This window comes from Osmerus mordax, chromosome 14 (genome assembly GCF_038355195.1).
Source record: "Osmerus mordax isolate fOsmMor3 chromosome 14, fOsmMor3.pri, whole genome shotgun sequence".
NCBI lineage: Eukaryota > Metazoa > Chordata > Actinopteri > Osmeriformes > Osmeridae > Osmerus > Osmerus mordax.
This window is the reverse complement of record NC_090063.1, coordinates 15276617-15347412: the sequence shown is the minus strand read 5'-3', so window position 1 is coordinate 15347412 and position 70796 is coordinate 15276617. Positions and strand designations below refer to the sequence as shown.

The window sequence follows — 70796 nt, the reverse complement described above, 5'->3', positions numbered from 1 at the left end:
CACCGTGGCAAAGCGTCTTGGCCGGTGAACGTGCATCGCACCACAGGCATATTTGATCCCGGCTGTAATTGATATTCATCTAATCCCCCCCTTCAACTCTAGACGGTTAGACATGCTAAAATCAGTGCAATCCCTTCTACTCATGCTCTAAAGCCTTCTCTTGCTCGGGCACATTGATGTGTGTCCCGAGGGGCCTCCAAACACGTTAATCTGTTAAATCCAAACGTAATTACTGCTCGCTTCTTTTCCTGGAATAGGTCTGACGGCTCCTCCTGTGTTAGTCGTGTCGCCAGGCAGCAGTTCCTTGTCCTTTGTGGTAGAGGGGGACGCTCAATGTTGTGTTGTCTTTCCATTCCTACAGGTACACTCTTGTACTTTTGAGGTTCATGTTGTTGAATTTGTAACTTGTTTAACTACATGCTCTTATGTTTCTTCCCATTGGAACTTATTTGCTTTTCACAATGTATGCTTCATGTTTTGGCTACCCGCTATGTTTTTGGTTGTTTATGATCATTGACCTATGCACTTTTGTAAAGCTCTCTCTTGGAGGTCATTTTGGATAAAAGTGTCTGCTAAATTAATAAATGTAAATGTATTCTCATATGAAAATGTGTGTATGTGTTTGGAGACATCGTATATTGGTTGGTCCTGCTTACACAGTGAATAAGCAATGTTGACTAGCCTGTTGCCATCATTCAGAGGTCTTTTTGCACGACCGAGACAAGACCGTGCAAAAACTTCTCTGTCGTTTCTGAATTTGTTTTTTTTCCCCTCAAAGGGTTGAGAGATGCTCAAAATGCAGCATCGCTCTTCCTGTGTCTTGGAATCTCAGAATTATTAATGGCAAAGAGTCAAACTTGAGAAATAGAGAGAGAGAGAGAGAGAGAGAGAGGGAGAGAGGGAGAGGGAGAGAGAGAGAGAGAGAGAGAGAGAGAGAGAGAGGGAGAGGGAACACACTGTGCCATCTTCTGCTGACTCCAGTAGAACTTGGGGGGGGGGGGGGTGTGACTCCAAAAGTGCAAAGTTTACTTTTGATGAAGTGGTGTTGAAGAGAGACGTTTAGTTTTTTTGCGTATTATCCAGAGGGGAGGTGTTTTCGCTATTGATCGCTAGCCACAGTATGGATGGCAAAATGCCTGGAATGAAACTTTTAACAGTGTTTTCTTCTACTGACCTCTGCAAACATTGTGTGTTTTGAGATGCTGTTTTAGCAACGGGTGCTCTGGTTCCTGTCACCTTTTCTTTAGCTACCTGCTCCATGTATCCTATCACACCTTCCCTGGGGAAATCACTATGTAGTTGGGGACCAAAAAGAACCAGTCCAGTCCCCAAGGCTGTGCCTGGACACTTAATGCCAGTGTTAAGAGATGGGAGGCACCGATTACGGGGGTACTCGTAGGGGGTCTGCCGCTGGTGGAGTTGACCAGTGGGGTGGAGGTGACATGTAGGTGACCTTCACCAGTGGGCGGGGGAGGGAGGGGTTGTAGGGCGGCATATTATAGCTCGACACTGAGGGAGTCAGGTGGCTGAGCGGTTAGGGAATCGGGCTAGTAATCAGTAGGTTGCTGGTTCGATTCCTGGCAGTGCAAAAAATGACGTTGTGTCCTTAGGCAAGGCACTTCATACTACTTGCCTCGGGGGAATGTCCCTGTACTTACTGTAAGTCGCTCTGGATAAGAGCGTCTGCTAAATGACTAAATGTAAATGTGTTGGGTGTCCGACTGGAGAGCAGAGACCACAGGGTGTATCACCAACCCTTGACTTCTTCACCCACCAAAGATCTCTACAGAAGTTAATTAATCACTGCTATTGATCAGTTTGTCACTTTCCCCATGCTGGGGCTGAGAGTGTCACATGGTTCACACTCACAGCGGCAAGGAGACTTCCTCCTCCGACGACTCACACACAGTGTCATCACGGCAACGCCCTTTCACCCTCAGCCCCCCCCCCCCCCCCCCAACACACACCCAGACATAACTCTCTCCAGCGGAACAGTTCTTGAATTGTCTGTGAGGTCCATCCGTGTTAGCCTCATAATGTTTCTGTTTGCGTTGTTACTCATCATTAACTAATCGTTTTGATTGGTAGTTGTTTAACACTGCATGCTATGCTAGGGGGCATACTGTGTTGCAGAGATTTGGCCGCAGATATTTGATATTGTTGTTGTTTGAGTATGATTCATGCCCTTTTGAAGTTGGCCAGCTTTTGAAGTCAGTCTGTATTTTAGATGTCAGTTCTTTTGTTACAGGGATTATTATGTGTTGTGTTTAAGTCTCTCGTGTTTGGCTGCCTTTCCATATCAATCTAAACACTTTCATTTAATCAAAAGGGAACCGTCAAGAACATCAAGTAATTATCCTTCATGTTCATCTCTTCATTTTTCCTAATTAGTCTAACATCTCTGGTGGGAGATCTTTGATATGTTACGTTCATGGACAAATCAAAAGTTAGTCCCTAATGTGATTATTGTTGTAATGAATAAAAACTCACTGTCAATGTATATGTGATGAAAGGTAAGGTTTCCCTGCAGGGAGGAGATAACGACATTCACAGGAGGAGATAACGACATTCACAGGAGGAGATAACGACATTCACAGGAGGAGATAACGACATTCACAGGAGGAGAAAACGACATTCACAGGAGGAGAAAACGACATTCACAGGAGATAACGACATTCACAGGAGGAGATAACGACATTCACAGGAGGAGATAACGACATTCACAGGAGGAGATAACGACATTCACAGGAGAAAACGACATTCACAGGAGATAACAACATTCACAGGAGGAGATAACGACATTCACAGGAGGAGATAACGACATTCACAGGATGAGATAACGACATTCACAGGAGATAACGACATTCACAGGAGATAACGACATTCACAGGAGGAGATAACGACATTCACAGGAGGAGATAACGACATTCACAGGAGGAGATAACGACATTCACAGGCAACTCGCCCTCTGAGGGTTTCAATCCAGTGGAGGAAAAAGCATTGAGGTCAATCTTCTCACCCAGCAAGGCCTCTGAGACCAACTCCGGGACTTCCCAGTCTATTTGTTCTTGGGTTTAGCGGAGAGGCAGGTGCCCTACGGTCGTGCTGACAGTTGGGAACAGTGTGCGAGGAACCGTAGTGCCGTGGTTCATCTCCCTTGTGACTCTCACCGACACGCATACACACGCAGAGACACGCACACTTGGACACACACACACACACACACACACAAAGACAAATCCCACGTAGACACAAACAGGTGGAGACACACAAACACTTGGAGAGACACACACACTTGGAGAGACACACACAGAGACACACGTACACTCACAAACCTACACAAATAAGCCCATTACCACAAACAGGAAAGGATGAAGAGGGTTTCGCTTGTGTTCGTGCTGTCATGTACATGTCACAGAGGGGCCAGGGTTAAAAACATCTGAAAACAACATGTTCTGTGCGACTGTGAATGCGGCTTTATATTCACTTGTTTTCTTTCCGTTGAAAAGTTCAGAACATGGGGTCGCTCTTCTGAAAACAGACATAATTTATCCTCACAGGGATAACAGCACAGTCAGTACAGCACAGTCAGATGAACCCTGTCACAGTTACACAGTCAGAACAACACAGTCAGAATAGAAACCTCAGTCCCAGCAGTGTGCTGTCTAGGCAACCACAGGCCCAGCAGGACTGCACAGAGAAGGTTCTGGATGAGAGCTTACGGACCCATGCCTCTGTCACGCTGCCCTACATACACACTAGTGAAGAAATAGGACGAGTATATTCTGCAGAAAGGACACCAAAGTCATGAATATGTGACCACCAGGCTCCATTTTCCACACACACAAAAGTTTTGAATTACTGTAATACTTTATCCACTCACTTTATCCACTTAGGGATTGAGTATTTTTGCATCCCGGTAGCTGTGTAAAAAAAGACTGCTCTGGTTGGAATTATATGTAAATGGCCAGGGTAGAGGGGACTTAATAGCTGGCTGTGGTTTTTACAGTGGTGGTTTACAATGCAATCCATGGTGTCGTTTCAGTATTGTCGTGGATGAGTACAGTGATAAGGACAGACAGCAAAGTCAAGGCTAATATTTTGAATCCTGTTAGTCGTCTTTTCAGCGCTTAGATCACCAGTCTTCAGACACAAGCAAACAGTTGCGCGATCGATCGATTCATTCTGACACCTAGACAAAGGCCATGGTAGGTCTACCAACGCAAAGAGGATTAACCTGCCTGTCGAACACGCTCACGGACAGAAGATAACCTTTTATTTTCCCTTAGTTTAGTGTAATAATGCGTTTCCCCCCTCCCGCGGTTAGAATTGTAAACAACATTCAATTTAATACTCATTATCGGGGAACAGTCATTCGGACTCTGCGGGGAGCTTTCCTGTCGGGCCCGGTGGGTTGAGAGTGACTCAGAAGAATGTAATGATTTTTATATGGAGTTAGATGGCTGAGCGGTTGCGTCCTTGGGCAGGGCACTACACCCACCTCGGGGAAAGTAGGGTGTTTAGCAAATGACTAAATGTAAAATAGTCATCCAAAGCGGACGTACAGAAGGCGATTTGTATCTGCGATCTGTAGAAATGTATTCAAATTCTCTAACCACTGAGCTATACTCTTACCCTCAGCTCAGGGTAGACAGAGAGCAGACATAGCTTTAGTGAAGACAGCCGAGGAACAGAATTATTTTTAAATTGTATTTATTTAACCTTTATTCAACCAGGCAGAATCATTAATAACAAATTCTTATTTTCAGTGATGTGACCTGAAGAGGGGAAGGGGGCTACGAAATAAAAATCAGGTTAAAAAGCACAACGGCACACAACCACAGCAGTACAGACATACAGAAAAAAAGCATCAAATAAGCAATAACAAAAACAAGCAGGTTAAACAAAGCAGGGCATTAGTGGTGATGGGCTAGAGCCTTAGCCTCTGCAGCATTGGCGGTGGCAAGTGGTGGCAAGGGGTGACGCTGCCACCCCAACAAAAAAGACTTGCCACCCCTTGCCACCACTTGCCACCCCAATCTCGCTATGCTAAAATATATTCTAAGTACATTATAGTACATTTTATTAAATCATAGGCTCTATTAAAATAATATTGTTATCATTAGAACGACAATGTTATATTTATTAATGGTGGTAATTGTTTCCCGTGCCTGCTCCATGCCACACCACAAATACTTCCTGCCCCCTCTTTGCCACCCCAGGTGAAAATGTCTAGATCCGTCCCTGCTCTGCAGGACTGTATCCATTTCACCCTGCTCTATGCTGATATTTTACAGAATTGCAAACTACGCTTTGAGGCGACCGACATTACGACAAAGTGGTAACAACCAATATAGTCTGACTCGGGGTGATTTAGTTTTCGACAAAAATAAACAAAACACTTACCCTACCTCTGTGTAAAGGGCTTGAAGATATGTGGCAAAAATAACAAATGAGAATGAAGTTTAGCGGACATAATGGGTTGCTAACTAGGTAATTTACGGTGTGACAATGGATGTACTATAAAACGTTCGACGAACGACGGTTAGACAAAAGTATCGAAGCATCAATCGCCTTTCAGATTAGCTGCTTGCATTTCTACAACTTAAATCTATTTCAGTGCAAAGAATGATCACTTTCACATGGGTTTGTTTGCTGCTAAACAAGGCAATACTAAAGCAATTGTGCACTCCATCGCATAGCAATTAGGCAGAGCACAAGCCCCAAATGAGTCATAATGTACAGCAGGAGTTGCTCTCTCTCTCTCTAATGGTCTTCTGAGCTTTTAAAGCTCAAGAAATGTGGCCAGGCCCTATCAATGGTTCACAGCACCCAGACAACTTTAACGGGTAATTATCCAGGAATACTTTTTTTTTTTTGCAACAGAGAGGTTTTTTGAAAAATGTATCCTTTACACAATACACAGGGGTGGATAACTGTTTGGAAAAAAAAACTCCCTTCGTCTTGCCCCCCCCCCCCCACACACACACACACACACTCACACTCTCTGGCCCCCATACATCTCTTAGGATGAATAGTGTCTGCTAAATGAGCACATTATAATATTAGTAGTAGGATCATCTCCCATTGTTTGGATTAGTATCACATTCTCCCATAGTAGGCATGCATGGAGCAGTGCTCTTTGTCCCTGGGATCATGCTGAGATTGAAACCAGATACATGCTCACTCGGGGCTGCCTGCCTGCTTTATATAGTACCAGTCCTCTCCCTCTATCTATCTCTTTCTCTCTCTTTTTCTCTCTCGCTCTCTCTCTCTCTCTCTCTCTCTCTCTCTCTCTCTCTCTCTCTCTCTCTCTCTCTCTCTCTCACACACACACACACACACAAATTAAGGTCACATTATCTCCAGTAATGACTCAGTCCAGATGTTACTATTCCCCAGTCCAACATACAAACATTTTGTCAGCCATTTCCTCACAAAGTGAACTGAGTTTGGGTCACGTGACACTCCCCTCTCTAGGCTCTCTGGCATGGTCTAAAGTGATTACGTTGATTACCAGACCAGACAACAGCAGTCGCAATAACCAGGGCAAGAAAAATAAACTTGGGCATCATTTGTGAATCCTTTTTCTTCAAGTTGACATTGTAGTCGCTCTGTGTGTGTGTGTGTGTCTGTGTGGGTGTGTTTGTGTGCATTTGTGTGCCTGCTTGTGTGTGTTTGTGTGTTGTTCTCATGTCGAAAGCATCAGACTCTCTGGGGTTTAATCCTTGTGTTATCATCGGGTCATTCTGACCCATCAGTCATTGTGACCCACCGTCGTATTGCGGCAACTTTAACGCATACAAAAACAAAGTGAAGCATTTTCTTTTAACCGTTGGGCTGTCTCAGACCCCCCACATTGCGAAGGTTAAAAGAAAAATATTTTTATTAGTTTTTGTATTGGGTAAAATTGGGTAAACACAACGATGGTTCGTTGAACCATCGTTCAACGAACCAATCGTTCGTTCACATGAACCTTTGGGTCATGTGACCCGAAGGCAGCACAAGGGTTAAGTCAGGTGATATACAGTTCTGACCAGGATGAGACAGGACTGCCATCTAGTGGTCATAGTGTGTACTGCACTGTGGACAACATGGACAAATACTGCAAGATCTCTTGACAGTAGGCTACATTCAAAAAAGTAGCATCAATATTTATAGAATATCACTTTGTCACTTGTGCCACAACTCATTATGAAGCATTGCATTTATATTAGGTGTTTGTGCTAGGAGAAAAAATACAGTAATAAAAACAAACAGTACTGTGCACAATATCTAAGCTGAATATGTAATTCTGGCAATTCCTCCATTCTGACAGAAATAACCATGTTACAGTATTGCAGCCAAGAGATGTTTGCCAGCAAGGCTAGTGAATGGAAATAATTCCAACCACACTCCTCAGTCTGTTTACACTGTTGTTGTGTTGTTGTTATTCTTATCTATTACTGTGTATGTGCATGTGCAAGAGTCTTATCGTGTGTGTGTGTGTGTATTTGTGTGTGTACACCGTGTATTTGCTATGTGTGTGTGCAGATATTGTGTGTAGGTGTTTGTACGTAGGTGTTTGTGTGTGTGTGTGCATTGTGTGTAGGTGTTTGTGTGTAGGTGTTTGTGCGTAGGTGTTTGTGTGTGTGTGCGCATTGTGTGTATGTGCGTGTGTAGGTGTTTGTGTGTGTGTGTGCATTGTGTGTAGGTGTTTGTGTGTAGGTGTTTGTGCGTAGGTGTTTGTGTGTGTGTGTGTGCGCATTATGTGTATGTGCGTGTGTAGGTGTTTGTGTGTAGGTGTTTGTGTGTGTGTGTGTGCGCATTATGTTTATGTGCGTGTGTAGGTGTTTGTGTGTAGGTGTTTGTGTGTGTGTGTGTGCGCATTATGTGTATGTGCGTGTGTAGGTGTTTGTGTGTAGGTGTTTGTGTGTAGGTGTTTGTGTGTGTGTGTGTGCGCATTATGTGTATGTGCGTGTGTAGGTGTTTGTGTGTAGGTGTTTGTGTGTGTGTGTGTGTGCGCATTATGTGTATGTGCGTGTGTAGGTGTTTGTGTGTAGGTGTTTGTGTGTGTGTGTGTGTGCGCATTATGTGTATGTGCGTGTGTAGGTGTTTGTGTGTAGGTGTTTGTGTGTGTGTGTGTGCGCATTATGTGTATGTGCGTGTGTAGGTGTTTGTGTGTAGGTGTTTGTGTGTGTGTGTGTGTGCGCATTATGTGTATGTGCGTGTGTAGGTGTTTGTGTGTAGGTGTTTGTGTGTGTGTGTGTGCGCATTATGTGTATGTGCGTGTGTAGGTGTTTGTGTGTAGGTGTTTGTGTGTAGGTGTGTGTGCGCATTATGTGTATGTGCGTGTGTAGGTGTTTGTGTGTAGGTGTTTGTGTGTGTGTGTGTGCGCATTATGTGTATGTGCGTGTGTAGGTGTTTGTGTGTAGGTGTTTGTGTGTAGGTGTTTGTGTGTAGGTGTTTGTGTGTAGGTGTTTGTGTGTGTGTGTGTGCGCATTATGTGTATGTGCGTGTGTAGGTGTTTGTGTGTAGGTGTTTGTGTGTGTGTGTGTGCGCATTATGTGTATGTGCGTGTGTAGGTGTTTGTGTGTAGGTGTTTGTGTGTAGGTGTTTGTGTGTAGGTGTTTGTGTGTAGGTGTTTGTGTGTAGGTGTTTGTGTGTATGTGCATGTGTAGGTGTTTGTGTGTAGGTGTTTGTGTGTAGGTGTTTGTGTGTAGGTGTTTGTGTGTAGGTGTTTGTGTGTATGTGCGTGTGTAGGTGTTTGTGTGTAGGTGTTTGTGTGTAGGTGTTTGTGTGTAGGTGTTTGTGTGTATGTGCGTGTGTAGGTGTTTGTGTGTAGGTGTTTGTGTGTAGGTGTTTGTGTGTAGGTGTTTGTGTGTGTGTGTGTGTGTGTGTAGGTGTAGACTGCATCAAGCCTAATCAGAAAAAGTCTTCCCTCCTGGGCCAGCGTGAAACAGCCTCACTGCTCTACACAACTTATTATTACACAACTCCCATATCATCGGCCAGTAATGAACTACGTTGTACTGCATCATGCTATGTGCTGAACCCAGACGTGCTGTTTGTAGTGTTGGCTTTGGATAAAAGAAGATCATGGGAATTTGGAAGCTCTGAAGCTGACACAACTGTCACGGCAATGTCTTAGGGCTTGTGTTCACTGTTATAAGTCTGGATAAGAGCGTCTGCTAAATGACTAAATAATAATATAAATATTCCTGTTCAATACTGTTTCAACAGTGTAGGTTCCCCTTGAGGATCAATCAAGTGTTGTTTGTATCTCTAGTGTGGCGCTAATGTGTTATACCACGTTGACCTCAAGGTGGCGTAACATGCTAGAGGGCAGTGGCACAGTGGAAAGAATGTGGGAAATATGGTTTCCGAAAGCAGCAGACAGGTAGGAGTTCATTCAAAATCTTCAAAATCAAAAGTTATTACTTGGGGGACTGGCTTTGAAAGGAGGGGGGGGGTGGGGGGGTGGGGGGCGTCCCTCGCCCTCAAAACATACCGATCCTGCTTTTCAGCTTTCTTAATGTGGTCTAACTCCTGCTGAGATCATATTGCGAATGCCTTTAATTAGAAATCAGAGTGAAATGTACTGTAACAGAAAGATAAACCACTGTACCAACCAGAGCAATAAAGGCAATAAAGTGAAAAGGGACCCTACTGTGCAGGACTGCAGCACACAAGTTATGTAATCATCCCCTTTCAACAGCATTGTTAGAGAACAATCCCTGATCTGTACTGAGCACAATAACTGTGGTGTAGCTGTTTTATCAACAGTTCCTGTAGACTAAAGTCATAATAAGGTCAGGACAAGACTGGGTAAATGTGTGTCTGTGTGTGTGTGTGTCTGTGTGTGTGTGTATGTGTGTGATAACCATGATTACATTTATGATCCAAGGAAAAATGACAAGATAGGTTTATGAGTCAGAGCACAACACGCGACTCATCTGTGACCTCAAACACGATCCTTTGCAGTGTGTAGAGGGATACCTGAAATAGTCAGAGTTCACAAGAAAACACAATATTGCGTTTTTATTGTGCACAGAGCAGGAAGCAGATTGTACTGTCATTCAGTAGCTCTGTGTCATACCTTTAATCATTGGTTTCATCTGTTGCTTGTTTGCCCCGTTTCTTTTGCCGTTTACACCCTGTCTTCCTTAGTCTTGTTGCAAAGTCGCAGTTTCAGTATGAGCCTTGATCCTCTCGTCTAATCCGTTCTGTATTTCTGACCATTTGTTTGCTTTCCGACTACGATTATTGGATACTCTACTTTGCCCAGTTAGCGGCTATTATGACCCTTTGTCTGTACTCATATTACGGTTTACATTACATTTAGTCATTTTGCATTAGTCATTTAGCATTTAGTCATTTAGATTTGGAGTGTCTATTGCCCTCTCTGCCTGGACCTCTCTGCCTGGACCTGTCTGCCTGGACCTGTCTACCTGGACCTGTCTGCCTGGACCTGTCTGCCTGGACCTGTCTGCCTGGACCTGTCTGCCTGGACCTCTCTGCCTGGACCTGTCTGCCTGGACCTGTCTGCCTGGACCTGTCTGCCTGGACACCAAGCTCTGCCTGTTCCCTGAATACCTTGTGTATTAATAAAACCCTCTGCGCTTGAATCCCTCCTGGGTCTGGTCTGGTTACACTCCGTCACAACTGTTATGTGTTTTAATGAAAACATTGCTAGGATACGTGATGTGTACAACACAGGGCATCTCCAATTGAATCTTTTTTTTAAATGTATTTTATTTCATAATCATCTAAACAAAACTTGCGTACACACATGCATATATCATTCACTAAAAAACCTCTCACCCAACAATTAAAACTGTACATTCAATATATATCTACATTTTTAAAAGACAAAGGTTAATCATAGGTTAAACAAAACTTTAACACGGTTAACAAATGTAGGTCCCAAAGCAGACTTCCTCTAACCCACAAAAGAGTAGAAGCTCACAAAAACATCTCCATGGCAGGGGTGTGAATGTTGTCACCCCTGCCTGCATAGAATAGGATGTAAAGGATATGGTATGTGTCTTTACAAGTCGACGTTTCGACTCGTTCTCAGTCAGACTTTACAGTAAACCCTACTGCACAGGACTACAGTGCATTTATAAGCAACAGCCAGGCGACACAGTATGGACATACAGAACTATAGGACCCTGACAAAACCCAACATGTTATTTTGACATTTTTATTTATATTGGGAAACCACAAAGGCTGTGGCTGGACATATCGCAAAGACTGCGGCTTGTGTTCATAGGGTTTTATTACTTTTATTACTTGTATTATTGTTTCTATTGATTTTATGTAAAGCACTTTGAGCTGCAATTCTTGTATGAAATGTGCTATATAAATAAAGTTTTATTATTATTATTAAATAAATTGGCAGCGAGTCTGTTAGGAGTGTCTACCAAAACAAAACTACAGAGATCATTCTGAGAGCACAAAGATGAGGCCAAACCGCTGAGGCATTTTCAATGCACCGATAGGTCACGGCTAAAGTTTGACAGAAAACAAAGTTGAACTCAGCAATGCAATAAATAGTTAGACCTTTCTGCTTCAGGTACGTAGGTACAGTAAAGGTGAAGGACTGGAATGTTTGGAAGGATTGGCTGAATTAGTCTGGGTGGGGGGGAGGGGGGGATAGAGAGAGAGAGACAGAGAGAGAGACTGACAGTATGGTCAGGATAGGGCAGAGTGTGGATGGAGTCAGCCTGGTTAAAGGAGGGAGACAGGCAGCGTGGGGTCTCCATGGAGGTAGCCTGGGTGGAGGGGGGAGAGATCGTCAGCTTGGTGGAGGTAGGGAGGTCATCCTGGCTATGGGGGGAGAGATTGGTCAGCCTGTCCGCTCAGTAGACGGGTCGGTAGAAGACCTGCCCGCCGGCCAGCCTGCGTTTGAGCTCCCTCCACAGGAGGCTCCGCTCCCTCTGGGAGCCCTTCATGAAACCACGGTTCTCCTGGGCACGCCGTGACAGGTAGGGGATCACCTCGTTCACCGGTCCGTACGGAACGTACTTATACACCGGGAAGCCTGCCTGACCTGGGAGAGAAACGGACAAACACAGGTTAAGGGGAACCTGCCTGACTTGAGCGAATGAGAACTGGACAAACACAGGTATTGTAATTATTTAGCAGATCCTTTAGCCATACAAGGCGGATTTGAAAGTGGGACCTCTTGACAGAGATGGCAAAAGTACACACATCCTTCACTCAAGTAATTGAAAAACGACAAAAGACAAAAGAATTCAACCTCTCGAGACTTTTTTTGTAAAACTTTTTTTCAACAATTATTTAACCGTAAATTATTATTATAATTTTTTCCTTTTCTTCCCCCCTCAAAAAAATCAACCTTTTGAAACTTTTTTTTTTTTAATTCAACCTTTCTAAAAAATTTCTAAAATATTGTTTTAATCTTTCTAAAACTTTTTCCCCCAAAAACATGTCAGCCTTTCGAAAATATTTTTATCTCAACTTTTTTTCCCACACACAGTGAAAGGAGGAGAGAGATCATGCCCGAATTAGATTAAAACTAAATTAACAAGCCTGGCTTGAACATTTAAGAGGTAGAATGTACTGATATTTGTGTAAAAAATTTAAGGAGTGAGACAAATCTACCCACGTACAGTAACAAAGTATTTGTACTTTGTTACTTCCCATCTCTGCCTCTTGATTTTAATTCAAATGCTCTACCACTGAGCTATACCTGTTCCTGGCTGTTGGCTTGGGGTGAAAAAATCATTTCTTAACAACAACACAAGAAGTCTCTGGGTAAGAGCGTCTGCTAAATGACTAAATGTAAATGTAAATGTAAGTCTCTGGGTAAGAGCGTCTGCTAAATGACTAAATGTAAGTCAATATCTACAATACTGTTTGCAGGAGCAACTTTAAACTCCAGAGCCCAGGGGTGAAAAAGCTCCACCTTTGAACGAAAGACCCCTGTGATGTTTACGCAACAATCAAGTGTTTACATTCAGTACCTAGCGGAAAGCTGATTTGGTCACACATGCCGAGCAGCTGTCCAAAGTAGACCTTGTTCTCCGTGGGAGACAGACCTATCTCGTTCATCCTGGTGTGAGAGAAAAACACCATCCAGTTACACAACACAGGAACACACATGCTCCTCACATGTTTTCATTGAGCACATGCTTTTAGGCCAAAGTGACATTCTCTTCAAGGGAAATTTGAACCTGCGACCCCATGACCTGCAGGCGACTGCTCTAAACACAGGCCAGAATTCCTATGTCCATGTTGTGTTGTATGAGTATGAGATGAATGCAAAGCACTCATTACTCAAACTAGTTCAACTGTCTGTCATTATGTTCTGAATGTGTTACATGTTAACATGGCAAATGCTTTTATCCAAAGACGCACAGGGGGGAATTGAACCCGGGGTCTCTTGATCTGCAGCCACAGGCTCTACAGCAAACCCTGAGTTATACCCCTGCCCTGGTAGTTCTCATACTGTACAGTGGCACTTGAGCGAGAGTGCGGTCTTACTTGTCCAGGGTGAACTTCACTGTCTCCTCATTGTGAGATGCCACCATGACGTTGGCCCTGCGGTTGTGGTCGATCTCCTCCAGCACGTACTCCAAACACCTTCAGAGAGGATGGGAGGGAAGGGGAGTTCACTTTTGGATTCACCCCCAACCGACTCACACAGGCGACCGATTCAAACGAGCAAACGACTCCCAAGCACAAACCGACACACTGGTGACTGATTCAAACAAGCAAATGACTCACGCGCAAACCGACTCCCAAAGCACAACCGACTCCCACAGCAGTGGAGTGGACACAGATCCGGGTGAAAAGTGATAGGCTCACCCGGCTCCTTACAGGAACTTACTTGTGGTACATCCTGTTGGTGGCTTCATAGTCGGGGTTGATGGGGTCCTCGTAGCCGATCTCCTGGGCCCGGGACCTCTCCTGGTACATGTACGCCCCTCGGACCAGCTTGGCGCCGAAGAACCAGCCCTCCCTCCGAGAGAGCTCCACGTCCACTGACACGTTATCATAGGCCTCCTGTGGAGACAGAGAGGGGGGTCACTTATGTATAGGACACACACACACACAATACATGCACACACACACCACAAATGAAACCTACACACACACACACACACAATACATGCACACACACACACACAACAAATGATACCTACACACCCACACACAATACATGCACAAACACACCACAAATGATACCTACACACACACAATACATGCACACACACACACACAACAAATGATACCTACACACACACACACACGCACACAATACATGCACACACACACCACAAATGATACCTACACACACATACTATACATATGCACACACACAAACACAATACATGAACACACACCACACATGATACATATACACACACCGACAGAAACACATGACACGCACACACGCACACACATAGACCAGCTTGTGATCTCAGTCACAAGTCTCTATTGCATTTGTTGTAAACAGGGTAGATGAGTAACAGCTATTCTGGTCATATGAAATCATAACCTTGAGTGTATGCGTGATAAAACCAGAAGTGTTGTAGATATTGCGGGCCACACTCAAACGTGCCAAGTCATGGTAGTATAGCTGCTTTTGTAGTGGAAATTGATTTCACAAGGGTTTTACTACTAAATGGATCTAAAGAGGCTGATACGATGCTCACTCTGTGTATTCAGCGGCCGCACACAGGGCCAACATGGACTGCTATCAGTGTTGTGTGTGTGTGTGTGTGTGTGTGGGGGGGGGGGGTGCATACCTTGAGGTAGCACTGGAAGGTGTTGAATATGATGGGTTTATCCCTGTTAAAGATCCTCTGCATCTCCAGAGTCAGCCTGGTGATGGCGGGCTGGAAGTACGTCTGCTCTGCATCCACCATCAGCCTCACGCCGTTCTCCACCGCATACTGGGAAACAAGAGCCACACAACGGTCACCTCCCCTTCCCCTACGACCGCATGACCCCCCCCCCCCCCCCCCCCCCCCCCCCTCCGGCCCCCGAAAATATCCGTCCTCGCTTCACCGGCTGTGTACACGCATACATGGACATACATGTATTACTGAGAGGCTCTGACGGTATTGGCGTGTCTGGTTCCAACACGCGTGTATTTATTGGTCTGTATCCTGAGGTACTTGGTTTGGTTATATGATGCAGATTCTCGTTGCCTGTTTTTGGCTGGTGCAATCTCCAGGCCCCCTCTCAGGTCTCCCACAGCACTTACAAAGTAAACAGGGTTGGGATACGCTATATAGTGTCCTTTCAGAGTTTGGCCAAGCAACGTTTGCTGAAACCCTGTCCAGGAATCCAGACGAATCAATATCATTTTATAACACTGGGCCACCAGGTCCTTGTTTCTATGGTGGATGTTATGTGTTAATGTGTTTACATAGCAGACGCTTTTATCTATCGCAACATACGGGGGGGGGGATTCCAACTTGAAACTGTCTGTCGTAAAATTCTCTACCGCTGAGCTATACTCTGTAAAATAGGTTGTGATAATGAAAATAACTTGATGTAGGAGAACTAACTTAAAAGAGGTTTAGTATTAGCTGGGATATATATCTTTTTTAGTTACACATAATAGTACCCTGGTTCATCAGTAATGCACTGGTTCTTTTAGTCTTTTGTGAGGCTGTTTATGTGAGAATGTATTCACGTGAGACTTTAAATGTGAAATCTGGGACTTTTGATGTGAAATCTGGGTCGACACACTGCATCAGAAACCATGCAAGTGATGGGTTGTTGTCAGTGGCAAAAATCTGCTATCAATTTTGGGGGGGACAATTATAAACATTTTCTCAAGAGCAATTCCTGAGGGGGACACCAAAATTACTGCTGTAACACATGTATATTAATAATGTATATTATTAATATGATTAAAATGTTCTTATGTTTACAGTGATTTATTGGGGGGGACAAATCCCCCAAAAATCCCAGGATGGGGGGGTCGTGTCCCCCCTGTCTCCCCCGGGATTTCTGCCTATGGTTGTTGTATGTGTTGATGATGGTACCTTGGCCAGAACGTCCACTCTCTGCAGCAACCTCTTCATCTGCTTCTCCTCCTCGGTGGTGAACTTGTTCAACAGAGGCTCCAGCTTGCCCGTCTGTAGGGCGGAAGAATCATGTATCCTTCATATTGTGAGTTGTGCCTTTTAATAAACACAAATAATACTAATAATGTGTTCGTACCCAGTCCCAAAGCCATTTGGAGGAGAATTTTCTTAACATTAGCATGGTTGAATAACCAAGACTAACACATAGATTTATGTCGAATTTTTCTACTTTAGTGATTCCCTTGAAAGTGTATAAACTGACCGTTCTGTTTAACCTCTGCATGTAAATGCGTGGTCCATTAGCTAAGCTCACCTCAAAGTTTGGAATCATGAGCAGGTTGGAGATATTGGTTCTGTCATTGATCAAGCTGTTCCAGTCCAGAAGGTCTATGGTCCTGGAACATGAGAGAGTGGAGAACCATAAGCACATAGAATAATAAAAACAATCAAGAATCATGTTTGTTGTTTTTGTTGTTCATGACAATAATACTAATAATAATAGCTTAAAAGCTTAAACCGAAGCTTAAGATATGTGGCCCTTATAAAAATGCCCTTTATAATGCTAAATATCAACTACAGTGTGATTTAAACTACTGTAAGGAGGAGCTAGTGTACGTGTCCGTGCTCTTAGTGTGAGATTCTTACCCTGACGAGCCTAGTTTCTCTCCGGTAAACCAGTTCTCAATGTCATCTTTGTCCCCAACCCCCAACTTAGTCAAACTATCCTGAAGAAGAAACATGAAAATGTATTAATAAATATGATATATATAATGGTTAACAATGTAAAACAAAATGGGGGTGGGGGATAGTTGTATTGGCTTTCATAAGAAAGAAACATGGTTTTGGGGATTATTCTTTTTAAATAAATGACACTCCTTAGCCTCTACATTTTAACGGCATCTTCACAGCAGTTTGTTGACGGTTATTTGAAGACAAATATTCAAAACGGTGGGCTTCAAGTTTTGACAGGTAACCAAGAGCGAACCTGCTCATGCAAGACACGTAGAGTCTGTTTACACTACAACCCGCAACCTTGCCCACCTTGAGTTGCTCCAGATCCAGTTTCTGCTCCAAAGCTGCCATGTCGGATTTGCCTTGATGTGCTGCGAGCAAGTTGAAGAACTGCCTCCATTTTACCAACACCTCTGAGAACTGGAGCTGGTGGAGGGGATAACAGAGAGGGTCAGAAAAAAAAAGATAACTAACTAAGAGGAAATAACTCCCATAAAGTCTTTTGGAACGACTTTAATACAATTTTTATGGAACTGAAGGCAGTTGAATGTAACAATTTCGAAGGCAGTCAAACTCACCAGGAACTGAGGACGACCAAGGGCAGTCATCTTAATGGCAGAGAATCCATCTACAGAACTTCCTCCTGGGAACAACATGTGTATAAAGTGCCGGGGGGTTAGGTATGGCTCAGTGGTTAGAACAACTAACTGCAGGTCTACTAAATGAATACTTTGTTGTTGTTATCATTATTATTATATGCAAAAAATCTAGTAGTGTAACGTTGTTGTGAGTATAACTTTCGTGTACAGACTTCTGGTATGTCTAATGCCAGAGACTTTGAAGCAGATGAGGACAAAATGTCCACGGAACATTTGCCTTAAGTTAAATCGCTTGTGAACCTGTACTATGTGATCCACCACTATATTAACATTCCGAGGCCTTGAATCAGTTGAGGACATAAATACCTCCTAAGCATGTTAGTAGCATTCCTCTAAAGCAGCCATTTCCAACATTTTCACGGCCCACGTGCATAGCTCAAAAGAACAGAACCAACAGGGAGTCAGGTGGCTGAGCGGTTAGGGAATCGGGCTAGTAATCTGAAGGTTGCCGGTTCGATTCCTGCTGTGGAAAATGACGTTGTGTCCCTGGGCAAGGCACTTCACCCTACTTGCCTCGGGGGGAATGTCCCTGTACTTACTGTAAGTCGCTCTGGATAAGAGCGTCTGCTAAATGACTAAATGTAAATCTAACAGCCTACCGGAGGCCTTGATGCAGTTGAGGAAGGTCTCCATCTGGCTGTCACACTTGGCTTCGTCAGCGTAGAAGTACGTCCTGGCACTAATCACCCCACCTCGCCGGTCACCAAACTGTCGGTGGGCCTTGTACTTCTTCTCACGATGGCCGATGCCTGGAGATGAAAGACAACAACAGAGTGTGACGTCACCAAGGCAACGAGACCCTGTACCCGTCTGACCAGTGCACAACATCACCAGGACGGAAACACACAAGCAGGTATGTTATCCTATTGACACAACCACCTAAATAATATGATTTTAGCCTAGAGATACCAAGAAATCTCCTTGTTCAGACATGTTTGTACTGGGATAACATTCTCTCAAGCAGAGATAGGAGATGTGAATTTGTCAACTGTAAGCCTTTTTTTACTGTTGTTGGAAACTTAGCTTAGCTAACCCTTTTCGCAATTATTAAAGCTGCTTTGTGTAATTCTGGACAAAATATATAGAATCAACTTATACATTTAAAAACATTCCATATTAATACATATCTATAAGATGTACAAGATATTCCAAAGTGTCTTCTGCCAGATTGAGATCGTGAAGGGAGAGGAGAGGTGACTGAAGGGTAAAACACACACAGAGTCCAGGTCGCCTTGACTACGGCCTCATCTGCGTTGTAACTCCACTGACAGGCATGCCCTCGTTGGCCTGCCCCAGCTCGTTTCCAGGAGACAGCCAGATAGAACCAGTCTGGGCCATCAACCTAACTCGGGAGTCAGGTGGCTGAGCGGTGAGGGAGTCGGGCTAGTAATCCGAAGGTTGCCAGTTCGATTCCCGGTCATGCCAACTGACGTTGTGTCAGTTGGCATGACCAAGGCACTTCACCCTACTTGCCTCGGGGGGATGTCCCCGTACCCTGTAAGTCGCTCTGGATAAGAGCGTCTGCTAAATGACTAAATGTAACTCACATGTCAGCCAGACTCTGCGTCCTTCCATGTCAGCAGGAGTCAGGGGGCTAGGAATGCATGTTGTGCTGGGGCACAGAGTCAAGCCTGCCAGGCTGTTCTCTCACTGGCATGTTAACATGAGGCACATTGAGGAGGGGCCTCTCTCCGAACCCCAAAATACACTTACTAACCACCTTGAAATGTCAAGAGGTTGGTTACATATATTTTGTCCGGAATTACACAAAGGTACTTTTACCAAAGGTTTCCAAGAATGGTCAGTGAGATGTGCAGAGACACAGATGTGTCAGACAACTAACTGGTACATCCTTCCGTTTGTTGAGTTACAATTTATCTGTAAATATATTAGAACTGAAACCTTGGTCAAGCAATATTCGCTATGGTCAGCTGCTGGACCATCAACATGCTGTATGCAACCCTGAAATCTAGTTCATGCTGTTTTCCTAAGTGCAAAAAATGTATACTGAAAGTATACATAGAAAGTATGTACAAACATATGTATGTGTAGTTAAGTTTTGAGTATCCTTTCAATTGTATTGGAAAACAGATTTATATAATGACAATTTATTAAGCTCTCATTTAACACATTTAAATTAGATTTCAGTGGAGTTTTCTGCATGGGTTGTGTTAAGATGGGTTGTGTTAAGATGCTGAAGATATCAAAGCTGGCAAAACATCACACGCAAATAAATCGATGAATGACAGAATTGAAGTGCAGAATGGAATTGAAATGTATGTGTTGAGTCCATGAATACACACCTGGGCTTTCCTTCTCTGCTTCAGATACACATGCACTGAAAGAGAGGGGATTGGAGAAAAAGATGAGTAACACACAGTGAAGTATTGAAGTCCTGTCATGCATGCATGCATCAGGTCAGTATTTAGACTGGCTGAGGAGATGCATGACACCAGAGACAGCGACATGAACCGGTGAACACATGACCAGACGAATCAGGTGACAGCATTGGAAAAAGGAGTTGCAAAACAACGTTTTAGCCAAGCAGGGTGTGCTTAAGCAAATCACGTTTCATGTCACGCCTGGTTTGAGCCAGGCGTTTCACAGCCCATCCAGGGTGAACACCCTCGTGTTCTATTTCTGGCATGTTTGGCAGCAAGCGGGGGGAGACTCACGCTATATGCACAAGGGCAAACAGTCTGTTATTTGATCAGTTATGCATGTGAGTCAGGTGGCTGAGCGGTGAGGGAGTCGGACTAGTAATCCAAAGGTTGACAGTTCGATTCCCGGTCATGCCAACTGACGTTGTGTCCTTGGGCAAGGCACTTCACCCTACTTGCCTCGGGAGAATGTCCCTGTACTTACTGTAAGTCGCTCTGGATAAGAGCGTCTGCTAAATGTAAATGTTAATGAGTCTTTGGTAATGTATCTGAGTCAAATGGTTGAGTGTGCGTCAGTATGATGTTCATCCTCTTACACCACAACACCACACAGTACAGTTTGTACATAGCTGCTAAAGTACACAAAACATTTTATAAGGACACATTTTGTAATATTTGTTCTTCCAATCAAACCTAGCGAGATAACAAGTTAGCAAATAATCTGTTCTTATTTCTTTTTAGAATTAAAACACTGAAAGGTCACTTTTACAGTAAAAGGCTTCTTGGAAGAGACCGATGTATTTGAAATATTTGACCACCCCAAATGTGTTATCTGTAGAGAGAGCTGGGATCATTATAAATATAACAAGTTAAACTGTTGTTTGTGTGTCAGATTTCAATCAGGTCAGCATGTGACAAAGCTAGCATTGTGAAAAACGGAAAAACCTTTTGTATTCTGACCTTGGATTATAAATTGTACAAACACGTTAACTTTGTAACCCACATTACACAGAAAAGGAGTATCCTGTTTGGTCTGCTCGCAAGCTCTTAACATTATGCAAAACCTGCATGCCAGTTTGAACAAAAACTTTTATCTCAATTATTCACCAGAGACGCACTGTTAAGAGTAAAGGGTGCAGAGAATGAGAGGTAATCTCCAAGACTCCTCTAAACCACTGCATGTGTTTGTTCATCTGGAACATTCCTGTACAATCAGGCAAAAGCAAACCCTTTCACTACCCTAACCCTCTCATATTTTGACCCAGTGAAATACAAAAGATCTCTGTCGCAGCTCTTTCCTAATCGCGTTGGTACATGAGCACAACCTCTCCTGGTCATTTGTTCCTTGTATTTTACATTTATGCATTTAGCAAACACTTTTATCCAAAGCGAACTTCCAAGAGAGAGCTTTACAAAAGTGCATAGGTCACTGAACATAACAACGAGATAGCCCCAAACATTGTGGGTAACCAAACATGAAGCACAAATTGGGAAAACCAAATAAGTCACAAAGGGAAGAACCATAAGAGCGTGTAGTTAGACAAGTTACAATTAAACTTTTACATTTTTAACATTTTGAGGGATTTGGTTTGGGAGCAGTTCTTTGGGCATTTCTGAAGCCCTCTGTGAGGGCCCCTGTGAAAAGGGCTATACAAATAAAAGGCAGGTTCAGGGTGGAAGTAGCTAATGTGTTAACCAAAATACTAAGACACCTGCAACACTGTGTAATGACTTCCTGTGTAAAGAGTGGGTGTTCTGTAACTATAAGTAACTGACAAGACTCAAGCTCAGTCCAGTGTGTTCCTTGACATTTGACTTGCAGTCACTTTGCTTCAAACGTATTATACAGTCTGCAATGCTTAAACATTATTCATGACATTTACTCTCATCACAATTTGATATGAATTACATTTGCAGGGTTTCCCGCAGCACTTTTCAGTTTCACCTGCATTTGTAAAGTTTTTAAATGTCATGATTTTAGTTTTGGTGAATTATATATTTTGGAAAATATTTTTCACATTCTATATGTATTATCAGAATGCAGTTTTTTTTTTAAAGGTAAACATCCAAGCTACAGCTGTGTATGTTCTTAGAAAACATTCTCTGGTTGACATTCTCAGTATTCAGTAACAGTTAGAATGTGGGAGTATCTTGTAAGAAAATCCCTACCCAAATATACACTCCCCAGGTGCATTCAAAACACTTCCAATAAAGCTGCACAGGGCTGCCATGTGCAGACTCATGTGACAGGAGTCTCAATGGGAGTGGCTTAAACAGGCCCCCCAGGAACAACCAATAAGGACTAAGAGGTCAGTCAAGGCTGGCCAATGAACACTGGGTATGGGCAGAGGAATTCAAGGGATTTAAAGTAATTGTTTACAACCAGGACTAAGTGAAAAAATGCCTGGGATGTTTATGTGCAGGGTTGTCAATATCAATCTTAGGAGTTATTGCACACAGGCCTGTTACGCATAGAACATAATTTCTCTGTGCTGGAGATATTGGCTTTCATCTTGGGCAGCTGAAACCAGTCCTAACAGGTTTTACTCCAAAGTACAAGTCCAAACCTGACAGTGATGTCATAGTGGACTGTTGAATTGGTCACTGTTACGTTTTCTGCCAAGTTTCATCATTCCAAATGCAACTGCCAAATTCAGAATGGTTGTTGTTATGTCAATCAATGACTGAGCAATTTGAGCTAGCTTGCGGAAAGTGAAACAAGAGCACGTCCTTAACTAGTAATCCAGGCTACACCTAGCAGTCTTAAGGCCATTGCACACTGAGTCCGAAATTCGTATCCGAAATGTTAGCACGTTAAAAAATAAATACGACCTCACGTTATGTCAATCGCGCTTACAAACTGCCTCCGAAACTTTCCTCCGTCAAAAAAAGTTCGGATCGGGTTCGATTTTCTGCGTATTCGCATCCATAGCCAGCATTTTGCTAGTTTTTTTTGGCAATTCAGAGCCACCGAATGTTGAGGCTTACGATTGCGAAAAAACGCATACGAAAATTTCGCACTCAGTGTGCAAGGGCCTTTAGGGATGTTCTTATGATGGGCTATCAACAAATGACGTGTCACGTTTAGTTTGATAAAATAATGTGTCAGAAAAACTCACTCCATCTCCTTCTTCTCTGCCTCTTCTTGGGTTAGGTCTTCCTCCACACTGTAGTCTAGCACTGCCCCGACACCAAAGGCCTGGTTCTTCCTGATCAGCGGCTTGATTGTGTTATGGTCCTCCCCTGCCACAAACTGCCCGTAGAAGGTCATCCTCATCAGCGTCTCAAACAGTCGCTGGCCAAAGACCTTCTTGGTGAGGTTCATCAACTGTATATGAAAACAAATGAATGAAGGTAATGTCCAAGCTTGAGTAGAAGACCCTTGTGGCAGTTTTGACGTAACTGGGCACGATAGGACCTAATGGGCACTTCCAACACACTTACCGTATGTCATGTGGGCAATGTTATTTAAAATACCTTATTTGATGAAGTCTTGAGGTAATCGAGCCTCCATTATATTCAATGCAAATTAAATGATAAAAGTAGTATTTTCCTGGAGTCAGAGTAAACACGAAGCTTTATCTTACGTTTTGATTCCCAAAACATTACTTTTGACCTTGTTTCTTTTTTTTTTTGGGGGGGGGGGGGGGGGGGGTTATACATTTCCATTCCAAATGGTTAACCGTATGTATACAAAGTTAATGCATTTAATATTTATAATGTATATATACATATTATAGATGTATTTCTATCAGTTCAGCACAATCAAGTACCTAGCCAGTAAGCAACCTGAACAATGCCATTGTAGCCTACTGAGGATGGATATCTAGATTCCTACCTCCTTGTTCTTGTCAACGAGGAAGTCGAATGTACATAGCTTAAACACCAGAAGACTTCTCAGAAGCTCGATGTTGGTTTTACTTTTGTACGCTTCCAGGGTGTTCTCAAAGTCAATTGCAATTTTAAGTGTGTGAGTGTCTGCGGCATTTTTTGTCTGGCTTATGAGGTCAACCTGAACCGGTTTCGTCACCGTACAGTCACCATCGATTCGTGGGTCTTTCTCCCCACCCTGAACCTCTGTCCTCTGCGTTGAAGCAACAGTTGACCGAAACCTCCCAGGACACGAAGAAAAACGTATTCTCTTGATATTTTCCGAATTTGCCCTGATTAGAGCTGGTACTAATTTAGTATAAGACATCAGTTTATATATGGAAGTCAAGTGAAGATAAAGTTCCTGGTCTTGAGAGTACACGCGGAAAAAGCGACTGATGGAGAACTTTCTTGAGTCAGCTAATGCGGCGAGGATCTTTATAAACCATGGGCGCCACGCACAGCGATTGGATATCGCTCATTCTGACGCACTAAACATTTAGTATTCAGGAACTCCCTCATCACAGCCAGCACAACCAGCGCGCGGGCTCGTTGTAGACCCTATATAGAGTGGCGCAGAAGCCAAGTTTACAGCATGGTAAATAAGTACTTTAAATAGACTACTTGGTTATTTAATGGTTATATGCACGTTCATTGCACGCTGCTGGTGCGATGCAAAAATACCATAGCCGAGCATTATGCATTATTGTGGTGGTTTATAGTAAACCTCCTAAAACAGGGGTGGGGAACGTATGCGGCCCGCGAAATCATTTGGTCCGGCCCGCCATGGCACTGCAGGAACCATATTATTAGGTGTATTATTGGTTGCCAGCAGCACTATTTTAATATGTGGAAGCGGACCGTGGAGGCGCGCAGCGTTGCGTACCAATGTACAAAAAAAAAATTAAGGTTTATTTACAATTATCTCCAGGAAATCGAATCATCCCTGTGGTGGCCATTTTGGAAACATGTGGCGCCTTGTCATTTGTGAACATAAAGAATAACCTACAGTTTATGGCTATAGCCTACTAAATAAAGCCTTTCAGACTCGGGGACTTTTGTAACATGGAGTGAGACACAATCTTTTAGCAACAGAGGGAGCCCTTGACCACATTTTCAGTGTATCAGTTGACGTATTCATTTGTTTACATAGTATCTGTGTAATTACTTCATGTTTAAACCAAAACTAGTAGACATATTCCTTATTATAGTCTTGCATATCTGTACTTTGAGTTGCAGTCATGCCATCATTGTTTGCTAACTTCGAAATTATATGTTGAAGTATAATTTCAAAGTCAGCGACTAATTCCTATTATTGTAAAAAAAAAAAAAATATATATAAAATATTCAGAATAGCTATATGATACGATGGCAGCTGTCTACATTTAAACAAATACTCTAGATCGGTATCTTGGTCTTTGAGGATGACGGGAGTCTCAGACTGCCCGATGCCGTCATTGGACAGTTGCTTCCCAGAGGGGTGGGAGGACTCAGAGGAGGGCTTCCATGCTGTTCTGCCACTCTGGAAGTTTTGGGAGCTGCTAAAGTTGCACGTTTTTGCAACATTTCGTCAGTTCTTTCACACTTCAGCCCAGGGAAAGCTCTTGATTACAGAGAGTTGCATGGGCAAATATTTTGTTCAACTCAGAGCAGGAGGTGTCAGTGGAGCTTGGAAAAAAGGTCGCCTATTTTCCCTGGAAAACACTCAGTGATGCTTTCTTTAGCAAAATGGGAACAAGGAATATAACAGTTACTGTGTTTCTTTTGAGTGTACTTCTCTGTTGGAGTCACGGACTAAATCCTAGAGGTAGAAATGTTTGCGAATCTGGGTAAGAAATCTTTCACACAATAAAATGGTTTTATATATATAACTTCACTTTGCAAAATCAACAGAATCTTTACAACAAAAAGATTCTGGTTGTGACTGCTTGTTAAATATCAAGATTGGTGTTTTTTTGTATGTCTGCAAAACTTTAACAAATACACACGGTTTACTTCTCCTTATCTTGTAGTGACTTTGGCGGTGGACATGGTGTAGAGTTGAATGTGCTATTTTTGAGTTGGAACTTTATATTACTTTACTCCCCTATCTGTGTAATAACACTGTAATTACTTAAATTACAATAATCTACTAACTAAAATGTTGCTTCTCTAATCAGATCTGAAGGAAGTTTACAATGTTGCAGTGGTTGGACTCAATTAGGAGAGGAATGCTTAACACGTGTGTACATTGACTCATTACACTCATTACACTTTCAAATGCTAACGTTATGACAGATAAAGTGTTTTCAAGTTTTTGATCCTTTCTGCCTTTGTCCCCACAGCACTCTGTGAGGGTAACTTCACTTGCAACGAGAACGAACTTTGTGTTCGCCCCAATGAATGTCGTTGTCGTCATGGTTACTTTGGTGCTACCTGTGATATGAGTAAGTATCTTGTGTTGTTGGTCTTGTTAACTATACATTTTCTTGTTGCCTATATGTGTACAATTAACTTTTGTTTTTGATATTAAATACAAGTCGGCTCAGTGTGAGTCATGTACAGACTTCAATAGAAGAGTTACGTAACTGAATTAATATGTCATATTTTATTTTACCCTTCCTTCTTCTTCCTACCTTGCTACAGAGTGTCCCTCCCAGTACTGGGGTCCTGACTGCAAGGGCAAATGCACCTGCCACCCCAACGGCCAATGCGACGATGTCACAGGGACCTGCACCTGCAAGCCCAACCGCTGGGGGTCGAACTGCGAGCATCCGTGCGGCTGTCAGAAGGGCTCGTGCCACCAAGACACGGGCGTGTGCACCTGCTATCAGGGCTTCTGGGGCGACACGTGCTCCAACAAGTGCTACTGCAGCAGCCACTCTCACTGTGACCCCAACACGGGCCAGTGTCAGTGCTATCTGGGCTGGTACGGACAGCTGTGCAACGCCCAGTGTTCCTGCAACAGGTCTCCGTGCGAGCAGCTGAATGGCCGCTGCCAGTGTCGGGAGCGTCTTTGGGGAACCCACTGCGAGAACATGTGCCAGTGCGTCCACGGGCGCTGCAACCAGGCGGACGGATCCTGCACCTGCAGGCCGGGCTTCAGGGGGAAGTTCTGCAAGGAACCGTGTCCCGCCGGGTTCTACGGGCAGAACTGCAGGAACCGGTAAGGCACATGCTCGCCGCCTCACAGCCGGGGCGCTCCAGCGTTCGCATGTGCGGTGATGTCACCGGTTAGCAGAGCAGGCAGATCTAATGTGGTTGACATCCCTTTTAAGGTGTGACCCAGTTAGATACAGTATATTCTTTCCCATGACCCAATAGGAAAGCGTAGCCAATGGTGTTGGTCAGCTAGAGCCAGTAGGCTTCTTTCCCATGACCCAACAAGAAAGCAAATCCAATGGTGTTGGTCACAGACTGGTAACCAGCTACAAAATAAAATGAAAAAGCCCTGTCTATGTGTGGAAGCATGGTCGGACCATTCAAATCCTGACACATTGTGCTCGTCCGGGGTGTACCATTCAGGTCCCTGCCAAATTCTAAATGAATGTAGCACCAAGAATGTTCATTTTCATTCTTGAGTGTTTACACAGGTACACTCTGATGGACCTGTGTAAACCTGTGTGGTTTCGCACTCCTCACAGGTTTACAAACACTTTAAAACGTCTTGCGTTGTGACTGTGCTTGGCGCAGGTGTGGCCACTGTAAAGGCCAGCAGCCCTGCAAGGTGACTGAGGGGCGCTGTGTCACCTGCGAGCGAGGCTGGAACGGCACCAGGTGTGACCAGTTGTGTGCCCCGGGATTCTTTGGTGAGAACTGCCACGACATTTGCCCGCCGTGCAAAGACGGGCACTTCTGCAATCGCATTGACGGCAAATGCCCCCACTGTAACCTTGGTTTTATGGGAGACAGGTACTGAAACTAGATCCGGATTATAAATGTAAACTCCATTAAAATACATATTGAATACGTACTCCAAAAAATATGTATATACATTTGTTAAGCAGTTTTGTTAGACTTTTTTTGTGCCTTAAACTTTTGCAAAGTACTGTTGTTGCATTATAAAAAGATGATATTCTGTGCTCAGGTATCACTCCCTTAGTAAAAATGTGTTCATTTTCATATTGACAGGTGTGAGTTCAAGTGCCCAAACGGAACATATGGAGAAAATTGTGCCAACGAATGCAAGCTTTGCTTCAATGGGACTTGCCACTTTGCTACTGGAGAATGTCTTTGTGACTCTGGATTCCATGGAACTCAGTGAGTTCAAAATATTCCTCATGTAACTGTGAGAGTGAATTAAATAACACCCTGAAGTTATGAAGTTGGGATGTTATTTTTACACTACAGTTTAGACGTACCATATTGAAACGTAAATGTCACATATACTGGAAGGTTCAAAACCAGTGATAAAAGTGACTATGATTTGGACTTTTTTCTGTTGTGCATGTGTGATTTATCATTTGTCTCTGAACAGTTGTAACATAAGCTGTGCACCTGGTCAATATGGCATCGACTGTGCCCAGACCTGTTCCTGTCACGACAACAACTGCCACCCCGTTTCTGGAGTGTGCAACCTACGTAAGAAGCCACCATGTTCCCGTCTCAAACAGCTGATAACACGAAAGCACCCCCTCTTTCTCTGTTATTGAATCCCGCTACATGATAAGTCGAAGGAGTCCTTAAAACAAGACAATCATCAGATTACTTTGTAATGACATGTTTACGCTACAGTGCGTAGCTCGCGGTGGACAAGCGAAACACGGGACAGATTAACGTTTCGGCACGTTGTTTTGGTGTTTCAGAGCCGAACCAGAGGATGGGTGTGATGGCAGCAGGAGTGCTGGTGTCTTCTCTGCTCCTCCTGCTCCTCTCTCTGCTCTGCTGCTGCTGCCTGTGCAGGCAGAAGAACAGCGACGAGTAAGGCCCCTCCAGTCCAGAACATGCGTTGATGTGAAACAACGTTTCTTTCGATTTTCAAAGCGCTGTAATCTTGTGTTTTTTATGAGCCTGTGACAGACTCTGTGTATTTATTCTGCTCTTAGAGGATTTTATGTGTTTGTGATGTGTTTTTTTTTTTGCGTGGTTTGTAGTTACAGACATCACTTTTACATTTCTGTGGAGAATTCACTGTTTGCTTTTTGTTTATTACTTTCAGCCCAGAGAACAAGACTAAGAGACAGACTAAGCGACAGCTCTGTGGAGGATTTACTAGAATAAGCTCCAAGCTGCCTCGAATTCCGCTGAGGAGGCAGAAATTACCCAAAGTAGTTGGTAGGCATTGCCTGTACCAAACCTCAACACTTACATTTCCTCGTCTTGCCTGGCTGTTGAATGAACTACACAAATACTCTGTATATTACATTGATGTTGTATTCATTTAGAAGACACCTTTATCCAAAGTGACATAGAAATAGCTCATATAGCAAGCACAGCAGACAATCAAGGATCAGAACAGCATTGCTTATTCATGTCTGAAATTAGTGTCTGGAGATGAGCTCTTATGGGCTATTTTAAGGGGACCGATTGAGTAAAAAACAAACTTGTATAAAGGGGGACTTGATCAAAAGGACTTAAGGTCAGACTTGGACCTTTCCACCCATGCCAGGTAAACAGTCGGAGGTCAGGGTTGAGGATAAGAGTATCACTACCCCTCTGTCTTTAGTGGGTTTTAGGAGGAAGTGCTGTGGTGATGAGGTCAATGTGTGCATGTCTGTAGCTGCGCTCTGCCTCCCCCCTCTCCTCCCCCCCTTCTCTTCCTCCGTTTCCCTTCATTCCAACAAGGGCCCCTCTGGACAGCCTGACAGGAAGTGGCAAAAATTATCCCAACCTGCAATTTCTCTCTACTGGAACTGGGGTAGTGGGTCTGGGGGGATGAAAGGGGGAGAAAGGGGGCAGGGTAGTCTGATGCTGCCTGTAAAACATACTCATTATTCGTTGTACATGGACGTACTGATGAAATATTCAGATAGATTTCCAGATATGGCCATGCAGGAAAACCTAACTGTGTTGTTGTCTGATTTGTGTTCCTTTTGAAGTGTCGCACCACGACCATGAAAACACGTTCAACTGCAGTTTCATCGAGCCCCCCTCAGCATTACAGCAGCCATCCCCCTCCTGGTCCTCCCGAGGGTCCTTCTCCTCTGAAGAGACCGCCGAGGACAGCCCAGTCTACTCCGTGCCCCAGGATGGTGGGTGACCGGTGCAACCTTCTCTGTCTTCCTTTAAACTTTTACATTTAGTCATTTAGCAGACGCTCTTATTTACATTTACATTTACATTTAGTCATTTAGCAGACGCTCTTATTTACATTTACATTTAGTCATTTAGCAGACGCTCTTATCCAGAGCGACTTACAGTAAGTACAGGGACATTCCCCCCGAGGCAAGTAGGGTGAAGTGCCTTGCGCAAGGACACAACGTCAATTTGCACAGACGGAAATTGAACCGGCAACCTTCTGATTGGTAGCCCAATTCCCTAACCGCTCAGCCATCTGACCCCCACACTGACCCCCCCCCACTTTTCTGGCCTCCAGCAGTCTAGGAAGCTCAAAATCACCCACTGTGACCTCATCTATGATTAATGTAGTGTCTTTGAAGCTGAGAGTTTGTCAAGTGTTTCTGCTGTATGACAGCTGATGTCCTGTTTTCTGGGGACAGTATTTGCTACAAGCATGTTGTAGGCACTTAAAATATTCATATGTTCTGTCTGGCAAATTATTTTTGAGCTCATCATGAAAAACTGTTTGAAACGAAGGTCGCTTTATTTCAAATTTAGCCTCGATTTCCCAAGCAGTGCCATTCCAACAGGGAGAATCACTTTGTGATCCTAGTAACTTAGAATTGAGATGGTAGACATTTTGTCAAATCTTTGTTCCCTCGTAAAGGAACATTCTGTGTAGGATGTCGACTGAGGTGGTCCTGGTTATTTTAACAAATCACCCAAATACATGACCTAATTTCAATCAAATAATTTGTATTGTAAACAGATACAAAACATTCATATCCTGTCTGGGGCTCAGCTCTAATCTTAGCTGAGATCCAGATGAGGTGTTTACTTAAAGCTTCAGCTTACTTAGATAAGCTTTTTTTAATCAAGCCATCTCATCCCATTAGAAGTCCAGTAACAAGAGCCAGAAATAACAGGAAACTGATAGAAAACCAACGCCTTTGTCAAATCGTGACCTCTTCCTTTCGAATGTTAAGTTGTAGCTGAGGTCAGGATTGATTGGATGATAAGAGGAAGAAAGAAGATCACGGCGATAGAGATGACGATATAGGGGCATATCTTTGAAACAGACAAATTAACGTCCGTAACATTCTGTCCTGTCTTCTGTTCCGTTCGTCCAGAGTCCGGCGAGGACAACCGAAGGAAAGAAGACAGAAACAACACAACAGAGACAACGATTCTTGTCGATGACGAGGACGTGGACGGCGTCTCCGAGGTCGAGACGTTGCCTGAGGACACAAGCGTGACTGAGCAGGCCTCAGCAGCAAACAGCAGTGAGCCTCCATGCCAACCGTTTCCATGCCAACCGTTCTCAGAGAGCGAGGGTTCCTGCAGTGGCTCAGAGTCTGCTAGTGTGGCCCTCAAAGGCCCCGCCCCTCAGCCTCCACAGCAGATAAATAAGCCAAACGATAACAAAGGTGGGAGGAGCAAACCTAAAGAAAACAGGAAGTGTGCGTCATCAGAGAGAGTCAAGCCGAGGCCCCCGGACCCTTCCACAAAGCCCAAAGTCTCTTGGATCCATGGAGCCACTGGGGCCAATCCCAATCAGTTAAGTCAGGAAGAAACCATTGTGGAGGAGAGATCGAGATCGGGAAAGAAATCCAGCAAAAACAGGACCGTGAGCCCAGAGGAGGCTACATGCATAGATGAGGCCAGTGCCTCTGGTGAGACGAAAACACAGAGAAACAGTTCAGGTCTGGTGCAGCTGGACCACATAAACGGGGCCGTACAGAGTGTCTTTAGGAAAATGAGCGGTTTCCGCGTCAGTAAGAAGACTCCAGACCCCACCGAGTCTCCGCCGAAAAGTCCCAGTTCCTCCAACAACAGAGAAGTTATTCAACCGCACATCAACCCGGAGGCAGCTTCTCTGTTAGCTGCTCAGCTGAAGGAGAAGACTCAGAGCCTGAGCAGAAGCGAAGACAAGACCAGCGAGGAGAGTAGCCTCTCTCAGGGCCAGAGGAAGAAGCCCACACCGCCCCAAAAGACCTCCGCAAGCTGCCATCTTGGAGCTGGAAAGGCCCTGCTACCAACATCAACGTCCAGTGGCCTGCAGCATTCTGCTTCAGAGTCGCCATCCAAAGAAGCCAAGACTCTGGAGAAACAAGACTCTGAGAGACCCGAGAAGGGAGACCTGGTGGTCAAGAAGACGCCCATTAAAAAGCCTCCGAGAAAGAAGGGCAAGGACGGAAATTCAGACCTGAAAACAAAGACTGAGCCAAAGGTGGCCGTGATGCCGCCACAGATTGTAAACTAACGGTCTTGTTTTTGTCTTTTTTTGTTTTGTTTATTTTTTTATTTTTAACAGTGTACTGGATACATTTGTTAAGTATTTTTGGGCAAATAAGGTGTTTTTGCCCTGGATTTATATTTTTTACAAAACCTTTTTTTCTCATACCATGCTTTATATTCTGTATTTTGTGTATTCTAATACTTAGATATTCATAATAAAACATACTATAAAGAATGCAAGAGATTATAATCATTTTCATTTAATTTCAACCATTTATTTTATTAAAATCAAACACAACGATATTTCCTTTACTCTCAGGAGTATAATGTGTCATTGCACTCTTACAAAAATCTTATTTCAGAAATAAGGAACTTTTCCAAATACTCAAAGTGTTCATATTTATAAAGAGAAAACCTTTGAAGCCCATGTTGACACAATTAGATTGACTCGTAGCAACCAGAACTATGGAGCCACCAGAGGTCTCGTATGGAAACAAGGAGGCTGTTGATGGTGGAACAGTCTGGGGTCTGTGTCCAGGCAGGCCCGTGTGGCTGACATGTGTCCTGCCGGCACTGCATGAGCAGTTTTTTTGGAGGTGGCAGAGAAGCCGACAGATCGTATGGTGTTTAATCAGACCCAGATGCTGAGCTGGAGCCAGTTGTGCTGATTCGACGATTCTAACATCTTCAGACATGCTCACATCTGACACTGACACAAGCAAAGAACAGCGGAAATAGTTTGTTAAAGATGTGTGTGTGTGTGTGGTGGGGGGGGTTTCCAAGTATGATTAGTTTATGAGTAGCAGATGATTAGAAATGATACTTCAGCATGTAAGGTCATCATGCTGGTTGGACTACTTCAGAGCAAGTAAATTAGTAGTGGTTGTGCGAAGTATAAAGGTAAGTTAGGGTTAACAACCATGCCTTCGGGATTTAGTAAGAGTGCGTGTGTGCAGCTCATTGAAAAAAAGATTGATTCAGATGCCATGTGGGAAAAGCCTGTGGTCAGGTGGTGAGAGGAGTACCAGAATGGCTTTTTGACTGCCAGTTTAAACATATCCCTGGAGCCTGGTCTGCGACTGCACGCCAGACCTTGAGGAACAACCACCAACTCAATCCTGTCCCAGAATCCTCCAGGGAGACAGTGGTTACCATAGTGACACCCTATGAAAGCATTGACATCTGGTAGCCATTACATAGCTTGGGAGAGAAAAAAAATAACTTTATGAGTTGGTGGAAAAAAAACAACAACTGCAAAGGAAAGCAGAAAATCAAGTGGTGTATAGTATGTAAACATCTTAATAAACAGGCTTGGAAACGTGTTGCACATGATTTATTTACATTCTCTTGAAATGCAGCAACACATATTTGAATTTGAATAGAAAAAATGTTTGATTGTCAATTACAGTTGAGCTGTTTAATTTAAGAAAGTGTTCAAAAATTTACCGAAAGTGGGGTAGTTTTGGAACACAAATTGCTTTGGGGCAAACTAAATTTCTGGTCACTTGTATTTATAATGTTCTGTTCCAATGTTTTTACTTCTCACAGAGAACAAAAGCACACAGCGCCATCTGCTGGATCTCAGCCTCCATGCATCCCAACATGAAGCCGATCGGAGGTCAAGTGGGGTGAGAAATGTCAGGAGTTCTAAAGATCGACATTAATCTTTTATGATTTATATCAGAAAAAGTCAATTTGGAATCCACCTCCAAATTGTTGACTAATAAAGCCCTTTCAAATGTGAGTGATGTGCATTCTAGATACTACGCAAATATACATTTCAGTTGAACACAGAGCAACCCCAATTTGATATTAATAACAGAAGCTAAAATAGTTCAATCCATTTAAACTGTACTGTGTAAATTATAATTTTATTATACCATACTTGTTTTTGCATTGTATAGAGGTACTGGAGAAGTGGCTATTGTAGGCGGAGTCTACAATAGCCAGGGAGTCAGGTGGCTGAGCGGTGAGGGGGTCGGGCTAGTAATCCGAAGGTTCCCAGTTCGATTCCCCAGGACACAATGCCAGTTGTGTCCTTGGGCAAGGCACTTCATCCTACTTGCCTCGGGGCAATGTCCCTATACTTACTGTAAGTCGCTCTGGATAAGAGCGTCTGCTAAATGTAAATGTAGGCACTTTATTGATCCCAGAGTAAGGAGTACTTGAAATAGAAGGTACATTTGCACCATAACGGTTGTGTCTGTACTGAGAAAGACATGGTTGTTCAATGTCACCATATTAACAGAACCATTATTTACAGAACACACCAAACCTACAAATATAAAAGGTTTATCTGGAATTTATTGACAGAGGTAATTTAAAAGTACATTTACAGGTTAAGAGGACGAGGAGTCAGGAGAGCAATGGCAGGGGAGAGGACAAGTTAACAGGAAACTCTTCCACGATGATCTGATCAGTCTTTTAACCCCAACAGGATTTTTGATAGACAAGACAACACTTCAGCCTGACATTCAAAACAATGTCGAAGTGACGATTCTGGAAGATGGACTCGGGAGGAATGGGATGTTGAAACGGTAGCTTTAGCCTCCTTCCCGCCGCATTAATGGGCTGCATTCTATTCGTCTTCCTTCTCGTAGTTGTGCTTGATGTGGCTCCAGAGTTTCTATACACACAGTGCAAGAAAAACACGGGCGTTAATAATATTATTGACAGTCATTGGACATTTAGTTAGCAAACCAATAAGCTAACTCGATGAAGGGGTTTAGAATTCCAGGATTATACGATACAACAACCCAGCTATAGACTTGTTTTCTGTCAAACAAACAAGATGGTTAAGAATGTTAGTTACATCTAAACAGGATTACTGGGCCAAAAGCTATGAGCTAGTAGGAGCCGGTTACAGTACTAGTCTAAGGGCTGTTGCGCCGTGTCCTCCGTTAGCTTCCTGCTAACATAATGGCTAGCTAAGGTCAACGAGTCTGTTAGGAATAGCGCTGACAACACTTACCCCCCGATTCAGTTGCTCGAATATAGCGTCTCCTCCTTGGTCGAACACTCGCTCAAATAGTACCGCTGCGACCATAATGGTAACGGTAAAGGTAGATGTTTTTTTGAAGAGCAAGTGGTAGACACCTTTCACTAGCGACATGGTGGATGCTGGGTGGGTGGCGGAGAAATGCAGTTTCCGGATATGACGACACCTTAAAACGTACTCCTAACGTCAACCGAACCGTGTGGTAAAACGTGTACCCTACAAACCAAAACATATAGGATGTGTAATATTGCGCTTATATAAGGTAAATACACGTACAAATTCATAATGCATTGTTTATTGTTACAGCATAGAATTGTTTTCGTTCAATAATCAAATAGCAAGGCTTAACAGGAGTGTAGAAACTCATTACTTTGTTTGTTAGCCAACGTAGTGTAGTGCTAGCTTTCAAATTAAGGTAGGCTACTTCACTCCAGGGCTTTTGAAACTAATATGTTTTCCGTTTCCTACGTTTTGTCAGAGTTGCTGACGGCCATTCGCTACTATGGCCGTCAGCTATTCCCACATTATGAGCAAAAACGAAGGTAATTTACAGTATGCGATGCCTTTTCAGAATCTGGGACCAGCATCTCATCATGGGGAAGCGGTATTATTGTGACTACTGCGACAGGTCCTTTCAGGACAACATGCACAATAGAAAAAAACACTTGAATGGAGTTCAGCACCACAGATCAAAAAAAGCTTGGTTCGACCATTTCAGAGGCAAGTTATTTACTCCACAGACGGTGTATTATTTTCTTTCAAGATCATTTTAATTGTTTTAAATTGTAACCTGGGGTAGAACAAGGTGTATGCCTAAATTAATTGTTTTTTTTGACTTTGCTGCATAGCTGGTTGGAGTTGTAAACCTTGACATCCATTCTCGTTCAACAGACACTGCAGCCCTTCTGTATGATGAACAAGCTAAGAAGCCTTGCCGGAAGTTTCTTCAGACAGGTACGACCATTTACATTTAGTCATTTAGCAGACGCTCTTATCCAGAGCGATTTACAGTAAGTACAGGGACATTCCCCCAAGGCAAGTAGGGTGAAGTGCCTTGCCCAAGGACACAACGTCAGTTGGCATGACCGGGAATCGAACTGGCAACCTTCAGATTACTAGCCTGATTCCCTCACCGCTCAGCCACCTGACTCCCCGACCAACACAAGGACCAGATGAAGGTCCCCTGAAGATATCAGTTTGAAAATCATATTAACGTTAATCAATAACCTTACTTCTCTTGTGCGTCAGGGAACTGTGGCTTTGGGCCCAGCTGCCGGTTCTCTCACATGTCAGAGAGGGATATGGAGAACCTGAAAAGACAGATCGAAGGTGAGTTGCTTCCACAAGATGGTGCTGTCTGCCTTGTCCAAATTTGTTGCGGCGCACGCAACATGACTCCACATCCCGTGTGGGCAGTTAAACGTATTGTCTTATACGATACGTTTTAGAAATCCAGACGTATCGGCTTACTCGTGTTGACTCCAATCGTGCTTATCCTTCTATCTCCGTTCAATGAATCGATCCCCTTCTCACGGGAGTTGCCGTGGGGATGGCGTCGGCTAGATTAGTTTCATATAACAAGTGATGGGTTCTGTCTTACATTTACATTTAGTCATTTTAGCAGAGCAACTTACAGTAAGTAAGTCATTCAGACAGTCTCCCCGAGGCAAGTAGGGTGAAGTGCCTTGCCCAAGGACACAACGTAATTTTGCACGGCCGGGAATCGAACTAGCAAGTATAAAGGTAAGTTAGGGTTAACAACCATCTGACCCCCCTGTCTTCCAGAGGAAAGGCATCACAGGGAATCCCCCGGAGACAGAGCGCTCCCTGAGCGCAGCATAGAGGACTGGCTCACCAGGAGGGAGAAGAAGAGAACTGCCCTGAGCAGCGGAGGGTACGAGGCTACGAGCTACAAGCGCTAACTCGCATACACTTTGTCACTAGATGGCCACCCATTGAATTTCTCTCCCAAGTGCTAAAGTGAAACTCCCGCCCCTGCAGGGTTCTGAAAGAGGAGGAGGAGGAGGACCAACAGGACGGTCAAGCTGCGGATGACGTCCCCCCACAGTTTCTCTCCATCCCTGACCTGCCTCCCTCCCTCCAGCCCCCTCCCCGTGGTGGGTGGAAAGTCCATCTGAACAGTGAGTGGGGTTAATGAAGGGGCACCGTCTGGGCCTTCCTGTCCTGAGGCAGTCATCCACATAAGAACTCACACAAGATACCAGTCACTGGTTTCTGGAAAGTCTGCAAACTTTTACGTGGATGGGGAACATCTCTTTGTGTTGTTTAATATTGTTGTTTAGTCTTGATCATTTTGTAATAAAATGTCGTTTTTTACTCACTTTTTAATGTGTGCAGTCTTACTGTGTAATTAGATAGATAAATCAGAAATGCTTGCATTTTAATGTCGATTAAACTAGATACTCATGGCGCTAATGGACTTCTTTTATTGCCGTCATAATTATGTGCCGTCAAGGATGTCCTGACGAGCCATGTGTCACTCTTGGGATGGTCCCATTCTGCTGTCCGCCTCTTCTGCCAGGGAAGCAGATAGCAATCAGGAACACCGTATCCTGACAGAACTTGCCATTTGTTCCAGATTGGTTCCCTGAGGAGGATGCCAGGATGATAATGACATCCCTCAGTGACGTAAAAAGGGCTCTCTCACATGCAAGGGCTTTGTGTATAAAGTTGGGTGATATCAAATTCTATAGGCCTTTTTACAAGCAAAGGCACAGAGGGCTTCACATACGCCCATAGAACTGCACCTAAACCAACCCAAACCTTCAAGGAAGACAATGAAAAGCTCCCATGAAAACTCAGAAATAAACTTTTTTTTTTTTTACCTTAAGGGCAGCTAATCAGTGAGGGATCCCTTCCTCCAAATAGGGTGACACTAAATGACTCAGCCTCAGTGTGTCAGCGCGCCAGCCCCACCTCTGATTGCTATGTGTGATTTATCACTCCAATATCCATCAGGGAAATCCAATCTCTTCACACCAAAAATTAATATTTTAAAAGAGGAGATTTATAGTAAAGTCAATGTCAAGACTACTTGAATCTACAGCTGTCTCTATCTAAAGTTGCTGTCACCAGCCCTACCTTTCACGCTGTTGGTATTCAGCAGGAGCAGTTGGGTGTTTAATTGCACATTCTCACTGTGCCCTTTCTATCTGCTCCTCTCCTTTTCACCATCTCCACTGCTCTGTAAGACCTTGACCTCTACCAGTGAGGGCAGGCTGTGCTGAATACTGAATTCAAACTTTGAAGCACAACAAATTAACATATACACACATTTAGCAGACGCTCTTATCCAGAGCGGCTTACAGTAAGTACAGGGACATTCCCCCCGAGGCAAGTAGGGTGAAGTGCCTTGCCCAAGGACACAACGTCATTTGCACAGCCTGAAATCGAACCGGCAACATTCAGATTAATAGCCCGATTACCTAACCGCTCAGCCATCTGACCCCTATATATATATATATATATATATATATATAGAGAGAGAGAGAGAGAGAGAGAGAGAGAGAGAGAGAGAGAGAGAGAGAGAGAGAGAGAGAGAGAGAGAGAGAGATGGGCCGATCAATAGATTAAACACAGTCAAGTTGAATAGATAGATATTCTGTTTAGGGAAACTGCATGAATAATTTGTTTTGCATGTATAAGTTGTTCTGGAGGTGTTACATCCAGGGACAGCCATATCTGAAAGACGTGCCAGCTGTTATTGCGCTGTGGTCGTAAAGAAACCGTCAGTGTCATCCATTATTGTTTCTCTTTATGTGGCACCTGACAGTGATGGTGGCGGTCTTTTATAATGACTGTCGATTATAAACACTGTGATCGCCTTTCAAATGAGTTTAGTGACTGAATGCAGATTAACCTCCAAAGCAAGACGTGACCAGTTAATAATCCCAGTCGATTGTCTGCTGAGGAAAGACTGGTTTGACAACATCAGGGTTCTGGCTGCCGTCATGTGTTCATGTTCACCCAGAAGGGGGGGGAGATGCTTGTGGACTGGTGAATACCAGCTTGGCCAAATGTAATTTCATGTATTGTTGTATCTGTCATCACCAACATGTTTCCTCATTGCTCATTCAGCTAAAGTCTTCTTAATAGATGGCATATACATGTCAACATTGTTATTATTTTTTATAGTCTCCCAATGTACGGTCACCACGGAAATATAGATAATCATCAGTTGAGGCATTATGAAATTGTATTTAATGTGTCTCTATCAGAATGTAGGCAGACTCAGCCAAGTGTTAATTTAGAGGTTCATTTGCATTTACATTTACATTTTAGTCATTTAGCACTTTTATGCAGAGCATACAGCATACACTGTCTTGACACAACACAATATTAGTAATGTTTTTTTTTTTTTACAATGATTAGTAGTACCACACTTAAGCTGGAGCAGCAATATATATTACATATGCCAACTAGGCTACACTTGTAATGTTATTGAAATATATACGTCTATAATTATGGTAATGATAAGCAGGAAAGATACAGTGGTGAATGATAATGTATTTCTGGCATAATTAAGTAATATCTGCACCATTCTGTATTATGTACACCTACTATGAGAATGCAGTCCAAAATGCCTGAATGAATCATTACTGAAACTAGGCACATCTCCCCTCTCCCTGACATGGGAGCCAAAAGTCTTAACATTTAATTAAGAGACAAGATAGGTTTTGCTCAGGGTAAATGAGGGTTTGGCCTGCCCCCAGTTGCTCTTCTGCTCTCAGTAATGCAGTACCTGTAGGCTGGTTTCCCATACCCCAATCCCCAAGTTTTTTTTTTTTTTTACTCTACCTAGTTCCGAGCAAAGCTCAGGGGAGAATTATGTTGTGTACACAAACGTTTGAGGCGTGAAGTGTGGAGTTTAAATCTCATTCCACAAAAATATGCAAATCATGTTTTTTGGGACAGGGGGAGGGGGGAGGGGGGGGGGGGGGCACAGATCGTTTGTTTGTCTGGAGTGCTGCCTGGATTTACTCATTATAAGATCTATTTTTAGCTTCCTAGTAGTTCTACACTATCATTTATTTAGAGTGCTTCCTTTAGTACAGTGGATGTATTTTCCTGTCATCAAATAATAAATACATAGTTAGGAAATGCTAAATATGTGTGGAGAAAGAATAACGTTATAGATTGCTATTCCTCACTTTTAATTAGTTTCAGAACTTATTCCTTATTCCTAATTTCAGTTTACTGTATTCATCTGCTCCACTATTAGCACTGGAAATAGAACTACGCACTAGGATCAACTGTCACACCATCCTCCTCCCACATCACAATGACGTTCGATAAAAGTAACATCAAGTTGGACTCCAACTTCCACGGTAGTCACATGCACCCCTAATGACTCCTCCTCTTAGGTTGTCATCTTTAAAAACCTGATAGAGCTTTGAGGGATCGTGGGGCTATCTACGACATGAAAGCGCTGTCTACCCACAGGCCCTCCAGGCTCCCACTGCAGACAGGCTGCTAGACCCTGAGAGTGGGGCACTCGGCCCCAGGGGGGAGAGTAAGAGAGCTCTCCCCAGACCGAATCCCAGCGCTGTCATCGTGAGGAGGACACGCCGTGTGTGGAACTAAACTCACTAAATTCAGAGTGCCTTCTTGTCAGAGCTTCCCGGGTCGCCAGCTTGTCAAGGTTTTACACCATCAAAACCAGAGCGTCTGTCATGGAAGCAGCACAGACATGGGAAACCAATGTGGTAGCAGGAGCTTACAGAAGAAGGAGGATAAAAAGAGATAGAAATATCAAGTAACAGGTTGTACATTTTTCATGTGTGGGTGTACTGTCAGCTTATTCTCATCTAACCCCAGAAGAATCAACTCCCAGATTTGGTGACATCTTAAATTTCCCAAAGAATTGCAAAAATGAGCAGACATTTATAATCTCTGCTTGAGGGGTTGATAAAATTAGCCGCAAATGTCTTCGAAAAAAGGGCAGTTTTCCACGCCGGTTCTTTGCACCGACATTCAATCTGCATTCACGCAAAGCAGCACCAGCTGAGGCAGCCCCACGTTGAAATTGTAACTGGGCTGCTTTCTAACATCTGGAGGCGACATTGAGGATGTGGATCCTCTAATGATGTCTGCTCGGTGGACCCCCTGCCTGCCAGGTGACGGGGATTCGGGTCCCGCGAGTCCAGGGAGGGGATCACCATCTGGGCTCAGGCTGACTGGCTCCTCCCAAGGTTTCTTTCATTTTCGACACACAGAATTTCCCTGGGAGTTTCTCCTCGTCTTCCTCGAGGGTATCTGTGATCTGTCGATCCATGGGTCTCTGTGGAGACCTGACGATGATTATAAAACTGTCTGTTCAACTGAAGTTTGGATTTTGAGTTCCTGCAAGCCATTGGTGATTTTTAGACCCTTTCATCTGAGCACCCCTAAAAATAATAATAATACAAAAATATAAATAATTATTGTTCATTATCATTTGATGCTGGTAGTTCATGAAGAAAGGGATATCCTTAGTTTTTTCATTCATTCAATATTTTGCATAATAATACATAAATGGATAAATTGTTATCCAGTGAAATTAAGGATTTATAGCAAGGGGGTTTAGCACTTTTGCAAGGCACTGTATTCATGTCACATTCTCATTGGGGGCTGAGCACCCCTAAAGTTCTGATCATAGAATCGCCCCTGCTGCAAGAGTCTGAGTCCGTCCGTCAGCTTCAACACTGGCAGTGGAGGGGTTCTACCAGGCAAAAAAAAAACAGATGGGATCAAGACGCTCGTGTTTCATTTAACTGTGGTTGGCGGCCTGGGATTTCTCCCGACGAAAGCTGTTTGAGACGGCGGCCGTTACCGGAACGTGGTCACGGATCACAGATTGGCAGGACCAGCTGACCTTTCGATCACAGATAGAATCTATGACAGTTTACATGTCTGCTTGCAATGGCTGTCATATAACTAACCCTTTATCCTAGTACTGATTACTTTGTACAATCCCAATCAGTGGGCTGAACCTCAAATCGGAGTTAGGGACGTGATAGTTTACCAGGCCAGTGAATTATACTTACATGTACTCATACCCCCTAAAATATACTAATACACCACATTAGATTCATGAATGAAATGTGCATTACCATATTCTGTCAGCTGGTCTTCATGTTATGTTGAGACTGTCACACTTTGGTGTTCTATTCCGAGAACAAAATGGTGGTCCTCTAACATGAAGCCAATGTGTCTGTGAAAAACTACACATGACAAAAGGCTTAAATGTTATGTATTTAATTGACTTCATGCTTCCAGATACCACACACAAACAGGTTTCATATTAGATGCAATTATATACTGTAGATATTAATATATATGTGCAAATACAGCACATATGAATGACATAATCTCATTGGGATGTTCAACTGTAACTGTAGGGGAGTTGAAACATATTGTTGGATGCTCCATGTATGATGAAGACAGGAAGTGCAAAACGTTTAGAATGTTCGTGTTTCTGTTCACTTTGCTTGCAGGTATTGCATCATTATTTACATTACAATACTTCAGACAAAAATACATTTGGTGGCTTTGAGGTTCTTTCTTCCCAAGAATAGTCCGCAGGAGAATTCTGAAATCATTGGTAAGTGCATTTTTCAAACTCTACTAAGCTTGAAATAGTTACTTTGAGACAAGTTATCAGAGCTGAACAAAACTTGACTCAAGGTAAGTCACAGTACTATGAGTTATAAAACAAAAGAGAAATCTTAGTTTTGGCAAATCGTAAACAACAGTAGAACAACCATATTACCTCAATGCCACTGAAACATACGATACGCTGTATAATTGCTTAAACGTCTATAAAGCGTTGCCTATTTTTCAATACACTAACTATTTGCATTAATGCAATCTATGGACCTATGTTGTATGGTCAAATTAAATAAGTAAAAGAGCAACTGGTTGTCCTTCTTGTGAAGACTATTGCAAGCTCTATTTCTTTGTAATATAATAATATCTCTGTAATGATACATATTCTTGATAACATTTGATAAAAATAGCAAGAAAAAATATAACATTTCATAAAAGTTTTTTTTATGACAAACATTAGTAAAGAAAGCACTGACTCTTGTAAATAAATCTGTAACAGAAAACCCTTAAAGTTAAATGTAAGTCCATGGCCTTAAAACACATTAATTGTGTGACATATCCTCTATTTCCAGTTAACCTGGAAGTATACATTATAACCCTGATTTACAAAATATTTAATGTTTTGCATTCTTAATAGAATCATAGATATAAGGTGTCCTTCCTCTCAATAAGAAAATAGACCCAATTAAACCATAGTGGAAATATGTTGTTTTGGTGTTCTACATAAATGTCAAAAAACAAAACAACATTGATATGTTTGCGTCCATCACAGAATACTGCAAGACATGTAGAGCTTTTGGAATCGTCTCTACATTTACATAGTACTGATATTTACAAAAGGAGTTAATGTACTAAGTACTTTTTTTGCTATAATAATCATATCATTTGCATAATTATTTGGATAGATACATCAAACTTTTGACATTTGACACCACATAGATTAAGAATACACATTTATCTTGAACGTATTTACATGACACTGTACCGTGTGTGTGATTACTGGGACAACGTGGTGGGCTCAGGAAACACCGTTACCTAATTATTATTGTTTGTCAACGTCACAGCAAGCTGCAGCAAGCTCAGACACACCCCATCTAAAATTGTTATGCAAAGCTAGTGCAAATTATAATCCTCCACATTGCGAGCGTAACTCCTCTTACATTAGGTAGTTACACGTTATTCGCTGTTGACTTCCTGCTCCGACTATCTAATACATACTGGGGGGTATTCCAGAAAGCAGGTTATGTGACATACCCGGGTAAGTTAATTCCCCAGCTGACACCCAGCGTTGTAGCAACATTGCCAGTAGGTTGCTGCAACATTGTGATCAGCTATGGATTTACTTACCCAGTTGTGTTGCATAACCTGCCCTCTGGAATACCCCCCCCCTGGTCTCTGAACCACAGAGAGAGCATGGTTACTATCATGGCACAGGCAACACAGGTTCACTCCAAGACATGCTTCCACAATCCTGTCTTATTATTGAGCTCTAAGTCCATGAGTGTTTAAGTTGTTGACTGATATTCTCTCCAGCCTTTGAAGCAACAATATATTTAACATCTGTATTTTACTTTTGTATTTTTTTTTACAGATTTTACACTCCCGTTTTTGACAGTTGTTGTAACAGAAAGCTCAAATGGATTTCAGACCAGATTTTTTGCTGATTTAAATTTGGTGCTGGGGTTACAGCTCTATTTATTCCCTCCAACCCACTAAGTTGAATGTCAACAAACAACAAACAAACAAAAAACACTTGTTTGGGAAGAGGATGGAGCTCCTGTGTTTACTTCATTCCTCTCCTGAGCATCTGATTGGCTGCGATGAGCATCACGCTGATGATGAAAGCAATGGCGAAGGCACAAATCAGGCTTTTCCGCACACACGTATGCTTCACCTGTTGTGTTGGGCTTGCTGTGTGTGGGGGGAGGGGGAAGGGTTTGAGTTTGGGTTGAGGGGAGGGAGAAAGAGAGAGAGAAAGAGAGAAAGAGAGAAAGCATGAGGGAGGAAGTGAGAAATAGTTAAAAAAATGTGTACGTTGATTTGCTAAATGAATTTACCACCATGTCAATGTTAAAATTCATACCGTACATCAATGAATAACATTTTAGGGATAAAATCTATGGATAGATAATGCTGAGGTCATACTGTCGATGTCCACTTGGCACTCTGGACTGTCCATGTGGCTCTCCTCGGTCATAATGATGTTCTCGATATCTTTCATGGTGAGGTGGTCACAGAACGTGTCGTACAACAGGCTCTTCAGCTCGTCCACGGTCAGCTTCTGCATGTCACACTGAGGGAGGGCAGGAGAAACAGTTCTGTATGTCACACTGAGGGAGGGCAGGAGAAACAGCCCTGCATGTCACACTGAGGGAGGGCAGGAGAAACAGCCCTGCATGTCACACTGAGGGAGGGCAGGAGAAACAGCCCTGTATGTCACACTGAGGGAGGGCAGGAGAAACAGCCCTGTATGTCACACTGAGGGAGGGCAGGAGAAACAGCCCTGCATGTCACACTGAAGGAGGGCAGGAGAAACAGCCCTGCATGTCACACTGAGGGAGGGCAGGAGAAACAGCCCTGCATGTCACACTGAAGGAGGGCAGGAGAAACAGTCCTGCTGTCTGAAGTTAGTTGTGGTTTATAAACTATTTTATTCGACTGTGTCGACTACTTTGTACTACATTCTGTATAGGATAAAGTGTTTCATACTACTGCACAGATTACACTATGCTACAATATACTATTAATAACATACAATATACTATTAACTATAAATATATTGTATACTATAACATTATATTTATAATAAAGTATAACTAGTATAGAAACATCCATTGTCATGTCAATGTCTTGCCCTCAGTGTTGCCTTTTTCAAACACCAAAATGATTCATCACTGAAATCGGTGACCAACGGGCTGTAAACAATTAACTCATAAAAAGGGTTTTGTTAATTGAGTGAACATTGCACTAGGACCGCCTCTGATTAAGAAATAGAATTGATTTCAAAAACCTCAGAGGAAAACCTGCTCAGCCAATTAAAACTGTTAAACAGTCTGGAATTACTCTCATCTTTTAATGACCACAATATTTAACTCCTATCATGTTTTCATGGGCATTTTAATTAACATGGTTTATTATCACCAAATAGTTTCAAAGCCCTCACTTCAACAAGGAACGAGAAAATCATAATTAACCCTGATATAAAGTCGGGGACTTTACAGAAAAGAGAACACTGATAACTTCTTTGTATACCTTCCAGAACACAGAGTCGAAATCTGCTCCGTGGAACTTATCGGGCATTCCAGCTGCAGATAGTTTTGGCCCCAGGAGGGTCACAAACTCCTCAAAGTCAACCTGGCCATCGCCTGCAAAGACAAGTGTGTAGGCATGAACACAACAGATACACACGGTACATAGACAATACATGAAAGTACACACACGGTACAGAACATTAAAATATAATGTAACAAAACCAATACACAGCAAATAAATGAAAGAATAAATAAATACAATCCACTGCAACAATACACATACACAGGAAAGAAACATCCAATTAATGTAATCTACTGTGACAATACACATTTATTCATTTAGCAGACGCTTTTATCCAAAGCGACTTCCAATACACAGTAAGTAAACGTACTATCAGTGATCAAAGTGACTTGTAGCATCCTGTGCTGTGTGCTCATGTACTGTAGGTGTGTAGATGAGCAACTGGGAGATACTTGGGAGTCAGGTGGCTGAGCGGTTAGGGAATTGAGCTAGTAATCCGAAGGTTGCTGGTTCAATTCTGGCCGTGACAAATGACATTGTGTCCTTGGGCAAGGCACTTCATCCTACTTGCCTCGGGGGAATGTCCCTGTACTTACTGTAAGTCGCTCTGGATAAGAGCGCCTGCTAAATGACTAAATGTAAATCAGAAGGTTGCCGGTTCGATTTCTGGCCGTGGCAAATGACATTGTGTCCTTGGGCAAGGCACTTCACCCTACGTCTGCTAAATGACTACATGTTACTTGCCGTCCATGTCCAGCCTCTGGATGATGACCTCTAGCTCCACCTCATTGGGCATGTACCCCAGCGAGCGCATGGCCATGCCCAGCTCTTGCTTGGAGATGAAGCCGTTCCCATCGCGGTCGAACACCTTGAACGCCTCCCTTATCTCTGCGGGTCGGGTGGAAGGTTGGAGGAGCAGAGAAAGGAAGTGACATAGGGATTGGGCTAGGGTGAGTATGTTATTGATTCTAGGGATGGGGGGGGGGATGAGGGATGAGAGAGTGTCACTTGAACAGGCTTGATGAAATGTTTCATGGCCCGACAGCTATTCGTGTAATATTCTCTATCATTAACCAAACGAAACGCCACCCAAGCGTCATTAAGAAAGCTATATCATTTTTTATTCACAACCCCTTTTGATGACATCATATAGAAGTTTCTTTATATCTTTGCCATGTTGCTTACATGATCGAACCCATTTTTTATTCTACCCTTATATGCACTGGGTATAAGACTGTGGAAATCTGAAAGCTATTTACCAAACTAAACGTTGGCCCAATAGACGATAATAGACACTGTGGGCTATTACACCAATCAATGCTACAAACCAATGCTAACCAGTGCTATTCTAATCCACATTTAGCATTTGATACTCTGGAAGCAGCCTGTCGCTAAATCTTAATAAGTCTCTGGTGCTTTCAGACTGCTAACTAAAACGTAGAGCAGCATGTGTTTCAAGGAATTACTTATTTTCTTTATCCCCTGGTGGTAACGGGCTGTGCACAAGAACTGAATGAATCCCCTGAATGAATGGATGACTCCATGCCCATAGGGGCATTTGTTTATTGAGCTAAAACGATTCCAGAGTGACTCATCTATGCCATGTGAATCCTTGTTATTATAAAGATCAGAAAGCAAGCTGAATGCGGCACTAAGTGTCTGCAGGACTCTCGGGGGAAGACCCAGCAACTGACAGAGGCCCAGAGCACTAAACAATGTCTTGAGTGTGCTGCAGATCAAAGCAGAAATTCGCTTCAGCTATACAGACAGCAATAGAATGTTTGTTGAGGATCCATTTTAGAATACGGATTCATTCTAGAACGTAGATTATTTTATCTTTTTTTGGGACTTCATCAGCCTTCGGCATGAGGCATGTTTGTTTGTTTTGTCTGATCTGCTGTCAGGTTTTCACCTTTTGTCTACCATGCATCATCTATGCAGAGCTGTGATCCCCACCCCTCTCTCTCGCTCGCTCTCTCTCCTTCCCAAGACTGCTAGAAACACTACTCAATACTGGTAGAAACACTGCAAAATGCAGTTTGAAACAGCCATTAAAAACAAATGTTCCATTTCTCTCAGACCAGTAGATGCTATTTTTTTTATAACAAGCTAATACGTTCCACTCACAGCTGGTACAGTATTATGCCATTCAACAAAACGAACACTGTCAGGCAGATACTAGTGACAGAACATTAATTCAGCACCAGTGATATATACTTTCATCCACTGACAGGCTGTCCTGTTTCCAGACTTAAAGTGGAGCCCCTTTTGGTTCAATAGCACCAATTCATTCTAGCCTTCAGTGTCTCTTCAAGGTCAGTCCAGAAGGTTTTTACAACAAAAAAATAAATTATATAATTATGTTGTTGCTGTAGACATTTGAGTTGGAATCCATGCTCTAGTGCTTGGGCAATTGAATACTACAAAGACATTCTTTCCAACTGCCAAAGTCAATTTACTTCAGAGTAATTGTGCAACACCAGATCTTTGACCACAGTTGAAATTGCATGTCAGCTATCAGTGTTAGTGCTCAAGATAAATGTCTGATCTATCCAAGGCCATTTGACGGTCTTAAGGAATAACACCGCTCTGGGAAAATGTATCAAACTACCATCAAAACCCATTACTCAAACAACAAAAAACTGCAAGTCCAAATCCATCTCAAACATTCAGCTGCTTGCATACATAGAACTACCTTCATGTTCACAACTTTGGTAATGCTTGGACTAGAGATTAATTTCCAGGTAAAGTGAGTTCTGTTCAGGCCGAAAAGAACACAGCTACACAGGGGATCGCACTATCATCCCTGAGATAACGGGAAATGCTGAACCTTTGTCCCCCTGTTTACTAGTCGTACCGTTAACCGGAGGACAATGTATTCCTACGCTCAGGACTTTGTACTTCCTGCTCGCCCGCTAGGATCAACATCAAGGTGAGACACTTCAGCCAACGTGACACCTATGAACTTTAGCTAATTTTACGATTGTATATTACTTATGGACACTGACATATGTGCTCATTTGATTATATTACTTCTAGCTAATTAGCTTATTAAGTATTTGGGGTTATGTCGCTATAGGTAGTCAAATCTGAACTTCTGCATTGTGACTACGTTGTTGTCTCATCCTTCATGTGATTGATCCTAGCTCGTCTGGGCCATTGGCATGATAATACTTCTGTGTTTTATGAAGTGAAACAAAAATTATTCAACTTGACTGACAGGTATTCTGTGTATTTACTGGTTCCAGGTAGTCAATGATCTCCCTCCAGGAATGACCTTGTTTTGCTTGATAGCTTTGCTCTTAGTGTTTTGAGTACTAAATCCCCTTGAAGATACAGATAATAAGTAGATATTTCGCTTCCTTTTGATGGTCCAGGATAATTGCTGCACCATAGGCAGGTGTATTTGGTTCAGTAGAGGAGGTCCAGTAACTAACTTTGTGAATGCCTAGCTTCTCTTAGGTCACAGTTATGTGGGTTCTTGAAGATGAGAGGTATGATTTATCACTGTTAGCAAACCCTCAGTGGAGCTCATTTAAACTGCCTGGGTCTCCAGAGGGAATTCACTGATTACCATTCTGTAAAAATCTAAGCTTATCTGTAATACTACTCTCCCACTTTGGAATAAATCCACCTAAAGCCTAGGTGGCTGAGCGGTTAGGGAATCGGGCTAGTAATCTGAAGGTTGCCAGTTCGATTCCCGGCCGTGCCAAATGATGTTGTGTCCTTGGGCAAGGCACTTCACCCTACATGCCTCGGGGAGAATGTCCCTGTACTTACTGTAAGTCGCTCTGGATAAGAGCGTCTGCTAAATGACTAAATGTAAATGTAAATAGTTGACATTCGATCAGACTCTTAAGCATTTTTCTTTTGTTGGAATACAACAATATTTTCTACTGTAAACTAAAAATCATTGTTTGTGTATGTATGTACGTCTGCCTGTTAAATCAGAAGGATGAATCAATATTGTTTTTATTCAGACGCCTCCATCCTTATGCTTCCAGAAAGAAAGACTGCCTCATGATTATGTCTCCATTCGTCTCTGTGTGAACAGCATTGTGTAACATCCCTCTGTTTGTGACAAAGACAGCTTTGCATGCTAAATGAAAGCAGATCTGCGGCCCACTACTACATCTGGTGTCTGGGGGATCCTTCTACACACTGGGATCTATAAATACCATTCTCTGGCTCCCAGGCACTGAGCAACAGGAAGAACATTACACTGAAAAACCAGGAAGTTTATGTTGAACTACAGTCTTATCTATCTCAACAGACATGCCTTTCTCTTGTCCAAGGATATGAAGCACTTAGCTGCGACAGTTTGGCCAGTATGCAATAGCAGGGGATGCTTGAGGTATTTGAGAAACACATCTGAAACATTCTGACATATAACAGAGGTCCGTAAAAGCCAATCTGGCCATTTTGTTGAATTTAACTTACTGAAATCCAGTGAAAAAGTTTTGGAGATGTTCACGTTTGACATAACATAGGTGTTTAGGTTTTGCTAACAATTTTTTTTTTTTAAGAGAAAGCCATATCACAACATAGTTTTCAAATTTCTTATATGTCTCTATTACTTACAATTTTAGAGGTTGTTCACTTTTGTGACATTGTTAGAAAGCCCAGGATGTCCTCTCAATTGGACAAGAGAAACAATCAAACACAGAGGGCAGTATGGTTGCAAAGTTCCTAGACCAAAACCAATATCCACTATAGCAGACATAAATAAGTTCCTGGGCCACAGGAGAACATGTCCTCCATCCAGCAGTCCAGCCAGCCTCCTCTCCATATGTGGGAGTCAGGTGGCTTAGCGGTTAGGGAATCGAGCTAGTAATCAGAAGGTTGCCGGTTCGATTTCCTGCCAGGCAAATGACCTTGTGTCCTTGGGCAAGGCACTTCGCCCTACTTGCCCCGGGGGAATGTCCCTGTACTTACTGTAAGTCAGTATACTGTAAGTCAGATAAGAGCGTCTGCTAAATGACTAAATGTAATGTAAATGTAATATGTTAACGACCATGTAGCAAAGCTACGCTCGGGACAGTGCCGTTGGCCTGGCAGTCTCTCCACCTGCAACACATGGAGGCTCTACATCCTCTGTTTTGATCTCATTCTTTGAATTAAGTTCACTCTTAGCCGAGTTTTTAATGAGATCTGTTTCCCCTTATGCAAGTGGGTTTGTAAATCGCTCAAAGCAATAAATATTTTGGGGAGGTGAGACAACTTGGCAGGAAGTAGGCCTGGTCATCAGGAAGTGGGCCTGGACATCCTGCAAACAGCTGAAGGCAAAAATAGATTTTCATCATCGACATGAAAGGATGTCGCGTTTGATTGTCCTCTTCTTCTTAGGTTCCAGAAAAACACTAGCCGTGCCATTATTTTGATCTGACCAGCGACTCCTTTTCATCTTGTCTTTTCTTTTTCTAGTGTTATGTAAAAAATCTAAAATGAAGATCAATGTTTGAATGCGTGAGTGTGAATGGAGATGTGTGTCTTGGTATGTTGCCAATTCACTTTTCAGACAGGTGTAGTAATGATCTCTGGCATGGTTCCCCTGGGCAGGGAGAGGATCTTAATGATGTGATGCTGTATCCATCAATCTCAACTCAGTAAGAGTTGGTTACAATGAGGAAAAAGCTATTTTGCTTCTACATTTCATTGTCATTTATTGATACACTGTATTAGGCAGTCCTACAGTACACACCTCATTCTGTTTTAGCTCATAGCGTTTTTATAATTTCAATGATTCTGCTGCTTTTACAAATAAATCCATCACAGGCTTTTTTATGATACATTATTATTTGGATCCTCTAACCTCCTGGTGTCTTGGGCTATCAATCAGGAATAACCTTAGCAAGAAAAAACCCCAGCAAAAGGCAAATTCATGAATATAGTCCCACTTAATTGGCTTCTGTGAGTCATTCCTTTCAAGAGGCAAGACAACCTGTCTTGGTGACATGCTGTGAACCCGGTGCGTGTACAAGATCGGAAATAGAACATTTCCTGACATTATATAAACAAGGAATTATAATAAACTAATAAGGAATTATTCAAAATGACTGTATGTTATCTAAAATATTCAATTCTATTTTAGCTGTCAAACCAACAGCCAACAATCTACTACAATTGGTCCCATCAATATATGACAGATACTGCATGTCATTAAATATGTCAAGGAACCTATTTAAACATTTGAGTGATTTTTTGAATTATCTTCCAGAGAGCAGATGGTTTATTTGTACATATCCCCATTTATAAATCGGTTACACATGTTAGGTTGCAACAGATAAAAGCAGGGAAAGTGAGTATGATTCATACTGAACTGGATTTGGTAGGCATTATATTTGTCCGTTTCAGGCCGACATCTATTGAGGCGATGGGGCGCTATCCAAGGTCCTGAACTCATGGTGGCAGTAAATTAATGATGTCAAAGCTCAACTTTCACCTAAATGCACATGCAAATGGTATTTGTTTGAAACAATAAACTCTCACCTTCCACCTCATCCTCAGGCAAGGTTACGGGTGTTCGATACGATAGGATATCTGGAATTGTGCAAAGTCCCTTGTACATGAACCTGGTAGTTACAGCACGCACTGGCATTTCTGCGAGGGAAAACCAACACCTGTTTGGCGATCGTCATATAGCTCCCCGTGGTTTTTGATGGAAACTTCGCTCGGTAGGCTGTCCACTTTTCGAAGAGAAAAAAGTCCACAGAAACTAAATATTTAAGTGCTCTTGGTTGTTTTGCGTTCTTCTAGTTCATTCAGAAACCCAACGACAGAATCGTGTAACGTCGAGCTCGGTGACAAAGTGTAAGCTGTACTCCTTTGGTTTCGATGCACACAAGCTACATCCCGAGTGCAAAAATAGTCGAGACAAATAGGCTACAGTCTAGAGTTTGTGTAGGCTGCACAAACGAAACGCATTGTCTTACCTAAAACAATAATCATCATAAACTGGTGACACAATCATTCAAGCCATAAACCCACTCTATTGAGACCTCACAATAAAAGACCTCCACGAGACACTAGCACATCCGTGAAGGAAGCGTTTGAGGATTCCAAAAATGCATTAAAAACAGAGCAAACTGAAACCCGAGTCTGCACCGAGGGCTTCTCTGTCAAAGTTGTCACTAATTTACAAGAATGCGCATTTCAAAGACCGAAATATGTTAAGTTGTATCCTACAGGTTCCGGTTTTTGGGTTAAATAATTTAAAAGAGTCATCATTATCTCACATTTCTTTCACATCTTTGTTTTTGCGTCTTGCTTAGCCTACTCAAAACCAGTTAAATGATCTTGCAGAAATTGCAAACGGTTGTTTTATAGGTTGCCTGTTTCTTAGCTGCGAAAAGACGAGGGGAAAAAAACCCAAACCTAAAAATTCTCGAATGTCTCCCGATAAGATGTTCAAGAGATTTCCCCGCCGACTCCCGTTTTTTGAGGTGTTGCCTACACTCTCCGTACGCAGGTTGATTCAGTCTTATTCTCCGTGCGCTGTCTCATTTTGGCTCACTCTCAGCTCGCGCACTCCAAAAGCCACGCGCTCCATCCACCTATCTCTCCCCCACCCCTCCCATTCCTATCCAAGACGTTGTAAATTATTTTACAAAATAGCGCACGAGTGGTATAACTCAGGCTGCCTGTCATGTAAGCATGAGACGTTTTGAGTGCTGAACAGATTGCTCATGATAACAACTCAGACACAATCAGCTTGGTTCAATACCCAAAAGCCAAATGCTTCCTATATGAAAAAAGATGATCTCGTTACTGCAAAAGGCTGGTATTCGATTTTTTGAACACACTTGAATTCCAGCTTTTAACTAATTGCCTGGAACGTTGGTAATTAATCGATCTTCCAGGGCAATGACATCCAAAGCAGGTCTGACAGACATAACAAATATGCTGTTTCTAGAGAGCCAGGATGATGGTGGAGCCTACTATCACAGAAAGAGGAATAGAATACGGCGTGACACAAGTTGAGATCACCCTGCGCCTCCATCACTCACTCTCCTGGTTCAGTGTGATCTAGTTGTGGACCTTAAATGGGGCCTTTGTAAAATGTATTTGTGTTTTGGGAAGATCATTGTACAGTGTTGCATCATGGGCTCCACGGAGAGATTCACAAACCTCTTTAGCATTTATTTCGCTTTCGTCTGAAACATCACAGAAAACACTCAGACCTGCATCGGCTTGATCTGCAGTGAGACGCTCCACCACTCAGCCATCCCCTTGTTCCTGCGCGAGGCTGGTCTGGCAGGTCTATTCTCCTCCCAATGCAGGGGGGTCGTCTCTCTCCACTGCACCTGAGGCTCTCTCCGGGCACCAGCCTCAGAGTCTGACAGCATGCTTCATGAGACCTGAATAACAGGCTTTCCTGTCCAGGCTCATGCACCATTCGATGGATGTGTGAAGATTCAGAGACTGAGTCTCTGAATCTTCACAGATTCAGGCTCCTGCTTCCAACAATGACACAGCGTCTGAAGAAACTTGTGTTCGTTGGAAAGTGTCGGGAATTTTCACTGGTAAACAGATCAAGTACTTGATGGATTTAATTGTAAAAAAACAAAACAGCTATGAGCTAAAACCAGAACACAATGGCATGTACTGTAGGAACACACGATACAGCTGTACAACATGACACAATTATTTTAGCTTTTTTTTTCACAGTCAGCCAGACATCCAGTGGTCTGGGATAAACAGACTCTACTGTGACTCCGCCAAAAGCCCCCCACTTGTAGTGTGTTTACAAAGGTACCCTGCTCGCTTGGTGCCTGAGAGCCAACCTTTAAATATGGATTGATCTTCAATGTCATAGCTTCCCTGCTAGGAATAAAATATGCTGGAAAGCTGTACAAACCAGTATGGTATGAAGATTGTTTTGTATGCTTGGTGACAGACTGAGTATGTATGTGTGTATGTATGTGTGTGTGTGTGTGTGTGTGTGTGTGTGTGTGTGTGTGTGTATGTGTGTATGTATGTGTGTATGTGTGTATGTGTGTGTGTGTGTGTGTGTGTGTGTGTGTGTGTGTGTGTGTGTGTGTGTGTGTGTGTGTGTGTGTGTGTGTGTGTGTGAGAAAGAGAGAGAATATGGTGCCACTGTGAAAAAGTACACACTTTCAGTCGAAGGTCAGGTAGCTCAATAACCTCCAGACTGCATTCATGCCCTGACCAGCAGGCCCCTTCTTTTGTTCCAACTGAATCTTTAATGGTTTGAGTCCATTGGAGGCGACCTCAGGGTAACAGAGACTGTCAATATGACTTCACTCTGCTTTGTTTCCCCTTCACTCCTCTGCTTGTTCGGCAAACACGGTTCAAAGAGCCCTTGCGCCTTCCTTGTGATCGAGAACAGATGGCCTCCTCTGTCTCACCTGGGTCAAGAGACCGACTCCAGAAGTGAATGTTCAGCGAACCCCTGGGGAGGCAGTTGTACGTGTCACGTCTTAACAACTACCAAGCTACCAAAACGACCGAACGGCTTCACCTCGGTTTAAAGCTCAGGTACCTTTTGGCTGGTTAGTTGGGAATACATTTTATTTGTTTAGTTATGAACATCCTGACATTGGGGTAAACTGTTGAACAACTTCAATTTCATATCCTTGGCAAGGTACGAAAAGTAAACAGTGTTTAATTTTTGTTCCACAAGATAGGATTGGGACAACAGGGCTTGATGGCTGTAAATATTTGAGTTTGTTTATGTGTAATGCAGAGGTACTGCAGCTTCTCCTGGTCAAGCTATAAACAAACAAACAACAAAGAAATACCTGTTCTTTCACATTCCCCTAGCCAATCCGAGATTATATCATGACAACAGCACACCTTTTCACCTGTGGACGCGGTACACCCATTGGAGGTTCCTTCAGTCACACAACGCAGGATTATTTCCAATGACATGCCCAAGGGCATTGTTTACACCAACTGATATTTTCTGTGGTTGCCATGGCCACTTCAGAATGCAGCACACACCCTCATACCCAGTGATGACATAGATTTATGTTAGGCGTTAACAACAATCCTCAGATGTGAATAAGCTGGAGAAGTATGGTGTTTTTCTATTAGATGAATAAATCAATGTAAACTTCATTGAGTGTTTTTTTTATTCTGCAGCTTTGTTTTATGTTGAGGAGACATTGGATATTTTGATTAGATTCCGTTAAGATCAGCCTCCACACACACACACACACACACACAAACACACACACTCACGCAGGCAGGCACACAAACAAACACACTCACTCACAAACTCTGAGACACACAAACCACCTTGCAAAAGTTATCTGTAAAAACAAACAAACTGGAACATAATTTTCCCTGCTGAAAATTCAATCTGTAAAACTAACGGAGCAGAAAGGAATTCACCCAAACCTCATCAATGAAACCTGGATTGCGACACCTTACCATGGCTGATTCTATTGGGAATATTGATTGCTTATGTAATTGACTGGAGAGCCCTCAATTTCAACAACTATGAGACTGCTCCTCTGAGGCAACATGTGATCAGAATGAAATCTGGTTCTTTTCTCAGCATAGGCCTATAGGCCTACGATTAGCCGTTGTGTCATTGAAAACCCAACAGATCCCAGCAATGTAGGTTTTGAAGAATTCAGAGAAAGTGTTTGTTTAATTTTAAACTTTTCTGTTATTCTGTTCCTCCTCTGCCAGGATCAAATCATTAAGCAGGTGGCTGAGCGGTGAGGGAATCGGGCTAGTAATCCGAAGGTTGCCAGTTCAATTCCCGGTCATGCCAACTAACGTTGTGTCCTTGGGCAAGGCACTTCACCCTACTTGCCTGGGGGAATGTCCCTGTACTTACTGTAAGTCGCCCTGGATAAGAGCGTCTGCTAAATGACTAAATGTAAATGTAAGCACCAACAACCAGCAAGGAGCCAGGATTAGATGCGGCACTCTTTTGCATATCTATGAGGCCATAATCTTGACATTACGGTTGAGAGGACATTAATGAATTTCATTCTGATGATTATTTGTTTGCATTAAACAAACGCTGTCCGGATTTATGAGACCATTCAGACACAGAATTAACATTCCGTAATGCTGCCTAATGAGAGGCCGTAACTCTCATCAAGATTGTCTGGTCTAGAGAGAGAATGCTTACTCACTGTTGTTGCTCCTATGAAACTGATGCACACCGTCAGGTTAATGATCATGTCAAGCCCACAAACTACAGCACCAGCATCTGTCGGTCTTTGACAGACATTCCCACTAAATAAGAATACAAATCCTTCGCTACATGTTTGTTCAATAAAAAATATTCTGGATGATCAAACCCATCTGAGGGTAGCAGTCAGGAGGTCCAAAAACTAAGTTTACTAGGGGGGTTGGAATTAAACAGCTAGCTACTGTTAGCTGGTAGCTAGCTGTTTTACTCATGATGGACAGCCACGGTCTGACTGGGTGGGGATGAATCATGGCAATAAACTACAAGCAGACAACTGGTAAAAGTGTCTGGTTACCTCACAACGCTTTGGGGGATTAAGGTGCCTTCTCTCCTCAGACCTAGGTTTGGTTTGATTTGGGCCTAGATATGGACTTATATCATTAGCATTAACTTTACCGCATTAATACCGTTTTTTTTATTTATATATGGCTCCAGCACAGTGGAGCGCCCGCCCCCCAGCCAATTTTATGAATATAGTCAACAATAAAACTTAACATTAACATAACACTGTCAAATTCGGCAGCTTGATTGAACAAAAGTTATTCACATACACCTGTACGTCTAGGCACATTTTAAAAACGGTATCCTAAACTCTTCCAGTGGAATATCTCATGCGTCACTTCTCCAGTTCAGAGAGAAGTGTCGGTATTTTACCACAAGGACTGAACAGAACAGGGAAGACTGAACCCACACCAGTGTGGAGTTGAAGTACGATCCGTGCCTTGCTCTGAGACTCGTCTTGTCACAATCCGCATCAGCCAGAAGAGAAACGTACCAACAAAGAGCATCTGGCAGCCTGTGCAAACGAGGACAACATGACACCATTAGAAATCAGCTTATGTAAGTGAGAAGAGGGGGCCTTGAGGTGCATTGTTTTTTTTTGTCTCTGGTTGCCCCCCCCCCGCCCCCCCCCCCCCCCCCAACCCAACCTTCTTATTTCTTTTATTAGTAAACAAGTTGACACGCAAACTGCCTGTGTGTGAGATCTATGCTGTGTGGTAGTTTGACAAGGCAAAAAGTATTCCAGGCAACACCCACATTGTCATGTTAGACATATAGGTTTTAGGACACAGGAATTGATGTTGTTCTCGTAAACCATAGACCAGTGTCCACAATAAACCCCTCTGAAAGATTTACAAGATTGACAGGACCTTTGATTTTAGGTCAGCTGTTTTTTTATGGGAAAGAAGTTTAACTTTAAATCAAGGGCTGACATCAGGCTGCGCTCAGCCTGATTTAAGGTGACCTTAAGCTAAGGTGACATAGTGATGTCAGTGGGATGAATGAGTTAGCGATGTGATGCATGTGGAAATAGCTTTGTGAGTCAAAGTCTAGCTTCTGAGCCTGTCATTGGTCGATCAACAACATGTGACAGTCTGTTGACACACAGAAACGCCAGACAAACATTATGACAAACATTATAACATGCCATCAGACAAACATTATGACAAACATTGTAACATGCCATCAGACAAACATTATGACAAAGATTATAACATGCCATCAGACAAACATTATGACAAAGATTATAACATGCCATCAGACAAACATTATGACAAACATTGTAACATACTATGAGCATAACAGACATTCATGCAAACCATGACGGTGGTGATTTTATACACATCTAACATCTAGAATACTTTTTTGAGAGAGTTTGACACTTAAAACCTGCATGATAATCCAATCAGAGTAGTATACTGTGTGTACGTATATATATGTATACATATATAGTTTATGGGAGTGGATATGTATACATGTAGACAGTACAGAACCATGCAAAAGGCGCCCCAAGATATTTCCCCAGAATCAATTCAAATAATTAGATTTCAGTTATTTATTTAAAATAACACTACCCAGTACTACATATTGTTGTGTGTATTTGCTTTCTGAAGTTGTGGTGTGGTAGACTAGGGGGCCACAAGGGGCAACAGCAGGGCTGGCACATCTATCCCTGATGTGATCAAGCAGTATTAACTGTTGCTGTAACCAAATTAAAGTCTGAACGCAAATGTTTGTCTGGAACACATAAACCTTCGCTACCTGCAGAGATTGCCCATGACGCTAATGCCCATCACGTCAATTTGTCTGCTTTGAAAGAAATATAAATGTAAAAAAGGAGGAACCAGCTGTTACGGTGGAGTTCCCAGTTGGACATGCTCCTTGTCTCCTCTCATTTACTCTGTGATTTCTGCTGCCATGTGCAGCTTCTCAGAAGGAGACGCAATTAGAAAGAAGGCAAATAAACACTTATGATCGCAATTAGCCCTAAGGTAGCCAACATCTTTACCTCTGCGATTGCGATAAATGGTGTTAAATACCTCTTGATTATTGGATCGATTAGTGTCAATTGTTTTGTCAGCAGGGGGGATATATGTTTAAAGGAGAGTTCTGCTGTTACATTTGTCAGGCGACACAGTTAGAGGTTGGATTATAGCCATATCTCATGATTTGGTGCTCTGCCATCCTGGTGTTGTATAATAACGAGACATCGACGGAATTACCCTCCACATCCGTCAGGAAAAGAGGTGTTTAAAGTCAAATATGACTTTTTCATTTACATATCTGGAGAGCCCCCAGATTACTCACACTCACACACACACTCTCACACACACACACACACACTCACACACACACACACACACACACACACACACAGACAATACACACATGCATACATACACACACATCACTCACGCATGAACACACACACAGACCAACCTGCAACACACAAATACGTTGCAATTTGATTGCCAATGCATTTTTTTTTGCACACAAACACATATTCTCACTTTAGCTTATCAAGAACATCTCACTACGACTGATCACAAAGTCTTCTCCGATTTATGCAGCCCTCGGGTAGAGCGGGAGGGAGAGAACGAGAGAGGGGAAAGAGAGGAAAGCAAAGGGAGGGAGGGCGAACGAGAGTCGGAGAAGAGAGCGAGGAAGGGAGAAAAACTCTCAGTGGAGCACAAGAGCCAAGGTCACCCAGATAGAGACTGTTTTATCAGAGACGAGGGACAGACTCGTATGAAATATAGGTGAAACCACTATGTTGTCAGGTGGGGAGTTACATTCATCCCGTTCATCCAGCAGCCAGGCTGCATTACAATGCTAAAAGCGACCAGTAGCAGTTCTCACAGTCTGCCAGTGGATTTACATTTAGTCATTTAGCAGACGCTCTTAAGTACAGGGACATTCCCCCGAGGCAAGTAGGGTGAAGTGCCTTGCCCAAGGACACAACGTCAGTTGGCATGACCGGGAATCAAACTGGCAACCTTCGGATTACCAGCCCGATTCCCTCACCGCTCAGCCACCTGACTCCCTATGAGGATGTGCCAGGTATGAGAGAGGAACACGTTTATTAATATTTTGAATTCAAATGAATGATGAAAGACGCATCGCATCTCCCAAGCACTGAAAGAGACAGAATTAGAGTGAGTTCTATGAATGTGGACCAGTGGAGTTGAGGGACAGCATATGTTACATCAGTTTTATTTATTCATACATGGTACATGCAGCATTACTTTCTGATTGTGCAGACACCTGTCTACAGTGTCCCGGTTATTGGTTTTAATGTGCAGAAGACGTTTGGTATTGAAACATCCTTTGGTTCCACATCAACAATAATGTTTATACTTTTTTTGTGTCTAAGCGTGACTGTCAAAGTGTGGTAAGGGTGAGTGTGTGTGTGTATGTGTGTGTGTGTGTGTATGTTCATGCCTTCTAACCTGCCTGCTGTTTTTGTTATGCTCACAATCAAGACAACAAAAGCTGCGCACTAGTCGATTCAATTGAAAGGGGATTTTTATGTTTTGTTTTTTGAAGGGCACACAGTCGCTCTGTTGCCAATTAGGTTACCTTCTGGAGCTTTCTACCACCGTCACTGTGAAAGCCAAAACAGCATAGATACATAAATTACTCAGTTCTTTTGTGCTGTGCGCCTGGGTCTTGGCAGCAATGCATAGCTATCTGAGGTATAATGCAGTGCAACCAAGGGTTCAATCTTTTCAAAACAATGACCTTTTTCTTGGTGCAGAACAGTCTAATACACTTGAATGTCAAATAACGGCTCATGACTTACAACTGGCTGAACTAACATGGAGGAATATAGCGAAGTGTTATGGATGACATTTCTGCATTTATTTCAGTACTTTTCCTTTTTAGTTTAGATTAATATCACTGGCACTCCAACCATGAATAAAGTCAAATCACGTTTCATACAGCATCTCCACTCGCAAACCCGTCCAGTGAAGGAGACGGGTGCAGAGGAATCACACCCTAACTGTTTTATTTTATTTTATAATGACTTGGACATGGCTCTTATTCATGCAGTCACAAGAGGAAACAGCTCAGACAGACTGTGCGGGCAATTTGCATGCTCCTTTGCAGAGGCCGTTTGGAGGGAGCCGTGAGCGTGGAGAAGTGAGATAGTTTACGACACAGCGAAATGGTGAATGATGGTGTTTCAAAATCTGTGCCAAGATGAAAAGGTGCATTAAGCAAAGCACTGCCACTGTTGAGTCCCACACTCCTTATCTTTGACCCACTGACTCCATTTTCATCATCCTAGTGGAGTTGTCATGTTATGCGCTGATTTGTTATAAAAGTGTTAAAATACAAACAATAGTACAAATTTATCGTGGCACACTTTCCTTTCGTATCATTTTCTGATCGACTAAAGTAAACAATCTCGATGACAATGACTACTCTGACCTCACAAACATCAATCCCGTTGCGTTTGTTTGTGAGTTCAGCACGGAAGAACGTCTAAGATGCAGGCTTTCTGAAACAAGTGTCTGTGCACTCGAGCATAAACGAGAGAAACTTATTTGTTTGAGTAATCAGCAGTGAAGGTCAGAACGCGTTGCGATGCCTGTATTCGTGACAGAGCATGAAACGCAGAACCTGGACGAGCAGGTCTCCACATCTTGAATGACAAACAGAAAACGCAGACATTGAGGGATTCCTGGGTACGACAGATTGGAATCAGGAGAAATGATGACTGGGCTCAAGTACCCTCCGCGTTTTACCACCAATAATTGATTTTCAAACATAGATATGGAGCAAGTCATTTGTTCTGATGAAAGGTTGACTAAGAAAAAACGAAATAATTGTCAAATACTGTGCTGTACCACATATAGTAGGCTACCTCCATCCTATATAGACATAGAATTAGTATTGGTATAATATAGTATTAGTTAGTTGAGATAGATTATAAGTAGCATCAATGAATGAACAAGGGAAACCTCCCAGAGACATGATTTGAGGTAAATCTTTGGTATGGTGATTAGCCTTTCAATGCAAGTACATACTTAAGGGTGATGATCTGGCACAAACAGTAGCAATCTACAACAATAGCTGATTAGAGACACTGTTTCTCTTCTCTTCCAGAGGACCAAACAGTTAGGATAAAAAATAAGATAAATTCCAAGTGACAAATAAATGCCTCTGGTGAACGAGTCATCCCAAGATGAAATTGTTCTGCGTGAGGTCTGTGATAAAATATTCATATTTCTCGTTTTTTGTTGTTTTTTGAGGCAATCAGGAAGTGTTGCCTTATTTCATGGTTTTTGATGAGACCCACTGTGCAGAGGGCATCTCCATTACCATTGCTGTTAATAGAGAGTTTCCCTCTTTGACATTTCAACAGCGACACACAAAGATAAGCATTTGGCAGTTTTGACAGGGTGAAACATATCATTTGGAGAGATGGAGAGTAAGTGAGAGGGACTGATAGAATGAAACAGAGAGGGGTTTGAGACATGTCAATGTCGGCCTGGGTTTGAACGACATCATGATAATGATATTTCAAACACAGCCTCTTGAGCTTTACTGTACTGTATGAATGACATCACCATTTAGGTGATGTCATTCCAATGGTGAGAGGACCGCAGTCTACAGAGAACTGCATCTCATTCACGCGTATTCACGTACAGAAATATATGCAATTCAAGTCTATTTCATGTGCGCGTGTTTGCGAGCGTGCTAGCATGCTCAAACTTATGCTGTCAAATCCCTCGGAGTGTTGTGATCTAACTTGTAATGAGCACCTTATCTACTTATCCTCATCCTAAAAACCATTGTCTATAAAAATGTATTTCCATGATGTACAGGATTTTGCACAAACTTACCATCCCTAATGGGACAGAGATCAAGGTATGAATATGGATTACAGTGTCGAGTTGGAAACGACTTTAAGTATTGATTTACATTCTCCAGGCCTTGGCGGGGAGAAGATGATGATATGCCTGATTTTGTATTTGTTTCAGATTTAAAATCTATTTCGGAGAGTTATCCCGTGACAGCTTGCGAAAGCCGATTGTCTGTTTCCTTCCCGTCGGAATCTTAAACGTTATTCGTACCTCATCCCTGCATGAATATGGTTCCTCATGCACAGACCTGGAGAACTTTATTTCCATTAAGTTTACATTAACTTCCATGCAACTGCATAGCAAAACTTGTAGCAACAACACTGTAAATACAACTGCTACGTATTTAGGGTTAGAGATATAGGTTCTAACCAAAATGTAAGAAAGCCCAGTATGGGGGAGGGGGTGAGTGGATGTTGTAAAAGGGGCAGTTGAAGGCTGTTACTAAAAGAAGATTGATGTTAACAACCACAAGCCCAACCTCCCTCATACCAAGTTTCACTTGAGTACCTGTCTGGTACTGCCAAACCATAATAAAGTGTAACTACATGTTCATACTGTACGTAACTAGGTATATAATCACAAGATAGGTCATGTGACCTTAAAGTGTTTATCTTCCATTCGGACACCTTCTATCCAATTATTGTACATTACGGTACCTAACTCATGTTAGTATTGACATTATAAAGATGATATGTGACAAGATGAAGTTAAGTTGAAACTATTCAATTCATGGTAATCGTTCAGAAATTCATGTCTGTTTTAAAAAGGTGTTACAAATGCAAAATAATGTCTATTTAGAAAAGGGTGTTTAAAATACTTAAATTATGAGTTATAAACATGAATAATGTTAATTTTCCGTATGGTTGTTGTGAAGATCGATAATCTGTCAGAAAGTAACCAAATACTTCTGGATTGATTGCTCCTGCCTTTCAACTGTAGAAAAAGTGCGGCTTTTCTCTCTCCTTTGATAAACATCTGAATGAGCAACACTGTTGTGTTGACCGTGACTGTATTTCTTTTCTCAGTGCTCTTTTCAGGGGCACAACAGATACGTAGGAAGGCGGAAAATTGAAGAAAGTCATTTCAGTACAATGCACTTTCGTCGGGTGGTTAATTTTGGCAGGTGATTCACTGCCTACATTAGGGAAACAACAAAGCACTATTATTAGACATTCACGTGCTGTTTTTCTTTAAAAAAAGAACAACGTCTACCCTTTGTATATTTGCTTCGGCCTATACAACTATTATCCCTCACCGACGCCGTGGTCTAATCGACATTGTCCTTGAGCTGAATGTGAGTAGTGAAAATGTTTGTTTGGTGCGTGTTGGATTCATTTCATCCTCTGTCAGCAAAGCGTAAGTAATAGGGTCAACCTCTTGCATGTCCTTCATGTGTGGCATCGCTCTACTTGAGATAGATTATTATCACCGTTCACGTCATGCCCTCGATGGACCGGCGGCACTCCCTCTAATGGCTCTGTTTGCCGACGGCAGACGGCTTGCGGCCACGGTAACAGGATTACTGCAGACCCAGACCGCACTTGGCCTTGGACACCGAGCAAAAGCCACAGATGCCGACTGCACTCGACTGCTCAGAAACGCACGGCAGCGACAAGCAAATATAATGGAAGGCACATAGGCTACGTAGCCTACACACAAAGGGTACTTGAGTGGTATCTGCTCTTCCCAAGGTTTCTTCCATTTTTTTCTTCAACGCTTTCATCCTGAGTTTTCCTGGGAGGTTTTTTCGTGCCTCCCTTAGGGTTTAGCTTGCAGGTGCTAATCTATGGGCAGGGCACGTGAAGCCGTCTGTGACATATTGCTGGTAAAAACGCCTAAACAAATAAAATGTGATTTGAATGACGTTGTTCTATATATCTTCATATCCCTCTTCGTATATGTGCACACGTACGGCACAACCTAGATTTCAGCTGGTGTGAATGAAACTGTTGAATTCATAAGGGTGTCAGAGTTAAGAGAAGCGAGGGTGTTATTAACCCCTGCCCACAGTTTAAACAGTCTTCATGGTCCGAAGCGAATGCAGTAAACCCATCACGGAGATCGCTGGATGGTCACGGAAGATAGAAGAGGTCTACTCCCAGATCGTTTAATAATTACATCTCTCAATCTCTTCTATTCGTTTAATATTCTCACTGATACGAGCTATATTTCCCTTCACATGTTTTATTCAGGAGTCATTGAAATGTTTCAATTTGCTCTCAATCGTATGGTGCGATATAGCACCCACCCCCACGTGTACAGTGCCTGGGAAACTGTCCCTCGTCATGTCTGTGGGCTCTCTTATCTGGCAATTACCCCTGAAGCCAGGACTGGATGTTCACTTGAAGTGAAGCTATCCAGCGTGTTTATGAGTCATTATGTGAGTAAGCTGATATAAGAATCCCTATAGAGGGTTTGTGGAAGCGCTCGTATTCATTATGCGCGTCAATGTATTTTATCTGTATAAAGTCTCAGTATTAAAGTTCCAATTCCAACTCAGAGGAAGTCTACTGTATTTTCTATGACTGCAGATATGTATTACTGCCTCAGATGAAGTCTTCTGTATTCTAGAACTGCTGTGACATTTTAGCTCAGATAAATGGTTCTACATTGTACAACTGCATACATGTTCTACTTCAGATGCATTCTATATTCTAGAACTGCAGAGATGTTGGGAAAGGCATTGTGTAGCATGTGGGTGGAGCAGATGGCGTATTTTCTCATTAGTTCAGATGTAGAAAATTCCATGGCACCACGATGAACATTCATCAGGTATGTTCATGACTAATAGCTGTGTAATTAATTTCTCCTACGTGCAGAGGGACAAATAAAAGACAAAGAGAATCAAAAGGGGTTATTGAATGTTTGTCTTTGCGCGTTAACATGATGTATTAAAACCTGTTGACGTCTGTGTGTTAGTCTGGGGACTAATGAGATATCTATGGTTTCCTAATTGAGCACTCGTTAAATCCTCTTAAACTGAGATAAAGACAAAAGCATTGAGCTTGATTACAACTTTAGTTGTAAAATGCTTTGTCTCCACACATGTTTGGTGGTTCATGTTTATGTATTTCCTCGAGCGTGTGCTGTGATACCCAACGGTAACGCTTTGACTGAAGTCTAGTAATCCTCTGCCTTCCTAACTTCCGTCGTGACTGACAGGAGCGTGTGTCAAAGTGAGGTTCGAAGATCCTGTGGGTCTGACCGGTCACGGCCCCAGACCTACCTCGCTGATAACACACGTTAAGGTTTCCGTTTCCAGTTCTCCCGTGAGCTATGCAGCGAGGATTTAATCTTCTTCAATCAGTATTCATGAGAAGCACAGAGTCATTGAGGGGAGAATGTGAGACCGTCACATGATTACTGGTTAATGAATCTGTTTAAGTACAACTCAGTCAGTTTTCATTTTAATGGAATGTTGACACTGGATGCAAGCCACTGGGACGTGATTCACAAGCCATTACGTCTGTGAAAAACAGGCCGCTAGCGAGCCTGTTACTGGAGGTCTGGATCTTTCTGGGGTTTTGGTTTTAGAGCTTAAGTGGCCACTAACCCTATCTTGTCAATGAGTGTGATTCAGTGATCAATTATGCACCGGGAAATAAACAACAGCCTAGACTGGACTATAGAGTACACTAACCTCTAGTATCTCACGGTGTAGCCTTGACCTCCATCAGTCATCGTTAAGAAGGGTGAGACGTCCTCTATCCTGATCATGCTGTTATCAGATGGCTGTGACATCTTCAGCCTCCTCCCTCTCTCACTCCGGCCCATAATATCCCCCCATCTCTCCATTCTTCCACTGTTCCATCCTTCCATAAGTCCTCCCATCCCCCCTCCATCCCCCCTCCATCACTCCTTTATCAGTTCTCTATCACCCCTATGTCACTCCTCTATCATCCCTCTCTCCCTTCCCTCCGTCACCCCTCTATCACTCCTCTATCACCCCTCTCTCCCTTCCCTCTGTCACCCCTCTATCACTCCTCTATCACCCCTCTCTCCCTTCCCTCCGTCACCCCTCCACCCCTCCTCCATCCCATCCCTCCATCACTCCTTCCCCCATCACTCTTTCCCCCATCCCTCCATCCCTCCTCCGTCCCATCCCTCCATCACTCATTTCCCCCATCCCTCCATCCCTCCTCCGTCCCATCCCTCCATCACTCCTTCCCCCCATCCCTCCATCCCTCCTCCGTCCCATCCCTCCATCACTCCTTCCCCCATCCCTCCATCACTCCTTCCCCCCATCCCTCCATCACTCTTTCCCCCCATCCCTCCATCCCTCCTCTGTCCCATCCCTCCATCACTCCTCCGTCCCATCCCTCCATCACTCCTTCCCCCCATCCCTCCTCTGTCCCATCCCTCCATCACTCTTTCCCCCCATCCCTCCATCCCTCCTCTGTCCCATCCCTCCATCACTCCTCCGTCCCATCCCTCCATCACTCCTTCCCCCCATCCCTCCTCCGTCCCATCCCTCCATCACTCCTTCCCCCCATCCCTCCATCACTCCTTCCCCCCATCCCTCCATCACTCCTCCGTCCCATCCCTCCATCACTCCTTCCCCGTATCCCTCCTCCGTCCCATCCCTCCATCACTCCATCCCTCCATCACTCCTTCCCCCCATCCCTCCTCCGTCCCATCCCTCCATCACTCCTTCCCCCCATCCCTCCATCACTCCTTCCCCCCATCCCTCCATCACTCCTCCGTCCCATCCCTCCATCACTCCTTACCCCTATCCCTCCTCCGTCCCATCCCTCCATCACTCCATCCCTCCATCACTCCTTCCCCCCATCCCTCCATCACTCCTTCCTCCCATTCCTCTGTCACAGGGACTTGGCCAGTGCAGAAAGAGAATACTTAAAATAATCCTGGCAGGTGGGAAAGAGCTCTAAAGAGGAACCTTCGTGTTTGATACCCTGGTCCTCACAGAGGACGGGTCTCTAAGGAGGAACGCGGAGGGGAGTAACTGGAACGAGAATTGTTTCTCTGAGTGGGAACCCCTCTCCCTTCTTTTGCTCTTCTCCCTCTCGCTGCCCATTCTCTGTGTCTGTCTCTGACTCTTTTGCCCTCCCTTATCTCTCACATGCTCCTTATCTGTCTTTTGGGTTATCTTTATACTGGGTTTGTATTTTGTATCAATTGATTGGCTTCTGTTTCAAGTCCTTAATTAATGTGTAGGGTTGTGAATGGACATTGTGTCCTCATGGCTTCTTACATAACAAATTAGCATGTTTTGTCTACATATGAATATACTGCATATTAACTGTATGTCTATATATAAACAGAACAACAGAAAGATAAATATACTATATATTTATATATAATTTGGTTTACTTCATCAGTCATTGCAGATCCTTCAAAGGTCATTTTCCCCCAGCAAGCATTAATCCTCTCTCTCTCTCTGTGTTGTTTTGTTTTGACAGAGCCTTCGAGTGGGGTTTTCCTTGGGGCTGAGGTTGTTTTGTATTCCAGAGCAGGAAGGGCTTGTTGAGAGGAGATGCCAGGAGTTATGCTCTGGCCGGTTTATCTTCCTCCATAGCCTGCCAGTACACCCAAACAGTGGGGACAGATGTTTGCAGAGAACTTTTGCAGAAAGCTCTGTGGGCAGGTGTGTGCACAGGTGTGTGTTTGTTTGTTTGTGTGTGTGTGCATGTGTAGTTGTGTGTGGGTGTGCTCTGGTGTGTGTGTGTAAGTGTGTGTGTGGGAGGGTGGGTGTGCATGTGTGTGTGTGCCCAGGTGTTTTGGTGCATGTGTGTGTGTGTGTGCCTAAATGCGTCTGTGTGTGGGTGCATGTGTTTGTATAGGTGTGTGTGTGGGTACATGTGTGTGTGTGTGGATGTTTCTGGCTGTGTCTTGCCGTGTAAGAGCAGCTGGTTTTACGTCTCAGTCTCTCCTCCAGAGACCTCCCTGTGTTTGAGTCAACCCTAATAGAAATGTAATGGAAAATCCCCACCTGTCTCTAGTTTCCATTGACATTCTCCTCCTGACCTTCTACCGCAATCCTTCCCAGATCCAGCGGGTAGGGGGGCTCTCCTGTCCCCCCTGGAGGGGTGGAGCAGCGGGGGGCTCACTCTCGATGGGGGGTGGTGGTGGGAGGTGTCTCATCCTGGACGAGGGGAGGGATGAGGCAGGGGGTCTCACCCAGAGGGGCAGAACATGGCAGAGCTCTCGCTGATGCCACCCTCGCATCCTTCCATCATCCCTCCATCATCCCTTTATCATCCCTCTATCATCCCTCTATCAAAACTCTATCATCCCTCCATCATCCCTCATCATCCATTTATCATCCCTCTATCATCCCTCTATCATCCTTCTATCATCCCTCCACCATCCCTCTATCATCCCTCTATATCCCTCCATCATCCCTCCATCATCCCTTTATCATCCCTCCACCATCCCTCTATCATCCCTCTATCATCCCTCCATCATCCCTTTATCATCCCTCTATCATCCCTCTATCATCCCTCCACCATCCCTCCACCATCCCTCTATCATCCCTCCATCATCCCTCTATCATCCCTCTATCATCCCTCCATCATCCCTCTATCATCCCTCCATCATCCCTCCATCATCCCTCTATCATCCCTCCATCATCCCTCTATCATCCCTCCATCATCCCTCCATCACCCCTCTATCAAATCTCCATCATCCCTCTATCATCCCTTTATCATCCCTCTATCATCCCTCTATCATCCCTCCATCATCCCTCCATCATCCCTCTATCAAATCTCCATCATCCCTTCATCATCCCTCTATCATCCCTCTATCATCCCTCCATCATCCCTCCATCATCCCTCCATCATCCCTCTATCATCCCTCTATCATCCCTCCATCATCCCTCTATCATCCCTCTATCATCCCTCCATCATCCCTCCATCATCCCTTCATCATCCCTCTATCATCCCTCTATCATCTCTCCATCATCCCTCCATTTCTCCTTCCCTCCGTCCCTTCCTCTCTCCATCCCTTCTGCCTTTCACCCCCCCTTCCCTCCATTCCTCTCCATCATCAGGTATGCATGGCAGCAAGTGAGACATTCCGGCTGCTCCTCCTCCATCCCCCCTCCTCCTATAGATTCCACTGTCTGTCCCTTCATTCCTTTCAGGAAACACCCGTGCATCGATTCAAACAGGAGACCGTAAGAAAGACTCAGGACACGTTCAGTCCCAAGTCCATGAGTTATGGACTCAATTAGAAGCGCTCGGGATGCATTCCAGGGTTGAATATTTTGATGGTCCCGGCAATCAAAAATTAACAACTGTCAGTGACCTTGACCAGTGTCACGAAGAAGCAGCGTTAGGTTGCAGAGTGAGTTTCTCTGAGTCTCCTGGTGCTAATAAAGCGTTGAGCCTCTCTCCCAACAAAATCTGTTAAATAAATCATTATGGCAGTTGTTGGTTGGCACCCCAGGGCATTTGGAGTTACACTGTTTAAATACGAAACACTGCTGGAAAGCACTACG

At 43.3% G+C, this 70796-nt stretch overlaps 5 protein-coding genes across 6 annotated transcripts; 2 read left to right on the top strand and 3 right to left on the bottom strand.

Annotated features, from left to right (window-relative positions):
- Positions 1 to 10724: 10724 nt before the first annotated feature.
- Positions 10725 to 24083, bottom strand: prodha (proline dehydrogenase (oxidase) 1a). Its single transcript, XM_067250560.1, has 14 exons — positions 23663 to 24083; positions 22944 to 23152; positions 19747 to 19781; positions 18043 to 18192; positions 17363 to 17427; positions 17094 to 17210; positions 16698 to 16777; positions 16366 to 16447; positions 16011 to 16103; positions 14760 to 14906; positions 13838 to 14013; positions 13492 to 13590; positions 12972 to 13060; positions 10725 to 12034 (listed from the first exon to the last, which is right to left on the bottom strand). Exons 1-14 carry the CDS (start codon positions 24020 to 24022, stop codon positions 11844 to 11846), a joined length of 1893 nt encoding a protein of 630 aa, XP_067106661.1. The 5' UTR covers positions 24023 to 24083; the 3' UTR covers positions 10725 to 11843.
- A 416-nt stretch (positions 24084 to 24499) lies between these two features.
- Positions 24500 to 32364, top strand: LOC136956718 (scavenger receptor class F member 2-like). Its single transcript, XM_067250674.1, has 11 exons — positions 24500 to 25523; positions 25854 to 25915; positions 26019 to 26120; positions 26320 to 26839; positions 27367 to 27585; positions 27805 to 27933; positions 28151 to 28254; positions 28479 to 28593; positions 28832 to 28947; positions 29712 to 29864; positions 31023 to 32364. Exons 1-11 carry the CDS (start codon positions 25423 to 25425, stop codon positions 32153 to 32155), a joined length of 2754 nt encoding a protein of 917 aa, XP_067106775.1. The 5' UTR covers positions 24500 to 25422; the 3' UTR covers positions 32156 to 32364.
- A 2052-nt stretch (positions 32365 to 34416) lies between these two features.
- uqcr10 (ubiquinol-cytochrome c reductase, complex III subunit X) lies at positions 34417 to 35265 on the bottom strand. The gene is made up of 2 exons (XM_067250379.1): positions 35102 to 35265; positions 34417 to 34756 (listed from the first exon to the last, which is right to left on the bottom strand). The coding sequence occupies exons 1-2, from the start codon at positions 35240 to 35242 to the stop codon at positions 34709 to 34711; spliced, it is 189 nt and encodes a 62-aa protein (XP_067106480.1). The 5' UTR covers positions 35243 to 35265; the 3' UTR covers positions 34417 to 34708.
- A 47-nt stretch (positions 35266 to 35312) lies between these two features.
- On the top strand, positions 35313 to 37548 carry zmat5 (zinc finger, matrin-type 5). 2 transcript variants are annotated; one of them, XM_067250377.1, is made up of 6 exons: positions 35313 to 35390; positions 35700 to 35848; positions 36020 to 36082; positions 36377 to 36457; positions 36914 to 37022; positions 37130 to 37547. In XM_067250377.1, the coding sequence occupies exons 2-6, from the start codon at positions 35722 to 35724 to the stop codon at positions 37281 to 37283; spliced, it is 534 nt and encodes a 177-aa protein (XP_067106478.1). In that variant the 5' UTR covers positions 35313 to 35390; positions 35700 to 35721; the 3' UTR covers positions 37284 to 37547. The 2 variants fall into 2 exon arrangements, with proteins under 2 accessions (XP_067106478.1, XP_067106479.1); XM_067250378.1 differs by lacking the exon at positions 35313 to 35390 and adding an exon at positions 35511 to 35543 and having other exon boundaries at positions 37130 to 37548.
- A 6971-nt stretch (positions 37549 to 44519) lies between these two features.
- Positions 44520 to 52607, bottom strand: cabp7b (calcium binding protein 7b). The gene is made up of 5 exons (XM_067250883.1): positions 52499 to 52607; positions 46754 to 46897; positions 45989 to 46101; positions 44882 to 45029; positions 44520 to 44647 (listed from the first exon to the last, which is right to left on the bottom strand). Exons 1-5 carry the CDS (start codon positions 52605 to 52607, stop codon positions 44520 to 44522), a joined length of 642 nt encoding a protein of 213 aa, XP_067106984.1.
- Positions 52608 to 70796: the final 18189 nt, after the last annotated feature.

Coding starts and splice junctions, on each gene's coding strand:
- zmat5 (XM_067250378.1), top strand. CDS start 35,722: ATGGGGAAGCGGTATTATTGTGACTACTGCGACAGGTCCTTTCAGGAC. Junction 36,083..36,376: donor CCGGAAGTTTCTTCAGACAG/GTACGACCATTT, acceptor CTTGTGCGTCAG/GGAACTGTGGCTTTGGGCCC. Junction 37,023..37,129: donor ACTGCCCTGAGCAGCGGAGG/GTACGAGGCTAC, acceptor CCGCCCCTGCAG/GGTTCTGAAAGAGGAGGAGG.
- cabp7b (XM_067250883.1), bottom strand. CDS start 52,607: ATGCCAGTGCGTGCTGTAACTACCAGGTTCATGTACAAGGGACTTTGC. Junction 45,030..45,988: donor TCGACTCTGTGTTCTGGAAG/GTATACAAAGAA, acceptor GCCCTCCCTCAG/TGTGACATGCAGAAGCTGAC. Junction 44,648..44,881: donor GTGCCAAGTGGACATCGACA/GTATGACCTCAG, acceptor CCCCACACACAG/CAAGCCCAACACAACAGGTG.
- LOC136956718 (XM_067250674.1), top strand. CDS start 25,423: ATGGGAACAAGGAATATAACAGTTACTGTGTTTCTTTTGAGTGTACTT. Junction 28,594..28,831: donor AGGCAGAAGAACAGCGACGA/GTAAGGCCCCTC, acceptor TATTACTTTCAG/CCCAGAGAACAAGACTAAGA. Junction 29,865..31,022: donor CTACTCCGTGCCCCAGGATG/GTGGGTGACCGG, acceptor CCGTTCGTCCAG/AGTCCGGCGAGGACAACCGA.
- uqcr10 (XM_067250379.1), bottom strand. CDS start 35,242: ATGTCGCTAGTGAAAGGTGTCTACCACTTGCTCTTCAAAAAAACATCT. Junction 34,757..35,101: donor TCGAGCAACTGAATCGGGGG/GTAAGTGTTGTC, acceptor CTGTGTGTATAG/AAACTCTGGAGCCACATCAA.
- prodha (XM_067250560.1), bottom strand. CDS start 24,022: ATGTCTTATACTAAATTAGTACCAGCTCTAATCAGGGCAAATTCGGAA. Junction 16,448..16,697: donor GAGAAACTAGGCTCGTCAGG/GTAAGAATCTCA, acceptor CTCATGTTCCAG/GACCATAGACCTTCTGGACT. Junction 12,035..12,971: donor CCAAATCAGCTTTCCGCTAG/GTACTGAATGTA, acceptor TTTCTCTCCCAG/GTCAGGCAGGCTTCCCGGTG.